General features: G+C 35.1%; 1 protein-coding gene and 1 long non-coding RNA gene across 2 annotated transcripts; both read left to right on the forward strand.

Moving 5' to 3' along the window:
- Positions 1 to 7,618: 7,618 nt before the first annotated feature.
- Positions 7,619 to 42,335, forward strand: LOC141512071 (EF-hand calcium-binding domain-containing protein 13-like). The gene is made up of 9 exons (XM_074220965.1): positions 7,619 to 7,631; positions 7,990 to 8,142; positions 18,530 to 18,601; positions 20,318 to 20,461; positions 24,033 to 24,104; positions 26,710 to 26,853; positions 32,808 to 32,879; positions 36,455 to 36,598; positions 42,256 to 42,335. Exons 1-9 carry the CDS (start codon positions 7,619 to 7,621, stop codon positions 42,333 to 42,335), a joined length of 894 nt encoding a protein of 297 aa, XP_074077066.1.
- Positions 42,336 to 46,979: 4,644 nt separating this feature from the next.
- LOC141511400 (uncharacterized) lies at positions 46,980 to 60,066 on the forward strand. The gene is made up of 3 exons (XR_012475324.1): positions 46,980 to 47,114; positions 57,471 to 57,539; positions 59,924 to 60,066. It is a non-coding gene; the product is annotated as an uncharacterized LOC141511400 (long non-coding RNA).
- The last annotated feature ends 8,811 nt before the right edge of the window (positions 60,067 to 68,877 follow it).

The raw sequence follows: 68,877 nt of genomic DNA on the forward strand, positions 1-68,877 counted from the left end.
GGAATGCTAATCCAAGCAATGACCTTGTCAGAATCTAAGTGGCTAGTGCTATTCAGGGTCATGTGGTAGTCTGAGGGAATAGAGTCTCCAGCCAGGGTGATATCATTATCTTCCCCATCAAACTTATTTTCATCCTTTCTTAAGAGGTTCAAATTGAAATAATCTTGGGACAACTCTGTTTTTTCAATTATTATTTTATATTTACTGGTCCATGGACCATTGCACAGGTAGATAAAATATTTGTTTTTGTTGTTTAATAAAAGCATTATAAGTTTAGCCTCTGTGGGTTCACTTAATATCCTCAGTACAATTTAAGGAGCAGACAGACCAATATTGTAATTGCTGTTGTTGTTATTATTATTTCCCCAAATGGCACATAAATCATGTTATTCTCTGAACAAGAGGCCTTTTCTAAAGCTGGACTGTCTGTGATCCAATCAAGTCTATATAAATTTGTTAAATTGGATCTGAGATGTAACTGTTTTAGTTGTTCCATTATTCTAAGGCCATTTTAACAGTGAGAGGAGCAAGACTGATATTCCTGAATTCTTGATTTATGTAAATATGCCAATGAGGTACAGTTCACTACATTGGCTGGGTGTTTTGATGTCAGATCTGGTCATACTTGTTACAAACAGAAATTGATATGGAGGGGCAGCTAAGTGGCTCAGTGGATAAAGCACCGGCCCTGGAGTCAGGAGTACCTGGGTTCAAATCCGGTCTCAGACACTTAATAATTACCTAGCTGTGTGGTCTTAGGCAAGTCTCTTAACCCCATTTGCCTTGCAAAACTTAAAAAAAAAAAGAAATTGATACGGAGTGAAAGACAGTTTATCTCAAGTTCTACTAGTCATCAAAGCATTTATGTATATCTGTGATACATTGATAATAATAATGATCTTTAGCTAATAACATTCCTGAAGTTCCTTCTGAATAATTTTAAAAAGCATAAAATTATGTTCAGGAAGATCTTAATGATATTCATGTAGAAAATAGTACTTTATGGGGCAGCTTAGGTGGCACAGTGGGCAGAGCACTAGCCCTGGAGTCAGGAGGACCTGAGTTCAAATATGACCTCAGACAGTTAATAATTGCCTACTTGTGTGACCTTGGGCAAGTCACTTAACCTCATTGCCTTAAATAAATAAAATAAAAACAAAAAATAGTACTTTATGAATGGATGAAGTAATAACCCTAAAGAAAAGTTTTACCAAGCAGAAATATTCTGTTTACTGAGCATGACTAATAAAAATTAAATGTAGTAGATTTTTAGATCAACACAATGTGAATGAACTTTTTTCCCCTCTAAACCTACAGCAATAGAAGAAAGAATTAAAAAAATGGAGACATTTAAGGGCAAAAAGGTTTCATTGTCTGACTTATGGGACACTCTGCACACATTATATCCTGACTTGAAAGAAGATGAATTCCATGCAGCACTGAAGGCAGTGCCAAAAGATGGTTGGTATTTTAAATATAAAGTCAAACAAAACATTTACTAGATGCTTACTATGTACTTCATTGAAGATCAAATGAGATTTTTTTTAAAAAGATAGCATTTTGCCAATCTTATAAAGTGCTATATAAACAACTATTTATTATTATTATTATTATTATTATTATTATTATATTATTATTTCCCTTATAAATATGACTCATTGTTGCTTTTAGTGTATACAATGTTCTTCTGCTTCTGCTTACTTCACACAGCATCAGTTCATGCTAGTCTTTCCAGGCTTTTCTGAAGGCTGTCTCATGATTTCTTTTTTTTAAAATTGCAAATGTAGTTTTTAACATTCATCCATTTGCAAGCTCATGACTTCCACATTTTTCTACCAAGCTTCCTTCCCTCCCAATTCCCCATAGCAGCAAACAATCTAGTAAACATTATACATGTACACATGTGTTTAACATATTTCCATAGTAGTCATGTTGTGAAAGAGGAATAAGTATTAAGGGGGAAAATCCATGAGAAAGAAAGAAAAAAATCCCATTCACCTTACAGTTATGATTGCTATCTCTATTTCTCTCCAGGCTATTTTCCCTCATTTATACTTTCCTCTTTCCCTTCCCATTATCCCTCTGCACCAATGTTTTACTTCTGAATGATTCCTCTTTCTATCAGCCCTTCTTTCTATCAGCCCCTTTCCCTTTTCTTCTCCTTTTCCCTTTTAGCTTTTCTTTTTTAACTTTTACTTTATCTTTACTTTTACCTTTACTTTTACTTTTGCCCTCCTTTTAACAATCCCTTCTTCCCTTTTCTTTCCATTTTTACCCCTCCCCCATTTCCCTGTAGAATGGGATAAATTTTTAAACCCAATTAGGAATGTATATTATTCCCCCTTTGAGCCAAATCTATTGAGGTATTTGCTCACTGTTCACACCCTCCCTTCTTTCCCTCTACTTTAATAGGTCTTTGTTGTTTATCCTCTAATATAAGTCTTTGTTATTTATCCTCTAATGCCTTGCCTTTTCCTAGTATAATCCTTCTTTTCATATATTGATTGTTTTAACTCTATTTTGTACCACAATTGCTATGAAAGTATACTCCTTTTATCTGTTCTGATGGAAGTATAATTATCAAGAATTTATTGATTTATAAGCAACATTACCTCATAGTCACTTCATACTCACAGCCTCTATCCAAATACACTCTGTCCAATTAGAAATACAATTCTCAAGAACAGTAAATATCTTTAAATTATAATAAATTTATAACACACCCTCCTTATAAATACTCTTTCTATATATGTATACACACACACACACACACAATCCTCATGAACTAAAGTATCATGTAAAGCAAAAATCACTCAAAAACTAAATGTTTGCTCACATCATAGTCAATTTATACCCACAACCTTTGTCTAAATATGTTCCTTTCAATTGTCCTAAGTTAACTAGGGGGTTAACAAGAGTTAACTAGGGGGCAGCTAGGTGGTACCGTGGATAAAGCACTAGCCCTGGAGTCAGGAGGACCCGAGTTCAAATATGACCTCAGACATTTAATAATTACCTAGTTGTATGACTTTGGGCACATTAACCTCTGCCTTATCCCCACTGCCTTAAATAAAAATTTTACAAAAATTTCAAAAGTTAACAATTCCCCATCCCATTCCATTTAACTTTTAATGCATTTCTTAACTCTTGAATTTGAAAATTGAATTTTCTGTCCAGCTTTGGCCTTTTATCAGGAAAATTTGAAAGTCTTCTACTTCATTGAAAAGAAAGAATATGCTGAATTTTGCAGTGATTTGATTTTTATTGATAACCCAAGCTCCTTTAACTTTCAGAATATCATATTCCAGACCTTCCAAGATTTTCTTTTTAGGTTTTTGCAAGGCAAATGGGGTTAAGTGACTTGCTCAAAGCCACATAGCTAGGTAATTATTAAGTGTCTGAGACCGGATTTGAATCCAGGTACTTCTGACTCCAAGGCCAGTGCTTTATCCACTACGCCACCTAGCTGCCCCCTTCCAAGATTTTAATGTTGTTGATAAGTCCTGATTAATTCTAATTGTGGATCCCTGGTACTTAGAATGTTTCTTTTTGACTTCTTGCATTATTTTCTCCTTTAGCTAAGAATTCTGAAATTTGGCTACAATATTCCTTGGAGTTTTTATTTGGAGCTCTTTTTCTGGGAGTCAGCAACAGATTCTCTCAAGGACTATTTTATCTTCTTGTTCTAGGATATTAGAGAAGTTTTCCACTATAATTTCCTACCTAACATTGTCCAGGTTCTTTTTCTGCTCCTGGCTTTCAGGTGGACCAATAATTCATAAATTAATTATCTCTCCTGTTTCTATTTTCCAAGTTGACCATTTTTTCCTAAGAGGTACTTTATATTTTCTTTGTTTTTTTTTTCTTTTTTTTAGTCTTTTGATTTTGTTTGATGAAATCTTGGTGTCTCACAGAGTCATTCATTTCCATTTGACCTCTTCTAGATTTTCAGGCTTTATTTTCTTTTGTTAGTTGTTTTTGTTTCCTTTTTCCAAGTTAATCTAACTTTTCAACTGGTCAATTTTACTTTTAAAATTATTGGTTTCTGGGGCGGCTAGGTGGCGCAGGTATCAAAATTTAGAGAATAGTATTATATTTTTTGTATTTCTTTTAAAAGATAGAAACAACCTAAGTTTAATTACTACTTCTACTACTTACTATGTAACTTCAAGAAGTCATTTTAAACCTCAGCTTCCCCATCTGTAAAATGAGGGAGTGTTGAACTACATGACTTAAGAGATCTCTTCCACCTCTACATAAGAGATCTGAGCTTAGGACCTAGTTAGTAAAAATAATTAGTCAATATCTTCTGTAACTCTTTCTCAAGTTAATCAATTTTTAGTGTTATTTGTTTCTTTGGAGTCACAAACTCAATAACTGAACACTTATTTTTATATCTTTATAGGAATACAAAATATATCTAATATTATTTCCAATATCACTGAGGGAAAAGTTTGTATTGAGGATCTGCCCAGTATTCTGGAGAGCTTAGGAACTGATTTAAGTGATGAAAATATTCAAGAAATACTGAAATCTATTGAACCTTCTGGTGAGTACAGTAAAGTTTACACAAAGAGACAATGAACACTTTTACTTTAGCCTCTTTTACTGAGATGAAGTGAAAAGATGGAACTTGAAGAAGTCAGTACTTGAAGACAATTTTGGTGCCTTTTATATAGCAAGATACATGGGCTTCAGAGGTCAAGATAAAAATCATGGAATGGGGTACATACTCTATTCCAAGGACTCTGAAATTTCAGAGTCCTTGACTGTTTTCACTAAAATCTAGGGGACATGGTTCTGGTGTGGTGATGGTTTGACTCAACTGACACAGGAATCCTTTATTTTGATTCAGTATGAATTTTCATGTTTCAGTTATATTTCTTATAAACACAATATCATTGAATTCTGTTTTTTAATTCATTTTGCTACTCTCCTACATTGTATATGTGAGTTCCTTCTCATTCATATTCATGGTTATGCTCATTAATTGTGTTTTTCTTTCTATCATCTATACCTATTCTTTATTTGCCAGCTATCTCTTTTATGAAGTAAAGCTGTGAAAGAAAAAGTATGATCTTAACATTAGTCATCTATAATTAAAGTAGCCTCACACTCCTTCACTCTTAATGCAGCCTAGACCTTAATAACTGATTCTTATACTTTCTCTCACTTTAACTCTTATTTATCATCTGTCATATAAAATTGAAATTTAGTTTGTGACTATTCTAGGAATTATCTATACCAATGAAATTACAGATCTATTCTCTCTCCTAGTTCCTTTCCCTAAATTCCAGGGTGCATTTTATGCTTTTGAAATTAACTTCTAATGAAATAAGAGTATATATTTATAAGTGAGTCTTAAAAACACCAAAAGCCAAAGGGATAGAAAAAAGCAAATCTTAAATCAATTTCTAAGAGAGTTTTTCAGCTTGGGATAGCATTTACAAAATATGAAATTGCAGGTTGGTAATTTATCATCTATCTGTCTTTTCCTTATACACTGGAGACTTAGATTTGTATAATTCATTTATTTTGTTACTTGAATATCTAAAAATGTTTATTTCCTGTCAGATGATGGAAAGGTGGAATTTAAGGATGCTATCAATAAACTGGTTGAGTTCCAAAACAGAAAAAAGAATCAACGTGAGTATTGATAAAGACTCTATACTACATCAGTACTTATATTATGACATATGTTCACACACATACATATACATATATATATATATATATTTACACACACATATGTATTTTTTATTGAGTGTCTAGACATTCCCTTTTCTGAATATTAACAAATTAAATATAGGAAATGTGACATTCCAAACTTCTTGCTATTCTTTCCATATTTTAGTGGTAAAGTTTTCTGGATTTAATTATTCAATTGGTGGATGTTTTTGCTGTATCTACTAAGCATTAAGTACCTCTATGAGTTCTGTGAGGCCCAAAAAGATTTACCTGATCTCTCTTCAGAAGTGTTTTGTTTCTCATCACTGCTCCCTTAAGCAGCCCTCCCTTTTACCAGCCCCTTCCTTCTTCTCTTATCCCCTTTCCCTCCTGCTTCCCTGTAGGGTAAGATAGATTTCTATATCCATATGAGTTTGTGTATTATTCCCTAGAGTCAATTCTAATAAGAGGAAGGTTTAAGTATTTGTCTGCCATTCTCCCATCCTCCCCTTCGCTGTAAAAACTCACTCATACCTCTTATGTGAGATATTTTACCCTATTATAACTCCTTTCTCCAAGTGCATCCCTCTTTATTCCCCTTTCATTTTAATTTTTTGATAATATCACATCATAGTCAATTCATACCTATGCCTTTTGTCTATGTATATTCCTTTCAATTTCCCTAATAATGATAAAGATTTTAGAAGTTACAAGTAACATCTTCTCAGGTAGGAATATAAAGTTTAACCTTATTGCATCTTTTATGATTTATCTTTCCTGTAGTTAAATAGGAAATGTTTAATTTTATATTTCTCTTGAATTTTGGGCTTGAAAGTCAAATTTTCTATTCTGTTCTGGTCTTTTCATCAGGAATGCTTGAAAGTCCTCTAATTCATTAAATACCCATCTTTCCCCCTGAAGTATTATACTCAAATTTGCTGGGTAGGTGATTCTAAATTGTAATCCTAATTCCTTTGCCCTTTAGAATATCGTATTCTAGACCCCACAATCCTTAGATGTAGAAGCTACCAAATCTTGTGTTTTCCTGACTATAACACCATGAAAATTGAATTGTTTATTTCTGGCTGCCTCTGAATTATTTTCTCTTTGACCTGGAAACTAGGAATATAATATTCCTAGGAGTTTTCATTTTGGAATATCTTTCAGGAGGTGATGGAGAGATTTATTTTCAATTTCTATTTTACCTCTGGTAAGGTTATTGGGGAAGTTTTCCTTGCTAATTTCTGGAAATATGTCTAGATTCTTTTTTTGATCATGTCTTTCAAGTAATCCAATAATTCTTAAATTATCTCTCCTGGAAACTTTTCTCCGGGTTAGATGATTTTTTGATGAGATATTACACGTTTTCTTCTATTTTTTGTTCTTTTGATTTTTTCAGCATATCTCATGGAGTATTTGCACAATTTCTAAAATTTAATTAATTTTTAAAATTGTTTGAAGGGGAATTTGGGAGAGCTCAGACAAATATTTGACTTTACTTTGACCATCTAGGCTCTGTTGACCAAAGTGTTTTTTAAAGGAAATGTTTACGATTTGTTGAAAATGTTCAATCAGAAAAAGAGATTACAGATAGCTATCCCCTAAGCAGGAATATAATCTATAAGAGATAACCTAGGTGTCCCAGTGGAGAGAGTGCTGGGGCTGAGATCAGGAAGACCTGAGTCCAAATACACCCTCAAGCATTTATTAGCTGTGTGACCTTTGGCAAACCTTCTAGCCTCTCTATGCTGCAGTTTCCTCATTGATAAATTGGGAATAATAGCACCCATCTCCCAGGATCAAAGAAGATAATATTTGTAAAGTGTTAAGCTCACTTCCTGGCAGACTTAGTAAGGGCGCACACACACACACACACACACACACACACACACACACACACACACTATGGACTTTATAATTGTTAGTTATAATTAGTCATTCTAAAGGCAAAATGAGGAGTGTGGGTAAAAATTGTGGATAGAAAAATTTTGTTTCATTCTAAGGAATAACTTCCTGGTTTACATGAAAGTGTCTTAAAAGCAGAATGGGTTGCCTACCTTGAGAGGTGGTCATTTTCTCCCCTGGTCAAGCCTGCAACTTTTCAGAGTTGCATCTCTGTTTAAGTATTGTAGTAGCAAGAGGCCTCTGAGTTGCCTTCCAACTAGGTCATATTTTATAAGTCTGTGACTCAGTTCTCAGTGAAGTCAAGGAGAATTCTCCTAAAACACAAATACAGGCCACAAGCAAATTTTCATATGTTTCTTTAGACTCAGTAGTTTTACTTATGGCAAAGTTTTATACGATGATTATATGTACCCACAGAAATTGCAGTTGCCTCAAATATTGTCAACAATGTGACACCTGATAAAAAAATAAAAGTGGAAGATCTAAAACCTGTCCTGATGAGTTTTGGATTCCGATTAAGTGATGAAGATGTTAAACAAGCACTGAAATCTACATTTGTGGAAGCTGATGGTGAGTACTTAAGCTGTCTTTTAGGTCAATTGTTTATAGTATATGAAGGTGTATAGTCTTTTCTCAGCACAACTAAAATTTCAGTCACTCCTGAGTTGGGGTATGTTGATTGTGAGAAGGATCATGTCTTATGGAAATTTAAGTTTCTCTTTTTTGTAAATGTAATGGTAAGAAGGTAGTGTTAGGGGAAATGAGTGTAGGAATGTGTCAGACATGGCCTGACTGTCTCTTTCTTCCTCTCTCTGTCTCTCTTCTATCTATCACCCTATTCCTCTCTGTCTTTCCCCCTTCCAATACTCTTCTCCTTCCTTTTTTTCCTCCCTTTTATTTTCCCTCCCTCCCCTGCTGGGGAAATTACATAAATTGTTGGTATGACTTATTCTAGATTCTAAACAAAAAGGGAAAATAAAAAGATTCAATTGTAGGACAGTTATTGTCTCCACAAGCCAAAGAAAATGCTTAACAAAAGAGATTTGCAAGTGCATCCATTAATATAGATAAAAACATCAAATCATGTAGCAAGAAGTTTTAGGGACTGCTAAATTGACTTTTAGCTCTGCAATTACTTTTTATAAAGTTATATTTAGCATTCTTTTCTTTTAAAATTTTGAGTTCCAGAGTCTTTCCCTCTCTCCTTCCCACCAAGAAGGTAAGCAATATGATATCAATTTATACATGTGAAATCATGTAAAGCATACTTCTACATTAAACATATCTCTCTGGAGATGTTTGGTATTTTTTTTACCATAAGTCCTTTGGAATTGTCTTTAATATTATATTGATCAAAGTAGCCAAGTCTTTCACAGCTGATCACCATAACAACATTGCTGTTACTATGCACAATGATTTCCTGGTCCTTCTTTCTCCAATTCTGTCTTTTAAGGTGTTATTTTTTTGTGCCTCTTATGCCAATATGTTAAATCTGTTTTCATAATTTTCTTACATTACTCTCATTTCTTTTTCTCATTTTTTCATCTACCTGCCTTTTCACTTTCTTTTGTAACTCTTGGAAATCTTGTTGGATTTGGGTCCAATTAATATTTTTCTTCAGGCTTTTCTTGTAGATGTTTTAATGTTGTTGTCTTCTGTATTTGTATCTTAGTCTTTCCTGCTACCATATTAGTTTTTATGGTTAAACTTTTGTTGTTTGTTCATTTTTTCATCTATTTTTATACTTTGAACTTTATATGGGTTCTGTTCTCATAAGGGACCTAGCTTCAGACTTTTTTCATGGTGTTCTTCTCAGAGCTCAATCTGGAGGTCTGTAAATTTTTGGTGATTCTATGGTAGTATGGTCAAGGGAGAGCTATGGTTGCTGTTCTTCTGGTCTGCATTCTGGTCTTTAGCCAGGAAAGGTCTTGTTCTATTGTAGCCACAAGTATTATGTCCCTCTTGGCCCTGGAACTGTAACCACATACCCTGTTCACTTGTGACCAATCTATGGCACTTCTCTCCACCCTGGAACTACAACTCAGAACTCCTTATGGACAATAGAGTTGCAAGTCACTGCCAGCTATACATGGTGCCAGCTAAAGGTCTCTTTTAATTTCTTTCTGATCAGTTGTCCAACCTCCTACAATCTCTGGGTTGGGAACTCCCAAAGCTGCTGCTTCACCACTTTTTTGGCCTCCTCCATGGTCTACCACTGGTACTACCTCTAAGTAGTCTCTATGCCAATCTCCATCATGGTGTCACAGACCTTGCTTACTGACCTCCTAAGTTTTCTTAGGCTTGAAAAATATCTCACTTTGACTTTTTTTGCTGACTCTACCAATACAAATTTTATTTTAGTAATGATTTTAAAGTTGTTTGAAGGTTAAGAGATTTCAGCTAGACTGCTGCCTCTCTATCATTTTGACTGCTCTGCTCAGCTGTGAACTTTTTAAATGATTCCCTCAAGGTCAGTCCAGAGCATGGACTCCTTTTCATGTCAGCTTTCAAATGTCAGACTCTTCCTGATTCATTAACTTTGAGGGATCCTAGGATCTTTGGAATTCTTAGGACCCCAGTGTTATTTCCAAGACTGAAACTTCCATTTTGTTAGACTTCTGGGGCAGAGCCAAGATGGCAGCATGAAGATAACATGCTCCCAGAGCTTCTCCCTACCAAAAATAAGTGAAACCTCTATTGAGACATTCAAACTACTGATTCCACCAAGAAAGAGAGAAGATGCAAAGAAGTTTTCAACTGTAGACATCATGAAGTATCTTCAGTGATGGTCTGTCTCTTTGGGGGGAAAGTGGAAGTAAAGTCCAGGAGTCTGGAGAGCAGGAAAGCCAGCAGGAGGCTTTTAGCCCCAGTGCAATCCAGGTTCCCAATAGCTTAACAACAGCAGAGGTCCTGGCAGCTAGATAGTAAGCCAGCAGGAAGGACTTCAGCCCTAAACAAAGTCTGAACCCTGAGAACACTGGGGTAAAAGACAGAACTGGCTTGGGAACAAACTACTATTAAGTCAGAATCTAGACATAAAGGAGGAAAAAAAAACCATCTCTACAAAGGCAAGGCCTGGACTACAAAGGAAACATCTTGGCCAATAGCAAGCCAGAGATCAGTCCCCAGCCCCAGCAAAAAAAAAAAAAAAAAAGAACAAAGATGAATGAAAAATCACTCGCAGAGAAAGTATCAAAACAATATATAAGCTGGACTATAATGTAAAAGTTCATCAAAGATCTCAAAAAAGAATTTAAAAACCAAAGAAGAGAGGAAGAAGAAAAATGAAAAAAAGAAATGAAAGTCATGCCAGGAAAATTATGAAAAATTTACCAATGAAATCAACTCTGTTAAAAAATAAAAATAACTAACTGGAAAAGGAAACACAGAGGCTAAATGAAGAAAATAAAATTCTAAAAATTATAATTGAACAAATAGAAACCGATCTGTAACTTAAAATCATTTGTAAAGTTTTCAGATGAGACCTCCAGAGTCTTCCCAGTACATAAAATCCTTTAAGCATCATAAACTGCTAGGTCCTGAGTCAGTGTCTCTGCAATTTATAATCATTTATAAGGTTCTCAGGTGAGACCTCCAGAGCCTCCCAGGACTTTGAGATCTTTAAGATTCTTATAATAGGGCAATTAGATGGTGCAGTGGAGAAAGCACTGGTCCTGGAGTCAGGAGGTCCTGAGTTCAAATCTGGTCTCAGACACATAATAATTATCTAGCTGTGTGACCTTGGGCAAATCACTTAACCCCACTGCCTTGTAAAAACTAAAAAAAAGATTCTTCCAATTAATTAGATTAAGGGTTAAGTACCCGGATTGGGGAAGGGCGGGGCATGGTAAAGTAGGAGAGAGAATAGACCTTCCTTCACTTTACAAGGTGTTAAGTAGCCTGGATGGGGAGGTGGCGGGGAGGTAAAGTATGCAAGAAATAGACTTGAGGGGAGGAGCACAAATAGTTCAAGAAATGATACAACTTTGGACTGTATGTACTTGAAAGATACTTGAAAAGGGGATAAGTTAAAAAATCATTATAATTAAAATTTGATGCAATTTGAGTCAATGCTACTTATCAAGAAATCAATTAAACAATTTTTGATGATATCTTGATGATACTATGAGTTTATCAAGCAGTTAAATAACCAAACTGTGATAATACCTGATTAATATATTAGAGTAATAACACCAAGGGAAGAGGCAAAAAAGATTTATAATTTTAGAGGGAAAGAAGGGATATCAATACTAAATTCTATTCAATAGATTTAGGGAATAAGATAAATTCTAACTTGTGTTTAAAAAACTAACTTTATCTACAGGGAAGGGGGACTGGGAAAGGGAAAGATAAGGGAAGAAGGGACTGATAAAAGGGAAGGGAGGGGATAAGTGAAAATAAACTGAAAGTTAAATTGTTAAAACAAAAGTCAAAGGGGAAAGGTATTAAAATTTTGGTGAGGAAGAATAAGAGAAAAGGAAAGAAAAAATATAAATGGAGAAAGATAACAAAGAAGAAAATACAGACTCAGTAATCATAACTGTAAATGTGAAGGGGATGAATTGTCCCATAAAATGGAAGTAGATAGCAAAATGGATTAAAAACCAGAATTCTATAATATGTTGTTTACAAGAAACACATTTGAAACAGAGAGATAAACACAGGGTAAATATAAAATGTTGGGACAAAATATATTATGCCTCAGCTGAAGTAAAACAATCTGGAGTAGTGATCCTAATCTCAGACAATGTAAAAGCAAAAATCAATCTCATTAAAAGGGATAAGGAAGAAACTACATCTTCTTAAAAGACACCATTGGTAATGAAGCTATATCATAACTAAATATGTATGTACATAGTGATATAGCTGCTAAATTCCTAGAGGAAAAGCTGAATGAATTACAAGGAGACACAGACAGCAGAACTTCAATAATGGGAGACTTCAATCTTCCTCTTTCAGAGCTAGATAAATCTAAAAACAAAATAAACAAGAAGGAAGTTAAGAAGGTGATGAAATCTTAGAAAACATAGATATGATAGATCTCTGGAAAAAATTTAATGGGGATAGAAAAGAATATATGTTTTCTTGGCAATACATGGCACCTTCACCAAAATTGACCTTGAACTAGGGCACAAGAACCTTATAATCAAATGTAGAAAGGCATAAATAATAAATACACATTTCTCAGACCATGATGCAGTAAAAATTACATGTAACAAAGGGTAAGGGAACTAATTGGAAATTAAATAACTTTATCTTAAATGACAGGTGGATCAAACAACAAATAATAGAAATAATCAATAACTATATATCCAAGAAACTGATAATGAGACATCATGCCAAAATTTATGGGATGCAGTGAAGGCAGTTTTGAGGGAGAAATTTTTTATCTCTAAATGCCTATATGAATAAAATAAAGAAAGAGGAAATCAGTGAGTTAGGTATGCAACTAAAAAAGCTATGAAAAAGTACAAATTAAACAACCCCAATTAAATACCAAACTAGAAAATCTGAAAATCAAGGGAGAGATGAATAAAATTGAAAGCAAGAAAGCCATTGAACTCATAAATAAATCTAAAAGTTGGTTTTATGAAAAAGCCAATAAAATAGACAAACCTTTGGTTAATCTGATTTTTTAAAAAAGAAGATAACCAAATTACCAGTATCAAAAATGAAAAGGGTGAACTAACCACCAACAAGGAGGAAATTAAAGAGATGATTCGGAGCTGCTTTGCCAAACTTTATGCCAATAAATTGAATAACTTGAGTGGAATGGATGAACATTTACAAAAATACAAACTGCCCAGATTAACAGAAGAGGAAATAATTACTTAAACAACTCTATTTCAGAAAAAGAAATTGAAAAAACCATCAATAACCTCCCTAAGAAAAAGTCTCCAGGTCCAGATATATTTACAAGTGAATTCAACCAAACATTTAAGGAACAATTAATTCCTATTCTACATGAACTATTTTCAAAAATAGGAGAGAAAGGGGTTCTGACAAACTCCTTTTATGACACCAACATGGTGCTGATATCTAAACCAGGAAGAACCAAAACAGACAAATAAAATTATAGACCAATCTCTCTAATGAGTATTGATGCAAAAATCTTAAATAAAATTTTAGTAATAAGACTACAGCAATTTATTAGCAAGATAATGCACCATCATCCAGTTGGATTTATACTAGGTAGGCAAGATTGGTGCAATATTAGGAAAACACTCAACATAATTAAACATTACAATAGCAAAACCAAATGCTCATAGGTTGAGCTAATATAATAAAAATGACAATTCTACCTAAATTAAGTCACTTATTCAGTGCCTTACCAATCAAACTACCAAATAACCACTTTACCAATCTAGAAAAAAATGTAACAAAATTCATCTGGAGCAACAAAATGTCAAGAATAGCAAGGGAACTGATAAAAAAGAATTAAAGGAAGTTGGCCTAGCTCTACCAAATCTAAAACTATGCTGTAAAGCAGCAGTCATCAAAACTGCCTGGTACTGGTTAAGAAATAGAGTAATGGATCAGTAGATTTTGATAGGTTCAAAAGAAACTACAATAAATGACTACAGCAATTTGATAAACCTGAAGACATCAGCTTCTGGGATAAGAACTCACTATTTGACAAAAATTGTTGGAAAACTAGAAAATATGTGACAGAAACTGGGCATAGATCCACATCTCACACCCTATACCAAAATAAGATCAAAATGGGTACAGGATTTAGACATAAAGAGCAATATCATAGATAAATTAATCAACCAAAAATACTCAATCTGTCTGATCTATGGAAAAGGAATAAATTTATGACTAAGCAAAAATTAGAGCACATTATAAACTACAAAATGATTAATTTTGATTCTATTAAATTAAAAGTTTTTGCACAAATAAAATCAATGCTGCCAAAATTAGAAGTTTCCCAGAAATCTGGGAAACGATCTTCACAACCAGGAGTTCTGATAAAGGTCTCACTTTTAAAATATATAGAGAAATTCATCAAATTTAGAAGATCACAAGTCATTCCCCAATTGATAAATGGTCAAAGGATATGAACAGACAGTTTTCAAATGAAGAAATTAAAGCTATACATAATCATATGAAAAAATGCTCCAAATCATTATTGATTAGATAAATGCAAATTAAAACAACAATGTGGTATCATCTCACACCTATTAGATTAGCCAAGATGAGACAAAAGGAAGATGATCATTGTTGGAGAGGTTGTGGGAAGATTGGGACATTGATGTCATTGCTGGTGGAGTTGAATGGATCCAACCTTTCTGGAGAGCAATATGGAAGTATGCCCAAAGAGCAATAAAACTGTTCATACCCTTTGACCCAGCAATTCCAATTCTAGGTCAATATCCAGAAAAAATTACAAAAAATGGGAAAAGTCCTACATGTTCCAAAATATTCATAGTGGCTCTTTTTGTAGTGGCAAAGAATTGGAAATTGAGGGGATGCCCATCAATTGGGGAATAGCTAAACAAGTTATGGTACATGAATATCATGGAATATTATTGTTCTATAAAAACCATAAAGGGTCAGACTCTAGAGAAGCATGGAATGACTTATGAGTTCTGATGCTGAGTGAAGGGAGTAGAAGCAAGAGAACAATATACACATCAACAACAACATTATGAGATGAACATACTTGATGGAAACAGCTCCTCTTGGTAGTCCAAAGAGCTAGGACAACTGTATTTGACTGGTTATGGACTATATTATCCCCATCCAGAGGAAGAAAAATAAAGCAAAACAAAACTCATAGAAAAAAAACCCACTTCTGTATCTCATGAAAACTTGATAAAAATTATCTCTAATATATCTCTTTCCCTTAATTCTAATTCCTCATGCTGAAATTGTAAACATGTTTATCAAAATGTGTATACAAAATGCTAACTTGAATGTTCCTTACTGAGGTGAGGTGAGTAGGGAGGGAAGGTGGAGGGAAATTTTGTAACTTGGAAATTTGCATGTACATATGGCTGAAAATAAATAAATTAAAAAAATAAACTTCCTTTTCAGGATCATTGTTTAATACTTAATGCTCTTAATGCTCAAGTGGGGAAACAAATGTGCATGTTCACATGCACACACACACACACACACACAAACACACACACATACAGCAGGCAATGCTTATGCTTAGAATCTTCCAACTCATCAAATTTGTTTTATCTGCCATGGATTTGCAATTTGTAATTTTTTTTTTGTATTGCACAGAAGAGGCTCTTCTTGATCGCTGAAAGAAACTGAGGGTTTTACCCTCCCAGATTATTTTTTTTGAGTGGTCATTCTTTGTGTCTTCTTATCTCTCTCTCTTATCCAGTTCTAATGACTGAATGAATGCTGCCTTAGTCAACTGTGACCTGGGAAAGACCTAATTTTTAAAGGTCAAGGATTCCCACTATATTAAAGGCCATCTCTAGTCATGCTATTCCATATCAGGTAAATGGACCCAGACTGCTCCAGAGGAGAAAGTGAGCACCCTCTCATCCTAATCTAATTCACAGGCTTGCCATAGCATCCTCTCCCTGATGTTATGGTCTTCTTCAAAAATGAAGGACAAATATCTGCTTAGGCAGGAAGAAAGAAGCTTCTTCCCTCACCCCTCATGGGAAATCCTGGAAGAGAGAGATAACATTCTACATACTGAATATGTATGAAGGAGGGGGAGGAAAGGAGGGGAATCACCTCCCTTTTTAAAATCTGAGTCATCTAGTCTTGGTGCAGTAACCAAGAAAAAGATTGCTTGGAATGACAATCTCATGATGTAAGCTTTTAGGGTTGAGCCACATATGTCTCTGCAGGTTACCAGGGGAATTGGATCCATCCAGGGGATGGATCCCACAAGCTCATCCCCACATGTGTTCTGCAACCTAGGATATATTTACGTTGGGTTACCATTGTCCTTGTTTTCCCCTGAACAGGCCATTTTTTGGTGAATAAAATTCACTTTTACAATTGAGTATTTGACTTCAAAGTCAAGTATGTTAATCTTCCAAAATAACTATATGCCTGGGGAACTTGATTCTGACACATTTGTATAAGCAGGGAAAAAGAAAATAAAGGATATTTTCTTTCCCTTTCAGTAAGCTTGGAAGTCTTGTATCCAATGAGTGAAAGATGAATTAATTTTTTGAAAGATGAATTCTAATAAGTATCTACTGATAAGTAATTTTCCTCCAGAATGATAGAAATTCCCATAAGGAGATGGAATAATGTAACATGATTTTTTACATTGTGTCATACATCATGAAATTTTGAAACATGATTTTACATTGTGCCATACATCATGAAAGGTTAAGAAATTTATTCATAAAATGGAGATAAGTAAATGTGCTTGAATAGCCTGGGAACTCACCTGATTTAACAGTTGGCATTTATATAGTACCTACTAATGTCAGTCACTGCTAAGTACTTTATAAATATTATCTCATTTGATTGTCACAAAAACCCTAGGAAATAGGTGCAATTATCCACATTTTGCAGTTGAGGGAATGAAAGTGAATTGAATTTAAGTGACTTCATACAGCTAGAAATATTTCTAAAATTAAATTTGAACTCAGGTCTTCCTTATTCAAGAGTTAACCCTCTTTCCACTTTACCATGTTACTGCAAACCTTTGGATTATAATCAAGGTATGGCTATGAAAAATGGATTGTACTTAATCCTCATTGTAATAAAACTAGGGTTTTGTGATTGTTGAGGGACCAATTTCAATTAAATTATGAGATCAGAAGCTGGATTGCAAAGGTTGAGGAGTGAGTGAGAGAACTAGAGACAAGTGCAGACAGCTAATAAATGGAAAAGAAATAAAGGAAATGATAGTATAAAGGAAAATTTTTAAGGATGAGGGAAACAGGTAAGTTTAAAGGTTGTTGGGATGGAATTCTTAGATAGGGAGAGTGTGAAGATAAATAAAAAGGGAGATGATTAAGGAGGCAATTTACTAAATTGTAGGAGCAAAGCTAAGTGTACAAGTTTGCCTTTGGCAAATAAAGAAGCCTCTCCATTTATCAGACCCTGGAGGAAAGGAGGAGAAAAATGGGCATTAAATCAAGGAGCTTAGACATGAAAAGAAAATAAAAACGAGAACTTAGAGAAAATGCCTCAATTTTTTTTTCAGTGAAGAAGGAGGCGAAATCCTCAAATGAGAGTATATAAGAAAATGTTGTGAGAATAAAATGGATTAAGAAATGGGGGTGAAGGATTTGAACATAGAGGATAGTGCAGTACTAAAACAATTTAGCTATAGGGTTGAGGTTGAGAAGGACAAAAAATAGTCAGAACAGAAGTAATGGGGGGCTTCTAGGTGGTGCAGTAGATAGAGCACTGACCCTGGAGTCAGGAGGACTTGAGGTCAAATTTGGCCTTCAAACACTTAGTAATTATCTAGCTGTGTGATCTTGGGCAAATCACTTAACCCCATTGCCTTGCAAAAACCTAAATAAATAATTAAAATTATTCAAATCTTTTTTTAAAAAAAGAACAGAAGTAATAACATGTGGAATTATTAATCGTTGGAGGTCATGATAAATAACAAAGAATAAGTATTAGGAGGGTTATGCATAAGGAGAAATAGAATGTTGGGAGATTATGATAAGATAAAGAGAAATGTCAGAGTTGTTGATCATAGAAAGGGAATAATGGTTAGATCTAGGCTCTATGTATGTTAATTTTGGGATTTGGATCAATAAAAGACCTTATTATCTGTTTACTGATCCAAAACTTTAAGGATCCTTTTCTATTGCCAAATGACTTATCGCTATAAAAATAACTCTTCTGAACAACACAAAAGAGAGAAAAAGCACTAATGAAATTGTTAGGAGGAAATGGTTGTCAAATTACTTCCTGGGAGGTACCTTTTCCACTTTCTCTTATTTGTCAGGTTTTCTTGTATCTCCAGTGGTCTATCTTAATTGTCTCCTCCCTTTTACAGATGAAGGGAAAATAGAATTTAAAGGCTTAATCGATAAATTGATGAAAACCAAAAGCTTAACAAAGAGCCAAAGTGAGTAGAACTATTTTCTTTTCTGTTTTGGGGGCATATGTTGCAATTTTATATGGATGGGTAAAATATATTTATGTAGCATTCACCATCTCCATTCCTTCTTAGTATTAGCCTTTCTACAATGGGCTTCTTACATGGCAAACTAGAAATGCTAAGTGTCTTGCTGAATATTTTTTTTATTTTAATGATGAATTTTGGGTTATTCACAGTATCTATCTAGTGCTTGGCATCCTTGTTTAAGCATTCTTGCCTATTTATTGGTTCAGTCAGCCAACCAGTATTCACTGAACAAATATTGTGTAAATAGTAGAAACTTACACTCTAATTAGAGAAGCAAGATATTAAACGCAGAAATGTTAAAGACTAATAAAGGAATCAAATAAATTTATAAAATGAAGTTATAAGAATTATTATGAGACTAATTGCCTAAAGAGTAATACAGACCAAAAGAGAAATCTCTTTGAGTGGGAACTAGTTGGAAAGATTTCGTGGAAGATGTAGGTCTTGAATCATCACCAAAATTTGCTAATTAATATATGTGATTCCCAAACAACAAAGAAGACTCAATGGTCAATTCAGAAATTCAAGACTTTGACCAGAATAAGCAAAGCTCTTTGATTTTTATGGCTTCATTTCCATCCTCAGGCCAAGACTTAACTGTGGAGAATCTTCATGGCAACAGGGTTAATTTAATACCATAGTATGGCTATTGTGCATCCCTCTACTTTTGAGTTTATTTATTCTAATTAATGAGGGAAAAGTAACTGGTCTGGTCTTAAGATTTTTTTTGTTTTGTTTTAGCTTAGTTTAGGTTTATAGTGTTCCTTAGTTTTTTCTTTCCTTTTTTCAAAAATATATTATTGAGGTCTTTTTCCCCATATTACTTACATTTCTTCCCAGTATTGCTTCCCAGATAATCATTCCATGTAGTGAAGAATCTTTTAAAGAAAAAAAAGAGGGGAAAATAGGGAGAAAATTGATTTATATATTGAAAAAATTATATATATATATATGTATGTATATATATATATATATATATATATTATATATATATATATATATATATAGTGTTCCATTTCCATGGATTTATCTCTGCAAAAGAGTAGGAAGATGTTTTTTCTCATATCTTTTCTTTGCCACCATTCTTGTTTTTTTTAATTCTATATTAACTTTCATGAACCAGCTTTTTCAATTAAGCTCTGGGAGTTTTGTCAGTTGTTGAAGAATGTAAAAAGCTTGACAATCTATATAATCTGGCTCTTACCTGAACCCCAGAGAAAGATAGCCTCAGGAGAAGTATAGGCATATTGGCAAGGGAATAAAGTGTTATCCAATGACAATGCAGTTCATTATATCATAGAACATCTGAAGTCGATCAGTTTACTACTAATTAAATATCATTGAGAATGTTATAAACAATCAATTTGTAAATGACATTGATTTCTAATAAGTCACTCTGAAGAGCTAAAGAGCTTTTAGGCATACATCATACTTTAAATATTCCTTTCCCTATTATTGTTGCTCTGAATTAACATTGTTCTTGTGATGGTGAGATAATTGATTAATTTGATATTTCATCAAAAAATGGTAATTTTTTTAATGGTACAAAGCTGGAGCAAATGAATATTTTAGTTAATTCACTTCACTGACTTTAAAGAATTTCTTTAGTCTCATCAGCTGGACTAATTTTACACTTTTATTTTTATATCCATAAAGGAATACAAAATGCACGTATCATTGTTAATAATATCGTTGATGGGAAAGTGAATACTGCTGATGTGGTATCTACCCTGAAGAGCTTGGGGGTTGAATTAAGTAAAGAAAAACTTGCAGAGATTATAAAATCCATTAAAACTGATGGTGAGTATTTCAACTGAATCTCAGATTGTTTTGGATATCTATATTTTTTCAACTAGAAAAATTAAAATTACAGTCATCCAACAATGTTAAGAGTTAGGTGAATATGGCTCTATGTCCAGATTTCTTCTTCTTGGAAGGGGAATTAGGATAATAGTATGACATTATCAAGAGGTAGAGAGAAGAGGGAGGCACCTGATGAAGTTTTTCACCCTTTACCACCCTGATATATAAAACACTATCCCACAGGCTCACACCATCAAACTTCTTTAGCTAGCTATGCAAGAACATAATGTTGGGTGAAATAATCTTTCAGAGGGAAGGGTGGACAGTGTATTCCATAGGAGCAATATTCTACATGTGTGTGAGTGTACAAATAAAATTACAGCAAGGTCTGGGACTTTAAAATAGAATGTAGTTATAATGCCATAATAACGTCATTGTGTGACAGTGGTTAGTTGTGAAATTGTGTGAATCAAATTAAAACAACTTTAAACTAAAAAAGGCAGCTAGCTGGATAAAGTGCCAGGCCTGAAGTCAGGAAGACTCATCTTCTTGAGTTCAGATATGGCTTCATATCCTTTATTAGCTGACCTTGGCCAAAGCACCTTAACCCTGTTTTCCTCAGATTCCTCATCTGTCAAACGAGCTGGAGAAGGAAATGGCAAACTACTCCAATTTCTTTACCAAGAAAACCCCAAAGAGTATTATAAAGAATTGAACATGATTGAAACAAGTGAACAGCAAAACTAAAAGGGAAAGGGAGAAAATTTCCTAAATACATTCACTAAACAGGAATAGAAGTAGAGGTACCTAGAAATTCAGAGATAAAGTTTGTAAAAGGCAACACAGCAATGAAGTCCTTGGTTTTAGATGTCAATATACAAATGTACAAATGACCACTCCATCTTAAAATCTATAATTAACAAGGGAGGAGCAGGGAGGAGCTAGGTAGTACAGTGGATAGAATACCAACCCTAGAGTCAGGAGGACCTGAGTTCAAATCTGGTCTCAGACATTTAAGAATTGCCTAGTTGTATGACTTTGGACAAGTCACTTAACTCTGTTGTCTTAAATAAATAAAATTTAAAAAATAAAAATATAAACAAGGGAGGAAGCAAATAACATCGCAGATTTAGAGAATACAAATTTCAAAAGATTTAGAGAAAATATAGGAAAATAAAATTCTTCAAGGGAAGAGTCAGCTACATCCTCAAGAATGAAATCCTAAAGAGAGGAAAAGGAAAGAATTCTGTTGAAGAACAAAATGGGCCTAGAGAGTCCAATGTGACTGCCCCGAAAACTCATCAACCAACTAAGGTTTTAAAAGATAAATATAGAAACTTAAATGAAGGAAAGGTGGATTATAAAAGTTTAGTATAACTAGAAAATAAGGGTCAGAGGCATTAGATCTTAGCATTAAGTGAAAAAAGCAATGAAAAAATTGAAAAGTATAATAAAGGAAAGGTAAAGAAAACAAAAAGTGTGGGTTTTTGCTTTTGCCTATATTGAGGAAAAGAAGCGGGATGAGTGGGATGATGATAAGGTATTAAGAATAAGCATTAGATCTGGCCACCTCTTAATTTTTTGTGTTTTCTCTTCCAAGGAATTAATCTTTGAATTTTTCAGGCACAGAATAAGAATGACTAACAGGGAAATGATGCCTAAGATAAGCAGGGAAATATTAAGCTGCCCTGATTTCGAGTGAGCAATTCTTGATGCTGTATAGAATGCTAGAATTAGGAAAACCTGAGCACAAATCCCTTCTCAGACATTTACTGACTGGGTGACCTCAGGCAAGTTAACCTCAGCTTCCTCATGTATAAAATGAGGGAGTTGAGTTCAATGACCTCTAAGGTCCCTTCTGCCTCTAACTCCATAGTGAAATATGAATAGTTGTTTTCTGGTTTAACAAATCTTGGAATGTTCTCAAGGATATCCCATGTACACACTTAAAGATGACAAACTCTCAGTTGATAAGCCAAAATGAATAAATGAAAAAAAAGCATTTGTTACATTATTGTGTAAATTATTGTCCTAAATACTGGGATATAAATAGAAAAGTAGGATAGTCCCCATCCTCAAGGAGCTCACATTCTGAATAGGAGAAAGAAATACATATAGGAGGTTTCAGCTGCAAGTCAGATGGAAAGACCCAATAGAGGGGTAGAGCCACAAAACATATGGTAATGCATGTTCTTCATGGGCATCTAGGTGCACAATGGATAGAGTACCTGACCTGAAGTCAGGAATATGAATCTTCCTGAATTCTGGCCTCAGATACTAGATGTATGACCCTGGGCAAAGCACTAAAGCCTGTATGCCTCAGTTGTTTCATTTGTAAAATGAACTGGAGAAGGAAATGGTAAGCCACTCCAAATCTTTGCCCAGAAAATACCAAATGGAGTCATGATGAGTTGGACACAAATGAACAAGGCACAATGCATCTTTTTTTGCAAGGCAATGGGGTTAAGTGGCTTGCCCAAGACCACACAGCTAGGTAATTATTAAGTATCTGAGGCCAGATTTGAACTCAGGTACTCCTGACTCCAGGACCGGTGCTCTATACACTGTGCCACCTAGCCACCCCAACAATGTATCTTTAATGTCATTAATAAAGCTGTTTTGGTCTCTAATATTGAACCATCTGATGATGCCAAGACAAGGATAGCAAGAATTTTCTTTTCTGGGTCCTCATTAACTGTGGCTTCTGAGGATATGGTGATTATAATACAACAGATGAAATTGCCATATCTCATCTCCATAGGGTTATGTCTTTGAACTATTGGCTGCAGGGGCTAGAAGAAAGTAGGACTGGAGGTCTGAGAGTATTAAATTTCCAAAGATCTTGCCTTCTGTTTTCTGGCATGTCTCCACTGGCATCCAAGGAAAAATGGTGATTTAAATAATTGATCTGCCCAGAACATGCTGCCTCCTTTTTTTTTCCCCTCAGGATGCCTTACTCCTTTTGTTAGACTAAATCAAATGACTCAAATAATCCTTATTCTAATCCAGGCCTTCTAATCCCTGTGACAGCTAGTTGTCCCTTTCCAACTCATTTTGTAAATTCACTGATATGGAAGTATAAATGTCTGAGAAGTGAATAAAAATGACAAAAACCAAGATGGTGAGAGATGATCATTCTACAGCTAGATTCTGTAATCACTTTGTATTTGGACTGCATATATAGAAAACAAAGAGCAATTTTCTGGAGAATGAAAGTTATGAACATTGAAGGATGAATAAAATTTGCTTCCCCCTAAGATCAATAATGAACTTTCAGGGACTCTAGGGCCCTAGGCAGTTTTTACTGCCTGGGTCTTAGTCAGTATACCTATATCAAAATCTGTTCTACAGGATCCCCATAAGAATGAGGGAAACTTCAGAATATAGTTAACTCATACCTTTCCCCTTCATTAGAAATGTTTCAATTTTTTAGCCACTGTGGGGAGGATCTAGTGTGATTCCAACTTAAAATATTCCTAATATACCTCAGACAGTGTGGGCTTGAGCTTATAGGGTATACCATCTCTCTCCAAAGTTTAAATTGTTTTTGTTTTTTCCTCTTTTCTAGAAAATGTAAAGATAGAGTTTCTGGACATGGTCAACAAATTGATTTCAAGCAAAAATGCATTGACGGGTCAACGTAAGTTTTGTGTTGTTATGATGCACTATAACTTTACATAGAAATTTAACTTTATATATCTTTTTTACCAACTTCCCTTTTTCCCTCTTTTAAACATAGGAGTGTTATCATTTATGGAAATCAAGAAATGCCAAAGTTCTTGCTAATTTAAAAATATATTTTGTGTACCTTCTGTGTATAGAATTATTTGGTTGATGGATAAAATTTGTGGTCCCTGTCCAGAAGGATTATTGCTTGAGAGAATAAGGGTGTAGATTCAGAAAAGTTAACTTTTTAGGAGTTAAATAACTATACAAGATAACACTGACAGAAATTTCACAAGGCAATATAAGGGATATTGTGAGAAAACTAATTTCTCAGTGGGTGGGATAAACAATCATTATTCATAGAGGATCTTGAAAAGAAGATAAGGAAGGATATGGTGGAAGGGAAGGGAAGGGAAAGGAAAGCACTAAAGATTTTTGGAGTCGAAATTTCAAAGAATTCAGAGAAAAAAATAGAAACCTGTGGCCTAAAGCACTTGGGGGGAGTTAGTTCAGAGAGAGATGGTAAATTCTCAAGTATGAAATTTTGAATAGAGAGAAAAAGAAATAACATGTGAATACTCATCATTAGCAATCATAAAGGTGGCTGAACAATGATCCAAGCATTACCCTGTGGTAGTGACAGCCAGACTTGATGGTCACAGGCAATGAGTACTTCATTGCGTATCAAGTCATATACTCATATATTGGAGGACATGTGCTATTCTTCCAGAGAAGATGGGGAGAGAGAAATTTGCATAGGATGGAGTAATTTAGGAAGGACTTAACAGAGGAAGGAGTTTTAATTAGACATCAAAGAATGGACAAAATTGTCTAGCTCATAGACTAGAGACTTTATAGAGCAGGTAGAATATGAGCCAGACTTTAAAGGATGAGTAAAATTTGTTACCCATTAATGCCATTTATGAACATTCAGAAACTATAGAGCCAATTTAGGGCTCAGATTAATACTAGGGAAAGTAATGTCTGGGTTTTCTTATGCTTCCATAGTCTAGGTTCATGGATTTCCTCTGGAGAATCCATGGGAATAAACTCTATTTCATAATTTGCTTTATTTGTACTTTTTAGCATTTCTTACAGGTGTTTAGCCACATGAGCTAGTGGAGAAAGAATTTGGTGTGGTTCATATTTAAAATAATTATAAAGTATCTCAGAATCCTTGGGAGGTCTTGATAAACAATAGATTTCAACTAGACTTTCTAAAATCTTATTAGCTGGCCAAGCAAGAATGTGTTGTGAACCTAAACATGTTTTACTATTCAATTTCTAATTTGGAAATGGAAATCTATGTCTCCCCTTTCTTAAAATTTACACTCTAATGGGGGGGGAGGTGAGAAAGTATCCCAACCACCCCTAAACACACCCAACCACAATGTGCCACAAGGTTTTTGACATCTGTTGGTTTGGGCCAGTTAGGTGGTACAGTGGATAGAGTACTGGTGCTGGAATCTGGAGGACCTTAAGCTTTGTTACTAGCAAGCTTACCCTGAGCAAGTCACTTAACCCAGATTCCATCTTTAAGGGAAAAAAAAGAATAATCTTAGATTAATCACAAACCTCTTTGCAGCATTTGCATTGTTTGTTTTGCTAATTGGTATTTTTTCTAATTATATGTTATAAAAGTTTTTCAACATTCATACATATGCACATTTATAAGTTAAATAATTTCCTTCCATCCTCTTCTTAATGAACATTGTATATGTACATTTGCATTAGCATGTTTATATATTAGTCATTTTCTGTATGACATATTAAGACTAACGAAAAAGAAAGAAAAGCACAAGATAGGAAGGAAAAATAAGAAATTTAAAAAAGTGAACATAGTGTTCATTTAGATTATGTAGGGTTTTTTTGCTTTTGTTTTGTTTTTCTTTTTCTGGATGTAGATAGCATTGTTCTTAACAGGTCTCCCAGGACTATCCTAGCTCTCAGAATTGCTGAGAGGAGCTGTATCCATCAAAGTTTTTCCATTCACAATATTTTTTGTTAATGTGTACAATGTTCTCTTGGATCTGCTCCCTTTGCTCAGCATCAATTCCTGTAATTCTTTCCATGCTTCTCTAGAGTTCAACCATTCATGGTTTTGTATAGAATAATAGTGCTCCATAACATTCATATACCATAACTTGTTCATCCATTACCCAATTGATGGGTATCCCCCCATTTTCCAATTCTTTGACTGGCATTATTTGTTAACCAACCAATCTTAAGAGGAAAAGAGATTAATGGAATCATAATTCCATGATTAAAAATCATAGGTTTATTCCTTTATTTAAGGCTTTGAATTGTGACAATGATGTCATATATTACTCTAATGGTATCTTCTCAGAAGCAATGAGTATTTTATTTGATAGTTCTTCAGGTGCTAACATTTTATTCTTCTGTAATTCTAAGAAGCTTGGGAAACCTTTTAATTCTTAAACCATTGCAGTATAGCCTCAAACCCAAGAATCCTGGATCTAGAAAGAATGTATTTTCCTTCTTGGCATTTTTTTCTTAGACTTCCTTATCTGGAAACTCAATAACTTAATATGTTTTCACTTGATTTTATTTACCTTTAGAACTAGAAAATGTGCATACAGTTCTTTCCAATGTCACTGAAGGGAAAGTTGCTCTTAAAGATTTGTTACCTACCTTGGAATCCTTGGGGATTGACTCAAGTGATGAAGCTGTCAAAAAAACACTAAAATTGATTGAACCTGATGGTAAGTACATCATTTGTCTATCAAATTAATGTATACAAAATATGTACAAATTAATGTGTACAAATATGTACAAAAATACATTATTTCCATTTTCTCAGTCTTGATTTACTCATCTGTGAAATGGAGATAATAATACTATCTACCTCCTGAGCATATTGTGAGGATCAAATGAATTGACCTGGAAAATGTTTTACAAATCTTTAAGTTAGCTATATAACTGCTAACTGTTATTATGCTATTATTGGGCAAAGCTATGATTTCCCTCATCTCTACCATACAGTGTAAGAGAATAATGATGAGGGATAGAGTTCTAGAAGGAAATCATATGGGAGAAGGGAGGAGAAGGAATGTTAAAATAGTGTATGAAGTGGCACTTCCATCAATTTCACAGAAGTAACTCTATCCTGATAGTACTATATCAGGTAATCTGATATTTTAATCTTATTTCAGTATGCTATTTCTAGGTTACATTAGCATAAGGAGTTTCTAACTTAATTCTTGAGTCCCTCTCTCTGGTGTTTTCATCACCACGATGGCACTCTTCACCATACTTAGGTGTTTTATGTCCATGTTTCATTTGTGTTGATGTGATCAGTAGGTAATTCATGATGACTTTTTGTTGCAAAGTGATTACCACAGAAAGCCTCTTGCTGTCCTGAAGTTACTGTCAACCAGATTATTTGAAATCATTTGTCAATTTTAGATTTTTGGGATGTCTTAGAAATTCATTCAGCATCCCAGGGAAGGTTTTGATGATCTAGTATTCTATCAGTAAATTTGCAATCAGGAAGATTCATCTTCTTAAGTTTGAATCTAGCCTCAGACAGTTGTGCGACCCTGGGTAAGTCACTTGACCCTGTTTGCTTCAGTTTCCTTATCTGTAAAATTAGCAAGAGAAGGAAATAGTAAACCAATTCAGTATCTCTGCCAACAACAATAAAGAGACACTTCCCATAATATAAGCTCCTTAATAATTGAATTGGTCCAGAAATTCCAGAAAAACCTATGTATGGTTATGCAGATTTTAGTTTCCTGCTTCATCACATTCTTCCTCTTTTCCTCCTTACACATATGTATCCAAAGGTTCACATCAGGGAGAAGCTGGCATTTCTCCAAATGAAGGATACTAGGGGGTTGCCTCCAGGAGAATTGTGAATGAATGAATGATGTGTATTGTAAATGACTTGTAAAGACTCATGGCAGACATTCTGTAACCTGTCACCATGTGTTGAAGAAGAGGCTCTTTGATTGCCTGTAGATGTATTCAAAGCATTTTATCAGTCTCAGTTATGGTGTTTGAGTCTTATTCTTCAGGAAGGCTGGCAGTTGGTGAAGATAATGGTGCCAATGACTTTGTGAATTCAAAAGATCTAGAGGGTTTCCTTATCAGCCAACCCATCATTCCAGAGTTTGGGTTTCACAACGAGCACAAAATTGATAACTTGAGGAATAAGGAAAAATCTTGAGAAGTCATTGATCTTTGGGAACTTAGCCCAGGAATAACTGAGATACAAGCCTAGCAGAAAATCATGTGTATCTGGTCATGATGGAAAAAATGCTCTGTGGGAAGTGGATTAAGTTTTTAAGTTTAATCTACCTCTATCTCTTTTTTTAAGGTGATATAGGAGGATTATGTCAATGTATTGGGAAAAATATTTATATTTTTCTGGCTATATTTTGAAGTAAATTAATTTGTAAAAGATATTTCAGGGGGGTGGAGCCAAGATGGCAACAAGAAGGGATGAAGTCTTAGGTGCTCTCTGATAAAACTTGAAACTAAGGACTCTAACTAAACTTTCAAGAGACAGAACCCACAAAGGGACCCAGTGAGGCAGTTCTCCTACCCAAGGTAACCTGGAAAAGAGCAGAAAGGCTCTGCTCCCCAGGGTCAGAGGGGTGGCCCGGCAGAGTGGTGGCCCGCCAGAGCGAAAGAACTTTAGCCTCACGGAGAAAGCCCCAGGGCACTGGGAGCCATGGCTCACAGCAGAGGGGGAGTCTCCTGAGCTGCACCCCGGGGAGCACCGGGCACAAAGTGGGGGAACAGCAGGGGATCCCTGCCAGAGTGAGCACGTGGAGCCCAGCCCTCAGGGCACACAGCAAGCAGCTTGGTCATTCTGCAGCCCAGATCCAGAAACAGAAGCAGGCGGAGTTGGTAAGCAGGAGCCTCCAGGGCATGAGCTCATTGAGCTGAGGGAGGGGCGTGAAGAGAGACTGCAGAGCTCTGTCCACTGCCTCTGGAACAGGACTCTGGGGCTCTGACCACATTCAGATCCTGATCTCAGTCTAGGCCCCCCCCCCATAGAACAGCAGGCCCCCCCCAACCTCAGCCCCGTGGCAGAGGGGGGCACTTATGGTCATTCACAGACCAGGAGGAAGGACAGAGCCTCACACACTGAGACCCTTGTGGGAGTGTCCCAAAAGCTCAGGAAGCACCCCCAAAACAGGCCCAGGCTGGGAAAATGAGCAAGCAGAGAAACAAGAGGAAGACCATTGAGAAATATTTTGCATATGAGCCCAAGAAGGATCAAAACAGTCAGTCTGAAGATGAGGAAGCACAAGCTCTTGCATCTAAGGACTCCAAGCAAACCAGAAACTGGGCTCAGGCTATGACAGAGCTCAAAAAAGACTTTGAAAAATCAAATGAGGGAGTTGGACGAAAAACTGGGAAAAGAAAGGAGAGAGATGCAGGAAAAACATGAAAATGAAGTCAGCAGCTTAGTCAAGGAAATCCAAAAAAATGCTGAAGAAAATAGCATGCTAAAAACCAGCTTAGGTCAAATGGATAAAACAGTTCAAAAAGTTATTAAGTAGAAGAATGCCTTAAAAAGCAAAATTGGCCAGATGGGTAAAAGAGATAAGAAAACTCTCTGAGGAGAACAAATCCTTCAGACAAAGAATAGAATTCAGGAAGATTGATGAATTTACCAGAAATCAGGAATCAATACTTTAGAACCAAAAAAAATGAAAAATTAGAAGAAAATGTGAAATATCTCATTGAAAAGACAACTGATATGGAAAACAGACTTAGGAAAGATAATTTAAAAATTATTGGAATACCTAAAAGTCATGATCAGGAAAAGAGCCTTGACATCATTTTCAAAGAATTACTACAGGAAAATTGCCCTGATATCCTAGAAGCAGAGGGCAAAATAGAAATGGAGAGAATCCACAGATCCCCTCCGCGAAAGAGATCCCAAAAATCCAACCCCTAGGAACATTATAGCCAAGTTCCAGAACTCCCAAGTCAAAGAGAAAATATTACAAGCAGCCAGAAGGACACAGTTCAAATATCATTGAGTTGCAGTCAGCATCACATAGGAATTAGCAGCAACTACATTGGAAGCTCATAGGGCTTGGAATATAATATACTGGAAGGAAAAAGAGCTTAGAATGCAGCCAAGAATGAACTACCCAGCAAGGCTGAATGTCCTCTTCCAGGGAAAAAGATGGACTTTCAATGAACCAGGGGAATTTCAAATGTTCCTTTTGGAATGGCCAGAGCTGAACAGAAGGTTTGATCTTCAGATACAGGACTCAGGTGAAGCATGGAGATTGGAGGAGAGGGGAAAAATAGGAGGGACTGAATGAGGATGAACTGCATGCATAGAAAAATGATACTAATAATATTCATATGAATCTTCTTAGTTAATAGAGCAGGTAGAGGGAGCTTTTATAGTTGAAGCACAGGAGAAAGCTGAATTCGAAGATAAAATATGGTGTAAAAATGGAGTCAATAGAAAAAAAGGGAAATGGAATGGGAGAAAGAAAAAAGGAGAGGGGGAATAGTCCAAGATATTTCACATAATAAGATTTTTTTATTACAATGAACTATTGCAATGATATGGAAGGGGGGAGGCAAGGGGGAATGAGGGAACCTTTGCTCTCATCAGAGATGCCTAGGAGAGGAAACAGCAAATATACTCAATGGGGTATAGAAATCTGGAGTAAGAAGGAGGTGGGAGCCCGGGGGGAGTGGTGGGGATGTGAATAAAGGAGGAGAGGATGGACCATGGGGGGACAGTGGTCAGGTATAACACATTTTCTTTTTTACTTCTTGCAAGGGGCTGGGATTGGAAGGCCTGCCCAGGACCATAGGGCCAGGTGGATTCTGGGCCTAAGGGGTGGTATGGGGGCTCAGGGCTTCTTGGCCCCAAGACCAGAGATCTTTCTGCTCTGCCACTCAGTGACCCTACGGCAGAGTCAGAGTGAAAGGAGAGAGAAAATATAGTACATTGTAGTGGAGAAATAAGAAAGGAGGGATTTGCGATCAGCAATGGCAACATTGGAAAAATACGGAAGTAACTTTTGTGATGGACTTATCATAAAAAATGTGATCCACACGTGACAGAGTTGTTGGTGTTGGAACAAAGACTGAAGCACATTTTATTATTATTATTATTTGGGGGTGGGTGCAGGGCAAGTGGGGCTGGGTGGCCCGCCTAGGGCCACATAGCAGGGTGATCTTTGGGTGTCTGGAGCTGGATTTGGTCCCTGGTGCTCCTGGCTCAAGGGCCAATGCTCTGTCTGCCACCTAGCTACACCTACTATTATTACTATTTTATTTTATTTTGGGTCTTTTTTTTTTTTCCTCTTCTTTTTGGTTTTTGCAGGGCAGTGGGGATCAGGTGGCTTGCATGTCACATGGCTGGGTGATTGTTGGGTTTACGAGGCTGCATATGGACTCAGGTGCTCGTGGCTCCAGGGCTGGTGCTTCGTCCATTGCGCCACCTGGCCATACCTACAATTATAACTATTATTTTTTTAATTTTAATTTTTTTCTCTCCCCTTTACTTTTTTCGCCTAAGCAAGTCTATCTATATTCATGGGGGTAGAGGGGTATTTTGTTTACTTGTAAACAAGAATATTTTATTAATGTAAAAAAACATTTGTACAAAATGAGAATAAAAAAATAAATTTGAAAAAACAGAGCTCAGGTAGGCTGCAAGTCCTAAGAGGAACATAGGGCAGGAGGGAATTGGGGCAGTAACAAAGATAGCTTCTCACCTTTCTCTTTTTGGACATCTCTGGTCCCATCTCTGCTGTAAGTGTTGTTTTACCCATTTCTTTTGCTTCTCAGAGGCTTTAAGGTATTGATTGCTTCTTGACCTCTTCTTTAGGGAGCTCGAGGTATATCTTTAAACATTGTGTTTGCTTGAAAGGGCAAAAGAAAGAAGAATTTGATTCACCCATGGGGGAGAGAGAGAGAGAGAGAGAAGAAGAAGAAGAGGAAGAAGAAGAAGAAGAAGAAGAAGAAGAAGAAGAAGAAGAAGAAGGAAAAGGAAGAAGAAGAAGAGAGAAGATGAAGAGGAAGAAGAAGGAAGAGAGAAGAGGAAGAGGAAGAGGAAGAAGAAGAAGAAGAAGAAGAAGAAGAGAAGAAGAAGGAGAGAAGAGAGAAGAGGAAGAAGAAGAGAGAAGAGGAAGAAGAAGAAGAAGAAGAAGAAGAAGAAGAAGAAGAAGAAGAAGAGAGGAGAAAGGAGAGAGGAGAGGGAAAGAAAAAGACTGTTCTCATAGTCTTGGTGTTCTACGCTGGAAAACTTCCTCTGCATCCGGGGTCCCACTTCTGCATGAGTAGGCATTGGTTAATAAGTGACCTCATGAAAGAAAAAAGAACAAAAGTAATTAAAATTGTTCATGTTCTGACTTTATTACTTGACTATTAAATTCCCTGGACTATTTGCTACACACTCTTACTATGCTATAGATATAGCAAAAAAGATTAGTTTTCATTAGGGGGCCTTTGGCTTCAAACTTTATATATATTGAGGTAGCCTATATCTATGACATGAACTTGTTGGCAACTATCTGGAGCTAGAATAGGTTCCAACCCTCTATCTACACAAAAGTAAAAGAAGTTCCCCTGAAAAGTTCATTTTTCATTGACTTTATAGATTTAGCTTTGAAGTCTGCATGTCCGTCCTCTCAAAAAATGTAAATTATGTTTTTCTCTTTTACAGATGATGGAAAAGTAGATCTCAAGGATATGGTCAAACAATTCATTAAGGGGAAAAAGTCACTAATAACCGAAAGTGAGTAATATCTGTGAGCTTGTTTAATTCTGCTTTACTGCATAGATTGGAATTTTTTCCCCTGCCTTTCCAACAATATACTTTTATCTCATTTTTAGTTTTTTAAAAGTGGAAATACAGTCTCAAATGAGGTCCCAGGAATGTCAAACTTTTTCCTGTATTGAAATATTTTGATAGTAAACTTTTTTAATAGATTAAAAATCTGGAAGCTTGTTTTTCAAATCCTGCCTCTAACCCTTAAGTCTATGACCATAAGCAAGTCAAAAAATCTCTAAGGCTTATCAGCCTAATTTCATAAGATGGGCTGTAATATGATTGATATTCCACTTATCTCTGTTATATTCACATGCTGTGTGGATGCTACTCTGAGAGATACTATGGTGTATCAGAGAAGCTAGTAAGAGAGTTTCAGTATAAATACAGAAATTTTGTCAATTTGCAACAGTAAAATAAATGGATAAGATAATAATATAAAAGAGGTAGTATAAAGACCACCAAATCCTGTTCTGGACAATCCTATTAAGAGCTATATGAATTTCAGTGCATCTCTTTAATGCTCCTATTTCCATTTGTGTTCTTAGCCACCCTGGGACCTGGGGAAAAGATCTGAATGATCATAGTTTGCTTCAGACATACTTTGATCTAAGGCATCTTAAGGAAGCCCTGGATAATAACCAATGTATTTAACCAAAATCCTTAACATTTTTATAGTTGAATCTGAATTATCTAGTGAAAGTAGCTGCGAGTCAAAGCTTCCTCTGCATTCAATTATGAGCCAAATATGGTTTCCTCAAGAAGACAAAACCTAAATCTGTCTTAAAGTTCAAGTAGTAGACTGGGGATAAAAGGCCAAAAAGGAAATGTCTAGTAGCCAAAAAGGTCAAGTGAACATATACTACTTCTACTCACATCAACCAATGACCAACCCAGCAATCTGGCATTGATTACTAATCAACCACTTTCAAGAAAAAGACAGTTTTATTACATCTACATATTAAATGTGGGATATTTATCCTTTTATTTTGATATTAATTCACCCTCCAATGTAAAGCCTTTTCATCAAACATGAACTACTTTATATACTTCATCCCAAAGAAGTAAGCTGTAAGTAGTTTGTTTTACTCATTAACTCCACAATCCATCATCTCCCACATCATGCTAAACTGATATTCCTGAAGCACTGGACAAACCATATGACTCCATTGCTTAAGAAGTATCAATGTTTTCTCATTTCTTTTATGAAAGATAAAAACTCCTCTGTTTTATGTTTAAATCCCTTTACAATTTGGTTCTAACCTATCTTTCCAAGCACCTCACTATGCTGATAAGGTACTGGCAATTTATTAAGTGCCTGTTATATACCATCCCCAGTTCCAAATGCTAGAGATTCAAATAAAAGGCAAAACACAGTCCCTGACATCAAAGAGTGATTCAACAGATGAAATAATGAATAAAGGGAAGGAAATGGATTTAAGAAGGGTTATGAAAGGCTATAGAAGGTAGGATTTTAGTTGAGTCTTAAAGGAAGCAGAGAAGTCAATAATTGGAATTGACAAGGAAGAGGTTCCAGGCCTGGAGCTATATCCAGAGAAAATGTCTGTTGTTGAGAGATGGAATGTTTTGTTCTAAGAATAGTGAAGAGGCCAATGTTTTATTGAATGAAAAAATACAGTTAAGGAGGGAATAAGGTGCAAGAAACCTGTAAAGGTAGGAGGTGACTGGGTTATGAAGGACTTTGAAATGCCAAGCAGCAGATTTTATATTTGCTTCTGGAATAAATAAGGAACCACTGGAGTTTATTGAGTAGGGGATGGGGAATGGCATGATCAAACTTGCACTTTAAGAAAATTTAGGACTTTAGTGACTGAATGGAGGAGGTTTGAAAGAGGAGAGATAGGCAGGTTGTTATTGAGACAATAATCCAGATGTGAGGTGATGAGGACCTGCAATAGGGTGGTGGCAGTATCAGAAGAGAGAAAGGATCAGATTCTAGAGATGTTGCAAATGTAAAATAAATAGCTTTCACAGCAGATTAGATATTGGAAGGAATGAGAGAGAGTAAGGAATCCAGTGATCATAAGAGACTGGGAGGATGATATTGCCCTTTATGGTAGGTAGAAGGAAGGTAGAAGGATAAGAGGATTCAGGCAAAAATATAATGAGTTCTGTTTTAGACAGAATTCATTAAAATGAGTTAAAATGTCTACTGGACGTTGTTTGAGATATATGAAAGGCAGTGGAGATGAGAGACTGGATATCAGCAGAGAGTTTGGGACAGAATAGGTAGATCTGAGAATCATCACCATAGTGATTCCAAAATCATAGAAAGGTGATAAGATCACCTAGGGAAGTAATATACAGAGAGAAGAGAAGAGGGCTTGGGACAATCCTGGGGGATACCTCAAGGTAGAAGGTATGATCTGGAGGAGAATCCAGCATAGGAAACAGAGTGGTGACTAGATAGAAAGGAGGAAAACCATGAAAGAGTGTTGACTTGAAAACCTAGAGAGAAGACAGTAGCAAGGAAGAGTGATCAATAGTGTAAAAGGTCACAGAGAGGTCAAGGAGAATGAGAACTGAGAAAAAGAGCATTGGATTTAGCATCTAAGAGATCATTAGCAATTTTGGAGAGAGAGAGAGTTTTGGTGGAATGATGATTTTGGTAGCTAAGACTTGAGTTACAAATATGTCCTTAGACACTTATTAGATATGCTAACCTGGGAAAGTCACTTTACGTCTTCCATCCTCAGTTTTTTCATCTCTGAAATGGGGATTATAGCACAGCTAGGGCTGTTGTAAGGATCAAATGAATTTGATATTTGCAAAACCATTGGTATAGTATATACTCTATAGCAGGTTTGCTTACTTTCCTTACCTCCTGAAGTTCTTCAAGGAAGGTTTTCTGGAATTTTTCCAGATGTTAAACCCCACCCTCAACCACAATGTGGTTATATTATAGACTTATCTGTGAACTTGTTTGATCCAAGATTAGACTATAAGATCTTTGAGGCTTAAGTCACTAACTTGTATACCCAACCCATAGCACTTAGTAAATGATAGTTAATCATTGGTCATCTTGCAGAAGTTAATTCAAGACCTAGAAGTAGAAGACATGTTTCCCATTCTATTCTGCTTTTAACTTGCCTAAAGAGTTTCACCATTCTAATCTCCCTTATTTCCAAAAGAGTAATTTGGTTAGATGATATCTGAGGTCCCTTCCATCTCCAAACCCCAATGGTCAAATTGTTAGGCATGATCAGAAGATTCTTGGTTATTAGGCTACTTGAGTGACATAAGATATCCAAGAACTTCCATATTAGAAAATGAATAGGAGCAGTTAAGTGAATAGAATACCAGCCCTGGAGTCAGGAAGACCTGAGTTCAAATGTCCTCAGATACTTAATAATTGCCTAGCTGTGTGACCTTGGGCAAGTCACTTAATAACCCTATCACATTAAATAATTAATTAAAAACTTATAAAAAAAGAAAATGAATACTGTCTTCAAATAAAGTTTTACTTATTTCCTCAGAAAGACATATAATGATTTTAATCTTCGGTTTTTCTAAACAAATAGAAATACAAAAAATACAGGATATTGTTTCCTCTGTATCCAATGGGATGATTCATGTTGAAGATTTATTACCTGTTCTGGAAAGCTTTGGAATCAAATTAGAAGATGGCAAGCTTAAGGATACCCTGGAATCTATTGGAACTGATGGTAAGCACAACTTTCTCTCAGGTTATTTACATAGTATATATGAGACTATGTTTGCTTTCTAATGGTAAAACTAAAATTTCAGTCACTTGCTAAAAAAAAGATAAAATTGAGGGATGGAGTAAAGTGATCCGGCCAATCACCTTTCCTTTTAGAAGTGTCTTCCCCCTTTTTAGAAGAGAAAGTTGTTTGAATGGTGATGGGAGTAGAGGTACAGGAAATAAAAAAATTCAACGAACTTTTACAAACAACTCCCTAAATCTGGATATATCATGCAAGAAATACTGATCAATACAAGAAAATCCTGATACGTCAGCTTTACCTTTTATGATTTATGTTTACTGTCTAATTGAAGGTTATCATTATCATGCAAGGTTCTCTATAATGTAAACCTGTTTGATACAAGATAGCATCTGTATTCCCTGATGGCCAATAAACTATATCATTATAAATACATTATAGGTATTTTACCTTACTTAAAAATATTTATTAAATTTCAATGACTACCTGTTTCTCTAGTATTAAATATCTTCTTGACTTTAAAGTACTTCACAACTTGGTCCTTTCCTAGCTTTCCAGGCTTTTTATACTTTACTCTCCTTTTTTTTTAAAAAGTTTTTATGAGGCAGTGGGATTAAGTGACTTGTCCAAGGTCACACAACTAGGTAATTATTATGTGTCTGAGTCTGGATTTGAATTCAGGTCCTCCTGACTCCTGGACTGGTGCTCTATCCACTGTGCCACCTAGCTTCCCCCCAAGGATATCTTTACTTAGCAATTGAGATCTTTGAATTCTACTGGATTTCATTCTAGGAACAACCAGGGACTGGATCTTTGCCTTGATAGGGCTCCAACAAGTTGGAACCAAGATATGTCAAATCAGACCCCATTTATTATAAATCACACTGGTTTAAGACCTCAGTGAAAGGTCTAGGCTTTTATAACTGTCATTTACAGACTTGGACTGGTAGAATGTACTTATATTTTTCTTTGACTTTAAATGTTTGCTTCATGTGATATCTTTTTTGTAGTGTGTATATCTCAGGTGATCTGGGTCTAAATAGCACCTTTCATATTTCTTTCTTTTCCCAGTCCTTTACACATTTTTGTTAAGGGTTTCTTCAATGTTCACTTTGCCAGTAACCTGTCTTCTTATAATCTGGACATATCAGTCATCATGTCAGAGCATTCAAATATTGCTTGCAATAGGTTACATGTAACAGGGATAGAACATATTCCTTGAAGTTTACTTGGAACTGAATTGAATTCCCTTTGACCACTTCTAGAGATAATACTTAGTGCTGAAAATCTTTGGAATGACAAAAAAATTCCTTGTTCCTTATGAGAAAAACAAACTATATCAAAGACTGGTCTTTAAGCCACAAAGTTCTGCTATCCATTTTACTAGCAGAGATGTCTCTTCTTCCTCTGTTACTCTCTTTTCTGAGAATGTTTTGTTTGAACAGAGTTCTCTTGGACTCCTTGTAGCAAGAGAGGAGATTTTGCACCCCTTCCATGTCCCTAGGTTCTGAGGGGACTGCCTAAACATGGAAATGAGCACAAATGCTACCCGGCTTGGACCTGGATCTCAGGGTCCCCAGCTGCCTCTTCTGCTTAGGTTTCTTCTCCTGATTATGAGTTAATGAATAGCTAAGCTTGGATGGAATATTTCCAACTTTGGAAGTAACTTCATGAGTTTGCAAGTCTAACTTTGGATTCCACATTAGGCAGCAGCTGCCACTACAACTTTATTAGAGAAGATGACCACCGACTTACTAAAAGATAATATCCCTTGAAAAAAATGACTTGATAAGTTGTTAGTTCAGCTGAAAGGAAGTGACTATACAGCAGTCCCAAAAAATGCTTTCATATTTTGAAGTTTTAAGTATCAGTCTCTTAGGAGAATATAATAGGAGTTGTTGGTTACTGTTTCATATCTTTCTCAGTATATTTTTGATCATTTTGTTTTATCCTTTTATCAAAATCCTATCTTTTGGACAGGAGGAATAAATAGCTGCACTTAACCTGATCTACCTTGAACACTGACTACTTTTGTGATCACCAGTGGGGGAGATTTTGGCATGAGTCATATGTAAACTTCATATGTGATTTCACCCAGGGGTATGGGCAGGGAAAGAACCAGAAATAAAGGAAAATAAAAGAATCTGGATCTCCTTTTTAGAAATCATGATACATTAGAAATTAACCTAATCTAAACAGATCCTACAGCTGGGGTCACTTAGTGAAAGAAGCCATTCTTAGCCCTTTGATCCATGTGCCAATCTTCTAGCTACATGACAATAATTTGAACATAATGGATTTGATTCCAACTGACACATTCTAGTGATTTTATTAGGTCTGATAAATTAATAGAAGCAATAATTTAAGTAAAGCAGCAAGATATAAGATAAAGCCATAAAATTCATCAGTCTTTCAGTGTATTACCAACAAAACCCAGCTGGAAGATCTGAAAAAAGAAATTGAATTCAAAATTAGTAGAAAATTAGTAAAATACTTGGAAATTTTCCTGTCAAGACACACACATTGAATATAATTACAAAACATTCTTTATAAAAATAAAGACATAGTTAATTAGGGAAAATTAATGAATAAAGCCAATGTCATACAAATGAAACTATTAAGGGTTATTATAAAGAACTTAAAATTATAAGAAAATCATCTGGAAGAGCAAAATTTCAATAATCTTAAAAGAAATTATAGAAAAAAGTGGGAAGGAAGTGAAACTAAAATTTCAGACAATACTACAGTTACTACAAAAACACACCAAATTTCAGACAATAGTACAAATCAAAAATATTGAGTTCTGGTTAAAAAGTAGAAAAGTTGATCAAAGAAAATGATTCAGTACATAGAGGACTGAAATAAAGCAGCTTTGTGTGAAGAAAAACAAGTCCAAAGTAATCAATTACTGGGTCACAATTTGATTTTAAAAATACTGTGTAAATTAGAATTTGAGTTGATAGAAAACAGGCTTACATCCACATTGTATACCATATAAGCCCCAAGTGGCTACAAAGACCACATTTAAACTTTTTAAAAGACCATAATATTAACAAATTAGGGGAGAATGGAAAAAAAAGATATGTTTCATGATTATGGATAAGGGAAGAGTGATAAAGATGATTGCAGGACATAAAATTGATAATTTTGATTAAAAAATTGAAATTTTATACAAACCTAATGAAACAATACAGTTAGAATTAAAAGGAAAATATTTAACTGGAAAAAATTGTACAGAAAATTTCACTGAGAGGCATATAATATGCAAGAAATATATGAAATTGAAACAAATATATAATTAAAAAGAGAATTTCCTTAATAGCAAAATAGTCAAAAGATAGGAAGAGGCCAGTTTCAAAAAAAATAAATTCAAATTATTAGCGATCAAGTGAAAGATGCTTCAGATCATTAATAATAAGAAAAATGCAAAATAAAACAATTCTGATGTGTCTTACTTATACTCAACAGATCAACAAAGATGACAAAGAAAATAATAATTTATAGAGGCTATATGAATGATAGTCATATTAAGTCACTCTTGTTGAGCTAGGATTTGGAATTCTGGAAATATGATCCCCAAATCTCTGAGTTGTGTATGCTCTTGCTTCTAGTGATTCTATTAGATACATGCCCTAAAGAGATCAAAAAACAGAGAGAAAAGTTCTATATGTATGAAACTATTTATATAATAAATAACAAAATATCCATGTGACATTTTGTTATAAAGAGTTGCAAATTAGGTGCCTATCATTTGGAAATGGATGAATGAACAAAACATGTTCTATGAATGTAAAAGAATATTATTTCTCCAAGAGAAAAAATATGAAAAAAGGACAAATTCAGAGTAAGATAGGAAATTTTGTATGAATTTCAGAATGAAATGAGCAGAATTAGATGAAATATTTGTATATTGACCACAACAATATAATGAAAAATAATTTTCAAATACTTAAGAATGCTGATTAATGCCAAGGCGAATGATGATTTTGGAAGAATGATAACAGATAACAAAACATGCATAGAGTCAAAAGAGAACTTTCTGAGCTTCATTTCCTTGTGTATAAAATACTGCTATTAATATTTTTCCAGATTGCTATGAGGAAAACTATATAAAATGCAAAGAGTGTTTGAAAGTGAGTGGTTACTATTTTTGTTCTTGTTCAGTTGTTTTTCAGTGACATCTGATTCTTTGTGACATTATTTGATGTTTTCTTGTCAAAGATATTGGAGTGGTTTGTATTTCCTTCTCTAGCTCATTTGACAAATGAGTACTGATGGTGAAGTGACTTGCCTAGTGTCACACAACAACTAAGTGTCTGAGACCAGATTTGATCTCAGGAAGATCAGTCTTCCTGACTTCAGACCAGGCAATCTATACCCTGTACCATTTGACTGCCCTTGATTATTATTATTATTAATAATAATAATAATATTAACAATAATTAATATTAATAATATTAATAATAACCGCAGACCATGTTATAGAGTTTTCAGCATCATTCCATGATTCTTTGAAAGGTGAATATAATTGCTTTGATTTTCTTCAACTAATGGCCAATTAAATTCAATTATATTTAGCTTTATCTCTTAGTATTTTAAATTATTTAAGCAAATGGCTGCTACTGAAGTGCTTGACAATAGTTTTTATTTTTATATTCTAAAAATATTGAACAGAACAGAGCTAATGATAGACCAGCAATCAGTCAATAAATAAATGCCTACGATATGCAAGTCCCTTCACTGAACACTAGGAAAATGAAGAAGGGTGAAATATAGACCCAGTCCCTATAGTCTAATGGGGGAAACTGAAAAGTTAAACCGAAGTTTAACCAATCAACTTTATTGAGCTTTGTATTAGGTATTTACTAGATACTCTATGATATATAAAGATGCCCTTGATGTAGGGCTTACCATCAAACCAGAAATAAACATAACATAATAATGATGAAATAATAGAAGGGAGAGGGAAGAGAGAGGTTGGGAGGGATAGGAATTATGAAGTCCAAAAGAATATAGCTACTGGGAAATGATGAGATGACTAAACTGGGCAAATTCTTTAAAAAGAGAATTTGGGAGAAGGTCACCATGATCCATTCCCTATGCTTTTCAATCAGAGGGAGGGGAGGGGTCTCAGGGATAGGGGGAACTAAGGAAATGTGAGAAAATACATTTGGTTATTATTCATTGAAACCATGCTCTTATGTTTGGTTATGTTTGTGGGAAAGCATTTACTTTAGGAAAAAAGCAAAACAAAAACAGCACAACACTCTTTTGAAGCAACTCTCTTTCATTGAAGACTAGTAAGATATGTATCAAATGAATTTTCATGAAAATAACTGGTTATATATGAGTGTTTTTTTTAATATTTTACACATTTAAATGTAGAATTTAATAATAGTTATCCTCCCCTTTGAACCATTTTTGTGACTTTTCTAAGCTAATATTTTTGCTTCATCAACAAAGAATGACATAGAAGAGTAGAATTAGAAGAAAATTTTCATTTTATGAGAGAGAAACTAAGGTTCAGATAAAAATTACCCATTCGTGGTAAATTCAGCTAGTTAACCCTAATGATGGTATTTCTAAGTTTAATTTTCTCCAATGAACTATCTCAATTGACTTTTCCCTCCCTTTTGCAGATGATGGAGCAGTGAATTTAAAGAACTTTGTGAAAAAATTAATTAAGGATGAAAAATCTCCAAAAGATAAAAGTGAGTAAGAATTTTAAAATTTAAATTATTAACAATCATTCTATTGCTGTTTCTGGAATATAAATTTTGATATTTTTGTGAATTGTGACTTTTTAGATTTAAGAATTTTACTTTTTACTAGATTTTCTCCTTTCCCTTCTTTGCTCACTTTCAGTCCTTTATTAATTTGCACTACTTTTAATAACAGTTCACCCCTTGCTGCAATATTTGATGAGTGAAGTTTAACCAATCAACTTTATATCAACTACTATACTTTGTATTAGATATTTTACTAGGTACTATGTAATATAAAAAGATGCTCCTGACATGGGGCTTACCATCTAGTCAGAGAGATACATCACATATTAGTGAATAAAATAGGCTTTATAATATAGAAGAAACAGGACAGGGTAGCATTTTTAGATTTTCTCAATGCTATAGATAGGAAATATTTTAACAATATTTTATTTTCCCCTAAATTATATGTAAAGACAATTTTTAACAATCATTGTTTTTTAAATTTTAAGTTCCAACTTTTTCTGCTTCTCATCTTCCTTTCCTCATCCCTTCCTGAGATGGCAAGCAATTTTATATAGATTATATATGTAAAATTATGTAAAATATTTCCATATTAGTCATGTTATGAAAGACATATCAAATGGAAAAAAACAATAAAAAATATAAAGTGAAAAATAGTCTGCTTGGATCTGCATTCAGACTCCATTGATTCTTTCTCTGGAGATGGATAACATTTTTTAATCATGAATCCTTTGGAATAGTCCTGGATCATTGTATTGTTAAGAATAGTGAAGTCATTCATAGTTGATCATTGTACAATACTGTTACTGTGTACAGTGTTATAGATAGGAATTATTATGAGTTCAGAGAATGGAGAGAACTCTGTAGACTACAGTGGACTGGGAAGGCTTCATGGACTTGAATTAGGCTTTGAAGAATGAATGAGAATTGCTACTCAAGGGTGCAATTCGGAAACTTCTAATTTCCAGGCATTCCAAAGCTAATCTATGACTCAGATCTGGATTTAGTTAAACAAATAAAGATCTTCTGCTGCCTTTGTTGAAACTCCAATGACCCAATGAAAATGTATACATAGATTTAGTCATGTCATCCTCTTCTCCAAAGGTTCTTTGACCACCATTCAGAACCTTCCACAATTTGGTGTCACATCTCATACTGCTCTACTCTGTCTATATTATTCTACTGCCAAACTGGACTATTCAGTATGCCCTCTATAATGTCCACACACTTCTGTTACCTATGCATAGAATATCTTTCTCCTTCCCAACTTTTCATTTGTTGAAGGTGAGCATGGGATGTGGTGCAGTATCAGAGACAAGATATCAAGTCCAAAGAACTCATAATAAATCACTTTATCTAGAGCACAGAATGTGTAAAGGAGGCTAATACGAAATGTTTGAAAAGATAGGACAGTATCAGATAATGAAGGACTTTAGATGTCAGGTTGAGGAGTGTATATTTTATCCTGAAGAAGAAAGACAACAGGATAGAGACATGATTAAACCTATTTCTCTTTTTTTAATTTTATTTAAGGCAATGGGGTTAAGTGACTTGCCCAGGCAATTAATAAGTGTCTTATTTGTACTCAGGTCCTCCTGACTCCAGGTCCTCCTGACTCCAGGTCCAGTGCTTTATCCACCTAGCTGCCCCAGTTAGATCTACTTCTTAGAAAAATAATTTTGGAAGATTTGTGAAACTTGAATTGAACATGAGAATTGGAAGGAAGGAGATTAATTATAATGATAATACAATATTTCAGACAAAAGATGATGAGGACCTAAACTAGAGTGGTAATTGTTTGAATGAGAAGAAAGTGTCAATTGTGAAAGATGTACATGTGTAATCAATAAAAGATGATGTGGCTACTTTGATATGGGAGGTGAAAGAAAGGGAAAGAGCCAAGGATGACTCCAAGGTTATAAACCTATATGACATGAAAGAATAAAGTTTGGAGAAAGGGGGAGATATAATTTAGCAGGAAAGGTAATGAATTCCTTGTGGAGCTGATGATTCCACTGCAATATCTGAGCAGAAATATCTAGTCAGCATTTGGTAAACTGAGATTAGTATTCAGGAGAGAGATGATTTTATATGAACCTACACATCTACATATTCACGGAGATTTTCTAGTCATGTAGTAGAGATAATAAACAAATATGTGGAGATGATAGACAAGAGAAAGAATGGAAAGACAGAAAAGGAAAATGCTCAAAGCAGAGACTAGGGAGACCACAATGAATAATGGATGGGAGAAGGATAATTCAGCAAAGAAGACTGAGAAGCAACAATTGGACTCTTAGAAGGACAGAACCATGCCACAAAAACCAAGAGAGAAAACAGTATCAAATGTATAAGTGAATGTTTCTTTAGTTGTCATTTATCTCGATCTCTCCTTCAAGATGAATGAGAACTGAGGAAAACCCATTAGACATAACAGCTAAGAGATAGTTGGTAACATTGGACAGAATAGTTTTCAGAGTGGAAGGGATCATAACCAACTCATAAAGGATTGAAAAGAGACTGGGAGATGAGGATATTAAGAGAGTATGCTTAGGTCACTCTTTAAAAGTCAGTTGACTGTGAAAGAGAGAAAAGTTAAGGGGCAAAAACATATGAGGGTCAAGTGAATGATTTTTTAAGAATAGGGAGACAATAATGTAGAAGAATTTTGAAGTTTTGATTGAAATAGGAAGAAGAGAGAGCTTATCAGATGGACTCTCTTTTTCAGCTAATGAGAGGAATGTAGGAGTCTTGGGAAAAAAGGAAAAACTTGAGATAGTCATTTTGGGAACTAAAATAGAATCACTCAGAAAAAAAAAACATTCAATTTTAGTAGACTCAGCAGGCAGAGTTGCCTGACTATATTTTTAGCACAAAGAAGCAGAGAAAGCAAACAGTCAGGTTTAACCAAGGCTAGTTATAGCAAGGCATGAACAGAGATTTAAAGGTTGAAAATAATATGTAGTTGAACCATGGACCATTAGGCTGACAGTGAAAAGTGTGAAAAAAGTGACAGTGTGAAAAGGAAAGGAAGTTGAAACAGAGCAGGGGTGTAGGATTAATCAGGAGGGAAAAGAAAAGTGATCAGACTTTGAGATGAGAATGAAGAATAAGTGTAAGAGAACTGAAGCAAAAGGAGAGATGAAGAGATAGGAGTATAGACTTTTAGAATCATAAATAAATACATAAATGAAAAAAAAGACTTGTCATGCACTTACTATGTCCTGAAACTATGCTATATGCTGGGTATAATGGATAATGATATCATCCTTGCTATCACAAAACTCATACTTTAATTGGGGGAGACAGCATATTAAAAAAGAGTTCATCTGCAGGATAGGTGGAAAAAACCATAAAATTCAAAAGTTTCAGATCTGATTCAGAAAATAAAGTTCAGGGGTTATTGTGATTGACCAGTAGGCAAGACAATGGTGCCAAGCATCTGGAAATCATATTTTAAAGGCAAATAGGAGAACTAGATATTAGACATTGTCAGGGTAAGTCTTGGTCTTCTTCCATCTCACTGGAAATTTTAGATTTGATGTCTGTCAGCTCAACAACCAAGTCACTCTTCTTACTCAGTCAACCATGCAAAGAGGGAAGGGAACCCCCTATTACTGACTCTTCCTTCTCTCCAAAGAGATGAAGTTTAGACTGCTGAATAGTTAATGATAACCTTGGAGTTATAAGGGAAGAAAAAGTAAAATAAACACAGTCATGGATGATAGTGAGATCTAAAATTTGGCCACTCCTGTGGGATGGCTGAAGCAATCATGGTAATTAAATAGATTGATGTGCTTGGAAGATTCAAATATTCAAGGGACATCACTGTATATATTGAAGTCCCTTAAGTATGAGGGCAGAGGAAGTCTGTGACCCAGGTACTGAGCTACTTAAGAAAGGAAAAAAGGATAATCTGAATCAGAGGTGTACAGGTAATAACCTGCAGTCTATAGCTGTATTACACTCCAAAACACTTCAGAGTGAAGTCTGACCAAGATTAAAATATAATTGAGAAATGTTTAACAAAAATAAAGATACAATAAAATATAAATAATGATAATATATGGTTTTTCAAGTCAAAATATAACCTACAAGAATCCTTATGAACAATACAGTGCTCCCTAGTTTCTATCTGAATTTGTCACCACTGACCTGGCTATTAGATGACTGTGACAACGATCTGGACCAAGTGATATAAACTAATAGAGTGAGCGTCCAAAGAGATGTGGCTGAGTGAGCATTCAATGATGACGAAGGAAGGATCTAGAAGTAGTAAAAATAAAAAAAAGAACCTGGTTTAGTAAGGTTAAGAATTCAAGTCAGTGGAGTCAACTTCAGAATCAGGGAGATCTGAATTCAAATCCTGCCTCTGATAAATATTAGTGATTGCATTGTCCTTAGAAAGCCACCTAACCTCCTGGGTGGCCCCTGACAGTTCTAAATATTTGTAAAGCAATTAGTGATAACATTAGTAAAGGCAGTTTTCTATTCATAGTTCTTTGCACTAATGAAAACAGAATGAAAAACAAACTACTCAAGAACCATTGCTCCTGGAAATTAATATTTTAACTAAAGCAAGCTTTTTAAACTCAATAACAATTTTGCTCTCTGGTTTTCATATATAGAAACAGAAAAGGCATTAAGAGCTATCAGCAAGTTTGCTGATGGAAAAGTCAAGATCACTGATTTACCTCCTATTCTGGAGAACTTGGGCATCAAGTTAACTAAAGACCTTCAAGAAACATTGAACACCGTTGAGACTGAAGGTAAGAATTTCAGTTTATTTGTTGTTGTTTAGTCATTTTCTTATCATGTCCAACTCTTTGTGATCCTATGTGTGTTTTCTGGTAAAAGACCTGAAGTGGTTTATTTCCTCCTTCAGTTCATTTTACAAATGAGGAAACAGAGGGGTTTTTTTGTCCTTTGCTATTGAAGAGGACCAAAATGACATCACTATGTTTTGAGACAAATTAGTGTGTCTGACTGTGACTGATCAGCCCAATAAGAGCTCAGAATGCTCTACCACAGGTTGGGCACAAATCATCCATGTGAAGACCTGGAGTGGGTACTCTAAACTTATGTATGTCATGTTTCCTTTGAGCTGCTTCAATTGTGCCCTTCTCATAGAGTGTAGCACCTTAACTAATGAGGGTATACTATGCTGGGCAGTCCTGTGTTAGTGTCTCCCATGCTGCACAAGCATTTTTAAGAGATTTTCAGGGTGTCCCAGTATTCCTTCAGGTCATTTTGCAAATAACGAAACTGAGGTAAAAAAGCTTAAGTGCTTTGGCCAGGGTTACAGAGCTAATAAATGTCTAAGAACAAATTTGAACTCATGTCCTCCTGAGTCCAGAGTCATCACTCTATCCACTGTGCTACCTTGTTGCCCTTTTTCATCCATTTACCTAATGGTAATTACCAAGTGGCAATTTCCAAAGTGTCTAATTACATTATGTAAGATTTATTTTCCTTTTATAATAGAAAAGCTAAAATTTCAGTCATTTCTGATGGGGAAGGTGAGTTGTTAGGAGTAGGAGGTTGTTGTTTAGAAACTAATTTTACCTTTTAGAGTAGGAGTGGGGAGGCATGTTTCTTTGCCAAGATAGGATTAGGAAGTAATTCTTCTTGGAAAAAAATGGAGACAATAAGCAGAATCTATTGGTACTGAGGAGGAAAAATGATAAGGAACTGTCTGAAGTGATTCCCAGTATACTTGTTTTCTGTTTTTTTATTGGTCCCCACTTTCATTTTTAAACTGTATTGATAGACTTAATTTTTACATTGCAATAATTTCTGGACATGCTCCTCACTACTTCCTAATCTGAATTTTGCCTTTCCCAAAACTAGGAACTAAGTGGGTTCACTTAGTAACTTAGACAGCAAATGCAAACATGCCACACTCCTAGTCTTCCCCACTTATACAATGTCTTTCCAGTTCTCCCTAATATTGACTTTGCATCACAATCTTTTTTGCAGGGTCTCTTTTTAAATTACTGTGGTCCTTCTGGTTTGGTGAACCAGTTGAGAATATTTGCTAGCCTAATGCTAGTCTCAACTATGCAAGGTCCTTAGAGATCTGGTCCAATCTTTAGCTGGTCAAGAAGACTCTTCACAATCTCATGAAGCGCTTCTCTAGCTTCTGCTTTAAGACTGACCATGAAGGGAAACTCATCACCTTCCAGAATAGCTGTCTACTTTGAGACAATTCTAATAATTCAAAACTTTTCATTATATAGAATCTAATTCTGTAGTCCTCATTTCCACTTCTTATTTCTAGTTCTGCTTTCTGAGGGCAAATTGAATAAGTTTAATCCCTCTTCAATATAGCATCCCTTCAGATACCATACAGTATGATGACATGAATTCAAGTTCTGACTCAGAGAATTATTGGTTCTGATGTTTTGTTCTTTGGTTCTCTCATTTTTAAAAATCAGCTCTAAATCTATGATCCTATAATTCTTCAGACATGTCTCCAAGACAAACATTCTCCTCCCCTTTTATGTGAAACTGCTGTGAAAAAAAATGTTTTTGTATGGCTGCCTTTAGGTTAGGTGTGCACATGATGAATTATTTGCAGGGCATTGAGAAGGGAAGAATAGGAATTAAACTCAACCTATAGAAAGGACTTACCATAGCAATCCAAACTGACATCTTTCCTAGGTTTTTAGGTGCTCCCCAAATTTCCCTGGGTGTTGAGATGTTGAGTTATCGAGTAATTTAAAAATGACTTTTAGGTGGCATACATTTTAAATTAATATATGACAAAGAAATTTGAAGTTTAGATAGGCTAAGGACTTCGTCTGGAAACTTCATTTACCCAGGAATAACTAACTCTGTCTGTTATGTACCTGTTGGCTAATCTATTACTTGCAACTATTGTAACTTATTGCTTGACTCAATTCAGCTGAAATCAAGTTCTCAGGCTAGAATTGAAGAGGTGGGAGACAAAAGTAGCAAGTTCTCCATTTATTTAGCAGCAAGCAAGAGTTTAAATATACTTTTTAGTTCCTGGTTTCCTCCCATACACATGACAATCTTCAAACAGCTAATCAAACAATGCTTCCATGCTCATGGACAGTAGATGATGAGTGAACTCAGAAAGTATACTTTCTCAGGCTTAGTGCTCTTACTCAGTGTTCCAGGAGTTGCCAAACAGGAGGACCAGATAAGGAGATCCAGATAGTTGATTCAGAAAATTAGACCAAGGATGTCCCTGGGCAAGAGGACCACTAGACCATTCCCAGTCTCGCAGTGAGCTCTCTATGAACTCTCAACAGTCCCTTACATCTTTCAGCTTATAGCTACTGGGAAAGGGAGAATGTCTGTACTCCCAGGGTAACTGCACATATCTTAGGATTTCTTATAAGCTGAAGATAATCCCCCCCAAAAAAATTTTTAGAACTACCCTTGATATGAGATGGGCAAACTTTCTATCCACTTCTATGAAAATGCAAATATGAATCAAAGTTGCCAAATCTCTCTTTGGAAAGGAAAAAAATAAACCAGCTTTACAGGTTTTTGAACCCATTGAATATGTGTTGATTAACTTTGTACCAGTTGATAGGCAGTGAAATTTCACTAATGGAGATTGGAAGGAAAACCTATCTGAAGTAGTAAAAAGTTTGAACTATAAAAATATGATATATTTTGCCCTATGAATTTGGTATTATCTTTTTATAGTATTTGTAATTTATAAGTCTTTCAATTCTACACATTTATATGTATTTAAATGAATTCCTATGATATAATAGCATGTTAAGCACTCCACGAATAGCCATTTCCAATGAGCAATATATTAACTGGATAAAATAGTTGAATATCATTAAAATAATAAAATATAACTTTTCACACTCCACTGAAGGCTTATATGATACCTCATTTTGGTACACAATTATAAAAGACCATACCAATAAATTGGAAGCTTAGCAGGTCCCAGTGATCTGGAAAGACTTAGAATATGCTTTTGGTGATTGATTGTTTTGAGACCTAGCATAAAGAAGTCTGGAGAGAATGCTTACTATATTTGTGTGCAGGACAATGAATTTTTCAACCCAGTAATTCTTGACTATAATCTGTTTAGCCATAGGATTGCTGCAATATGCATCAGTGGAGAAGGTATCCATACTCATGGAATCATGGCATCATGGATCAGATATCTCTTTCTCTCCCTCTCACTCTCTCTACCTCTCTCCCTCCTCCCCCACTCCTTTGTATTCAAAATATTTACATTATTCCCCTATAGAATCAAGAGTTAGAACAAGGCAGGAGAACTTCTTCTGGCTACTTCCCTAATTTGCTTTCACACCTAAAGGTTGTGAATCCACAGAGGTAAAATAGGGCTAAACTTGTGCCTCTTCATTTATTTCTAAGACTCTGCTCATTAGCCCCTATTGGTGTGTTTTCCATTAAAAGCCAATAGGTATAATTAGCTTTGGGGAAAAAAATATTCACTAAAATGACTTGGTGAAAACAATAGGTCGTTATGAACAAAATAAAATAAAATAAAATAAAGAATGTTCTGTACTCCATATCAAAATTTAGTTTTTGTGAGAATGGGCACAAACTTAGCATACATGTAGGACATACATACATATAGAAAAACATGTGCTCAAAGAATTCATATCTCCCAGAACTGTCAGACTATAAATCCTTTTTCTTTGGTATATTATTTACAAAGCTCCCCCCTGGGGGGAACATCAGTTTTGGATGGATTTCTTATCACCTCAGCTCCCAGGATCTGTTCCACTCTGTAGGAAATTCTTGCTTTGACAGATGAGTCCTCTCTGCCTCCAGAGGTACCAATCCTAGAAGGTGTTTCCTCTCTAGACAAAATATTTTTTCCATATGTCTTTGTTCCACCAGTGGACTATGTGTTTTAAGTAACTTCCTTTTCAAAGCTATATAGCCAGTGGGAGTAGGGAGAGAAAAATAGAAATATCTCCTCTCTCTCTGCAGGGGGAAATGAGGAACCTCCTTTATAGACAGCTGTTGGTAAATACTCTACAGAACTGCTGTTTTTTTTCAGGCCTTAGCCATTTAAAAACCTTCAAAGGTGTGTCCAATTTTTCTTGGTCAAATGAAGTTGAATTCTGTCAGATAAAGTTATTCATACCTTACAAAGGGATCACCCCCATATTAATACCTCTTTCCATTATTATTTATATTTCCTTTCTATGAAATAATCAACTTTATGTGATATGGAATCCCTATGAAGTAAATAGTTTTTGTTCATAAAAACCTATTGCTTTTACTATGTTGTTTTACTGAATACTTTTTTCAAAATCTGATTATTCCTTGAGAATGTTTTTGAGTCACTTCTTCTAAATGCTTCATATAATAGGAGGGTAGAGTGTGTTCAAGGAAGACTAGGACCTCTAGTGTGAGGGCAGTAAAGTGCTTTTCAGGATCGCTTTCTACCTTTGATGTACACCTGAACTACCTAGCTCTCACCTGTGGCTCCAAAAAATTGTAGCATTCACAGTGGCCACACCCTGTTAAACCATTTCAGCAGAGGGGCTTAAACCATGTTGAGGCTAACTGAGGGGGTGTCTACCCCAAGCATGTTAAGTCTTCCACTGATGGAATGAAAGAATGAAAACAATTCATTCCAGCAATCATGAAAGCAGTTGAAGCAGGTCCTGTGGAGTACTTTGAGATTGGTTAGATAGAAATCAAAGACACCAAGGCCATCTACTGCTTCTCAAACCATCACCAGTTGTCATGATTCTGTCTTGCTACCAGATTTGAAGATTTTGGAAGAGAGTGAGGTCAACGACTTTGTGTAACTGTGTAACTCTGCCTCATTTAAATCCACTTTATGCAGGTTGCAAAAAACACCATCTGTACCATTTTATCATTCCTTTCTCAAAGTCCTGTGGCAACAGGCAAGTGATGAAGCAGCAGGTGTGGATACACTAGGAGCTAAAGTCACAACGCTGCACTCAGATGACCCTAGTCATTCCCCCACTGGAAGCAGCAGTGGTATTCGGCAGCTCCCTGGGTGTCCAAGCAACTTTTTAAGTATTTGACTGTTCACCTCCTTATGTGAGGAAAGAACTATAAAACGTGCTCTAAAAATAGTCTGCTTACCCAACCCTGGTCTGATTACTGTGGCAGGAGGGGATCCCACCCTGTGGTTGAAAAAAAAGTATACAAAAACTTTTTCAAAGAATATTCCATTCACCACTGATGTATGAAATGTGTGAATACTAATAGAGCACACAGGTTCCAATAGACTTGAAAGATAAACAGCTTTTGTTGCAAGAGAACTCATCAGGTATCATATCCAAATATCAGTCTTGAGTAAAACAAGGCTGGCAAATAAAGACCAGCTTGCTGATACTGGAGGGGCCACAGTTAAGGGGAGCACAATGAAACATTTTGCAATCAAAACTAATCTAGTGACAATTACATTACAATGAGATTATTATTTGAAGGAAAACACCATGCCACAATCATCAGTTCCTGTGTTCCCACCATGATGGACTCTGATGAAGTCAGAAAATTTTTTTATGACTACCTGGAGATCTTTATCATTAATATACTAAAAGAGTACAAGCTTTACTTCTGGGTAACTTTAATGCTAGAGTTGGCTCAGTTTACCAGACATGGCAGGGAGTTCTTGGGAGGAATAGAGATGGAAATAACAGCAGCAATGATCTACTTCTGAAGACTTGTGCATCTCATGAACTTCTCATCACAAGTACTGTATTACTTTTATCTGAACACAATAAAACTTCCTGTATATACCCTTGAAGCAAATATTGGCATCAAACGGACTTTGTGATTGTAAGAAGAGTCAGACAGGATGTGAGAGTGGCAAAGTTGTGCTGCACAGAGTGCTGGACTGATCATAGACTCATACTCTTCAAACTAAATATTCACCTTCAATGGAAGCAATGGCCTCAAAGCAAGATTACCAGAAGAATTAAGGTCAAGAGTTTGCCATGCTTCACTGAGTGGGAACAATTTGAAGGGAAAGTTAACTCAACACACAGTTGGCAACAGTGGAGAAGAAAAGTAACAAGCAGTTTTCAGACAAACGTATGCAGCACTGAATTTACTCATCTGGGTCAGGAAATTCACAAATATCAAGACTGGTTTGGTGAAAATGATGGGGAAATATAGAAGCTACTAAATGAAAAAGTGAGAACTTCACAGGCAGCTTATCCATTTCTAAAAAGGTAGAATTTAATCCATCAAAAGTAAAGAACAAGTGCAGGAGGTACAGGACTCTTGGATTAGTAAGAAGGCAAATGAAATTAGGTTTTATGAAGGTAGTAACAATCCAAAGTGCATTAGATGATGCTCTGGAGGCTGTTTAGGACTGAAGTCATATGGTGCTTCTCAGTTACTCAGAGTTGATGAAGTGATAGAGACATGATCCTAGACAGATGGGCTGAACACTTCCATAGTGTTCTTAAGAGTCTGTAATCAGGGTGGCTAGGTGGCTCAGTGGATAGAGCACTGGCCTTGGAGTCAGGAGTACCTGGGTTCAAATCCCACCTCAGACACTTAATAATTACCTAGCCGTGTGGCCTTGGGCAAGCCACTTAACCCCATTGCCTTGCAAAAATCTAAAAAAAAGTCTGTAATCAATCAAGTTCAAAATCAAGTTGAATTCAATCCATCCCTCAGCTGAAGTTCCAACTGAAGAAGAGTTTTTGAATACCATTAGCCTCTTTTCATGTCAAAGAATCTGGTGTTAATTCTATTATATCTTATATTTACAAGGTTGGGGGGGGTCAAATATTCATTGAAAATCTGACTGAAATTTTTCAGGTTATATTGTATGAAGTGATTATCTCCAAGGAATTTAAGGATTTCTACATTGTCCATCTCCATAAAAAGTAAAGGGAATAGATTGTCCTGTGACAATCTCTTTTGGTCATTGCTGGTAAGATTCTAATAGGCTGGTCCTTCATCTGGAAGATGATCATCTCCCTGAAAGCCAAAGCCAGTGTGGCCTCAGAAAAGGTTGAGGAACAGTTAATATAGTGTTTTCTGCCTGGAAAAATGCCAAGAGCAGATCAGAGGACTTCACGCAATGTTTGTAGATCTGACCTAGGGCTTTTTTTTAATTAAAGATTTTATTTATTTTGAGTTTTACAATTTTTCCCCCAATATTACTTCCCCCCCCCCACAGAAAACAACTTGTCAGTCTTTACATTGTTTCCATGTTGTACATTGATCCAAATTGAGTGTGATGAGAGAGAAATCATATCCTTAAGGAAGAAACATAAAGTATAAGAGATAACAAGATCAGACAATAATATATCAGTTTTTCCCCTAAATTAAAGGGAATAGTCCTTGAACTTTGTTCAAACTCCATGGTTCTTTATGTTCTTTATCTGGATACAGATGGTATTCTCCATTGCAGACAGCCCCAAATTGTCCCTGATTGTTGCACTGATGAAATGAGCATGTCCATCAAGGTTGATCATCACTCCCAAGTTACTGTTAGGGTATACAGTGTTTTTCTGGTTCTGCTCATCTCACTCAGCATCAGCTCATGCAAATCCCCCCAGGCTTCTCTGAATTCCCATCCCTCCTGGTTTCTAATAGAACAATAGTGTTCCATGACATACATATACCACAGTTTGCTAAGCCATTCCCCAATTGAAGGACATTTACTTGATTTCCAATTCTTTGCCACCACAAACAGGGCTGCTATGAATATTTTTTTACAAGTGATGTTTTTACCCTTTTTCATCATCTCTTCAGAGTATAGATCCAGTAGTGATATTACTGGATCAAAGGGTATGCACATTTTTGTGGCCCTTTGGGCGTAGTTCCAAATTTCTCTCCAGAAAGGTTGGATGAGTTCACAGCTCTACCAACAGTATAAATAGTGTCCCAGATTTCCCACAACCCTTCCAACAATGATCATTATCCTTTCTGGTCATATTGACCAGTCTGAGAGGTGTGAGGTGGTACCTCAGAGAAGCTTTAATCTGCATTTCTCTAATAAGTAATGATTTAGAGCAATTTTTCATATGACCATGGATTGCTTTGATCTCCTCATCTGTAAATTACCTTTGCATATCCTTTGACCATTTGTCAGTTGGGGAATTTTTTTTTTAATATGACTCAGGTCTCTACATATTTTATAAATGAGTCTGTTGTCAGAATTATTAGTTGTAAAGATTGTTTCCCAGTTTACTACATTTCTTTTGATCTTGGCTACAGTTTTATCTGTGCAAAAGCTTTTTAATTTAATGCAATAAAAATCATCTAGTTTGTTTTTAGTAATATTCTCCATCTCTTCCTTAGTCATAAACTGCTTCCCTTTCCATAGATCTGACAGGTAAACTAGTCCTTCATCTTTTTTATTAGGTTTTTGCAAGGCAAATGGGGTTAAGTGGGTTGCCCAAGGCATAGTTAGGTAATTATTAAGTGTCTGAGACTGGATTTGAACCCAGGTACTCCTGACTCCAAGGCCGGTGCTTTATCCACTACGCCACCTAGCCGCCCCATCCTTGATCTTCTAATTTGCTTATAGTATTGTTTTTTATGTCTAAATCCTGTATCCATTTGAATCTTATCTTGGTATAGGGTATGAGGTGCTTGACCAAGGGCTTTGATACCATTTAGATGAAGTTCCTATTATGGAAATGTATGTCAATTTTGGAAAATTATGTCAAAATTTGGTTGCCTGGAGAAGTTCATCAGTATAATATATCAGTTTCATGATGACATGCTGGATAGTGGACAATGCTCTCATGATTTTCTGATCATCAATGAAGTGATAAGGCTGTGTCCTTGCTCCCATACTTTTTGCCATGATGTTTTCAGATGTGGTATCAAATGCCTTCACCGAGGATGAACATGGTATCAAGATCAACTCCCCCCATTCTCCCTTATCCCATCTCTTTCTTCTCATTTTTCTCTAGGGTAAGATAGATTTCTATACACCATTAAGTGTGTATATTATTTCCTCTCTGAGCCATTTCTGATGAGAATGAAGTCTCACTCATTCCCCCTTGCCTTCTCCCATACCACGTCATTGTAAAAGCTTTTTCTGACTCTTATGTGAAATATCTTAGCCCCTTCTTCCTTTCCTTTCTCTTCTTCCCAGTACTTTCCTTTATCACCCATTGACTCCATCTTTTTACTATATTATACCATTATATTCAGCTCCTTCCTATTCCTTATCTATATATTCTCCTTTTAACTGCTCTTATAAATGAGAAAGTTCATATGAGTTATCAGTATTTTATTCCCATGCAGGAATACAAATAGTTCAACATCATTAACTTCCTCACAGTTGGTCCTTCTTGTCCATCCCCTCTATGGTTCACCTGAGTCCTGTACTTGGAGATCAAACTTTCTGTTCAGCTATGGTTATTTCAATAGGAAAGTTTGAAAGTTCCCTGTTTAATTGAAAGTCCATCTTTTCCCCTGAAAGAGGATGTTCAGTTTTTCTGGGTAGTTGATTCTTGGTTATAAACCAAGATCTTTTGCCTTCCTGAATATCATATTCCAAACCCTAAAAGCCCTCAGTGTAGCAGCTGCCAGATCCTAAGTAATCCTGACCATAGAGCCACTGTAGTTAAATTGTTTGATTCTGGCAGCTTTTACTATTTTCCCTTTGACTTGGGAGCTTTGTAATTTGGTTATATTATTCCAGGAAGTTTTTCTTTTGGGAATCTCTGGATCTTTCTGTGTGTTCTGCCCCTCTAAATTTTGACTAGAGTCACAATTTGACAGCTTTTGGACTTTTTTTGGGGGGAATGGGTTTCTGGGAATTCCTGCCTACATGCTGCCATCTTGGCTCTGCCTATAAATGACAGACTTAAAGGGCTAGGATGAAATAAGTCTCTTAATTTATACAATGGTTTTTATTTTGGACCTGGTCCAGTCACTTCAAAGTGAGACTTGGAAGTTTAATTCAGTTCAACATGTATTTTAACAGCCTCACAGCCTTGAAGTAAGGATTGGGACCACAAACATCACAAATAACAAAAAGAAAAAATTTCTTGATGTAAAGGAGCTCATAGTCTTTTATATTTGTCATATAATTACCACTTTCTGACTTTACTTTTTAATTTGTAGATCTGTCTCTCTAGTTTCACTTATCTCTTCCAAAATATATGATTTTTTCTTATTCTCTTTTTCATTAGATGAGCTGATGAATTTGAAGACCTTTGCTGATAAATTAGCTTCTGTTGAACAATTTCCAGAATGGCAACGTAAGTACAATTTTCAAAATGTGTATGATTGAAACATCTTTTCCTGGGCATATGTAATTTTTATAGGAATTTACCAACCCCCACATTTTTACTTCTTTATTAAATTGTACTCTGTATTTGCTTGGTAAAGTAGTAATGCCAAATCTCTTGCTTCATATTTTTCTAATTGGGAGTGAAATTTTATCCATTTAATTGCTCATCCAGTATTTGCTGGATGCTATCTGGGTGCTATCATTCCAATGGAAATCAGACATGCTCACTAACCTGGAAGGACCTTATAATATAAATCGGGAGGCAAGATATGAAGGTTTATAGAGAAAAGCTAAGTAAAATTACAAGACTATCATTGTAAAATAGTTGTACAAGGAAAATTACAAGGGAATGAATGGTTAATAGTTCACTTTCTCACCAGCAGCCTTCCCACCCTGAAGAAGTCTCAGTCCTAAGTTTCTGTTCTCTTGATTTGTGACTCCCTAACCTGGGCTACCATTAAATAAAGGACCCAGCCTTGTTTACATTGCTTCAACCTTCCTCAACTACTTTCATTGAGTGAGCTCTCCTCATTTTCAACATTCCTTCCATTTCTTTATATCATTATATTCTGATGATGGATCTTATCATCTACCAACTCTTAGTTTATTCTTCTTTCTTTCCCATGTGAATCATAGTTTTCCTCTCTATCTCAACCTCTAACCTCACATTGAAAACTTTAATAATCCTGATGATATTACCTGAAATCCCAACTTCTCCTTATTTCACTATCTTTTATTTTTTATTTATTTATTTTTATTTTTTTATGCAGTATTTATTCTCATTTTGTACAAATAATGTCTTTTTTAAGAGATAAAGTTATTGGTAAGGTAAAGTCAAGAGTGTATTCACTGCTCTCATTTTAGAAATGAAAGAGATCCTAAAATATGTCTTCATATATTTTCAAAATATATCTACTCACCCCTTTGTTTTCATTTAATTGTACATAATAATCTATATAACTAATACTCAACTACTAGAGTCTGCCTCTTATATAGCACAACTGTGGTCCATTCACTGACCTCAACCTTTTCATCCATTTTGTTTGCTAGTCTCTATTGCTTTTTTTCCTCTCCCACAATTGATCCTCAAACAGTTTTTCTGCACTAAAATTTTTCCCTTCTGATTTATGTGTTTGCTAAGTAGGTATTTTTCATATACAGTATTGCTGTATCTTATATTGAATCTCTTTCACAAGGGGTATCTTTTCTTTTTAGATACTAGCTTTTAATCATGGTCCACAAAATGTCAATAATATCAGTGAGATTAAATTTGCCTTCCTACATTTGTGTAGAAACCTTGGAAACAGGAATTTTATTTTATTGTCTCTAGAAGATTCCTAGTCATCACTGATATTCTTCCTCTCATGCCTGTTACTCTCTGTTATTATGATTTGTGATATATATATATATATATATATATATACATACATATATATACATACATATATGTGTATATACATATACATACATATATGAATATTTTTCTCCTTTTCCTTAGTTTAAAGGCCTCTTAGTCACATTGACTGGCTGATTTGATGCACTTCTTCATTTGTCTAGAGGCCACTGATGCTATATCTGAAGCAATGGTCCAAAAATCAGATATCATCTTCTCAACCAGTTCTATGAAGTCCTTTCACCTGAACTCTTTCCCTCTCCCTAAAAATTCTTAACCATTTTATGAATGAAGACAGCATGTAGAGAAATGAGATAGGAAGAAATTTGGCCTAGTCCAGAGTGTAATTGCTCCTAAAGTATTTCAGAAATTTCTGGAGACCCCCAGAATTAACCTCTTCTGCTGCCCTTAAAATGTGAACATCTGTATATATCAGACTTAGAGCTAATGCTGCTCTTTTTGCGCTTTGTGTAACTATTTTGGGCCCCCTCAACAAGGCAGCCTCTGGATAAACCAAAGAAGTTTTGAATCTCTAATGTAGATGGGTAAGTTGGCAGTCAGAGAATGAACCAGCCCTGAATCATAAGCTATGTGCAATCAGATAGCTTATGGCAAATTTTCAAAAAATTTCCTTTATAATCAGGTATTTACTGCTGATCTATTGTTATCCAGGAAAACTATCAAACATGACATGTTTCATCTCTTTTATTCATAACTCATTTTTTAGCTTCTGATAATTCAGGCAAATAACACCTCGTTGATATCAAATTCAGTGAATTTTTTTCTTTTTATAGTGCCAAGGAGAATTGGTCCCTAGGTCAGTTGACTAGCTGCAACCTTAAGAACCTCTGCTCTAGAAATGAAAACATCCTATCCCCCTCCCCCAAATCAGCCTAGTACATTTCTTAATTTCAACAACTTAATGGTTTTGTACTTTTTGTTGGCATATGCACATACAGGAATAGAAGATGTAAGTGATGTTGTAACAAACATCATTGATAAGAAGGTAAAAGTTGATGAACTGATGCCTACTCTGCAGCACTTGGGAGTTAATATAACTGATGACCAGATTAAAGCAATACTGAAAATGATGACACCTGATGGTAAAATCCTTTACCTTCAAATAGCTTATTTGTACAGATTATGTTCCCCTCCCCCTTCCCATTGCAAGCTATAACTCCGATAGGAAAGGAAGAGGGAAAAGGAATGCATCTACTATATAACAGTCACTATGCTAAACAATTTACAAATGATATTTCATTTGATCCTCACAATAGCACCAGGGCAATAAATGTTTTTGTTATTCCTGTTTTTACAGTTGAAGAAACTGAGGCAGACAATGGTTAAATTATTTGCTCAGGGTCATGAAGCTAATTAGTGTCTGTGGCTAGATTAAAGCCCAGTGCTCTATTGGCTGAGCCACCTTTGACAGTAGAAAAAGAGGCTTAACTTCTCCTGCAAGGTAATAACAGTGACCAATTATATAATTTTTAAAAAAGTTGTCAGAGCACTGTCTGTGTTATCACTTTTGAACCCCACAAAAACTCCATGAAAGTTAGGTACTGTTACCACCCCATTTTATAATTGGGGAACTTGAGGTGAAGAGAGATTAAGTGTCTTGTCTAAAATCACATGGTTAAATAAGTTTCCAATGCAAGATATGAACTTAAGGTTTTCTGACTCCAATTATAGCACTTTTACCTAAGATTATATTGGAAGCGGAGGGTGGACTTCAGAAAGTCATCATCAGCTTTTCTGTATAAATTCATCAAAACCCAGCTAGAAAAAAACTAGGAAAATAACTATGGAATGCACAAAATATTTGGAAATCTACCTACCTTGTCACTTACACACTCGGGAACTTTATGAATAAAAGTACAAAGTAAAATAGAACTAAATAATTGGAGATGTATTAACTAGATTAGCCAATATAATGGCAATAATAACACTGCATAAATTTATCTACTTATACAAGTGACATTGTTTTGTAAACTACCAAATTACCAAGAATTGTAGAGCTAGAAAAAAAATTCATCCAGAAATACAATAGATATAGACTCTTAGGGGAAATTATGAGATGGAAAGAAAGTTAGAAGCAAAGGAGCCTAGAAAATTATATTTTAAAACATACTACAAAAAAATCAAAATGATGTGGTACTGATTTAAAAAAAATGTAGATCAGTGACACAAATTAAGCAGACAACAATTAAAAAAGCAAATCAGTCTAGGGTTTGTTAAAACCAAAGACTCTAGCTCCTGGAATTAGGGACTTAACTATTCAACAAAAACTGCTGAGGATATTCAAAAGAAGACTGGCAGGAATTATATCCAAAAAGTGACTAAATATTATAGGTCCTTTGACCCAGCAATACTACTATTAGACCTATACCAAAAAGAGATAAATGCCTCATATCTTATACCATGATTAACTCCAAATGAAGATATGATTTAGATTTTTTTAAAAAACCACATCATAAACAAATTAGAGAAACAAGGAAGAAATTTGTATTTCAGTCCGTAGATCTGAAGCTTTTTTTTTTTGCAAGGGCAAATGGGGTTAAGTGGCTTGCCCAAGGCTACACGGCTAGGTAATTACTAAGTGTCTGAGGCCAGATTTGAATCCAGGTACTCCTGACTCCAGGGCCGGTGCTTTATCCACTGAGCCACCTAGCCATCCTGAAGCTGTTCTTGAACAAACAAGGGATAAAGAAAGGATCAAAGAAGAAAAAACAATTTTTAATTATATAAAATAAAAATATTTACAGAAAAATAGCAAAAATCATAAGGGAAATAGTTAACTAGAAATAAACTTTATGACAAACTTTACTGATAAAAGTTTCTAAGACATAAAGAATTGATTTGGGTTGGCTAAATGGCACAGTGGATAGAGCACCGGTCCTGGAGTCAGGAGTACCTGAGTTCAAATCTGGCCTCAGACACTTAATAATTACCTAGCCGTGTGGCCTTGGGCAAGCCACTTAATTCCAATGCCTTGCAAAAAAAAAAAAACTAACTAAAAATAAAAGAATTGATTCAAATATTTAAGAATAAGAATCTTTCCCCAACTGATAAATGGCCAATGGATTTTAATGTTGTTTTTGAAAGAAGAAATAAATTCAAGTTTTGTTAAAATAGATTTTTAATAATATGGGAATAAACTGTAGAAAAAAATTTTACAATAAAACCAAAAATTCACACAAAACTAACTAGTTAGAACTAATTTTAAAAATAGTGAAGTGAAAGGCACAAATTCAAAGAAACCTGGCAAAGTTGCATGTAAAATTGTATGAATTTTAAAGTGAAGTGAGTAGAACCAGGAGAATACTTCATACAACATTAAAATTGTAAAGACAAACAAATTTGAAAAACTTAATAATAATGATCATTTCTATGAGTCCAGAGGACTAATGATGATTTTTTCTGCCCATATTCTGACAAGGAAGCAGTGGACTTGAAATGCTAAAGGAGATATAAATTTTTGGATATGACCAATGGGGGAATTTGTTTTGTTTATCTATTTATATTTAAAAGAGTTTTTTTATAAGAGTTTCCTTTTTATTTTTTCCAATGGAAGAAATGGGAGCAAGAAAATAAAGCTTGATTGAGAATAAAACATTTTTTGAATTAAGAAGAACAATGAGAGTTTAAGAATGATTCTTGGAAGAGAGTAGAATGAGAGGAGAGGCACAATGGGAAATTCTGTAGTTCTCTCAGAAGTAGCTTCTTATACTTTGATATATAACATCATTTTCTTTATGTGTCATCATCTTAATCTGTGTCCATCAACCTTCATTCATCTTCCCTATTGTTATCTTGCTTCCATGCCCCTTAAATAAAGATCCTGTTATGCCCAGAATTCTGTATTGATGTGTAAATAGATTAAGTATTCAGTTGAGGTGTCAGTCTCAATAAAGACATTTCACTGAGGCAGCTAGGTGTGGTGCACTGACCTTGGAGTCAGGAAGACCTGAGTTCAAATTTGACCTCAGATACTTAATACTTGCTTAGCTGTGTGACTTTAGGCAAGTCACTTAACCCCATTGCCTTGCAAAATTTTTTTTAAAAGACACTTCATATAACTAGGTTATCAATTTCCTTTACAGTCAGAGTGAGATCAGCATAACACTGTATGAAATATTCTTTCTGTTTATTGATCAGAATAATGCACTTGTTTTTATTGCAAAGGGAAGTCTAGAATTGTATAAGACAGTATTTTATTCTTAATTTTGAGCATCTAGGTGACAAGGTGGGTAGAGTGTTAGTCTTGGGTCAGGAGGACTTGAGTGTGATTCCTGCTTCAGACACTTATTAGCTTTGTGACCCAAGGGTAGCTGGGTGGTGCAATGGATAGAGCACTTGGAGTCAGGAGGATGGGAGTGCAAATCCAGCCTCAGATGCTTGCCACTTCTTAGCTGTGACCTTGGACAAATTACTTTACCCTGGTTGCTTCATATCCAGGACTATCTCAAATTGTTCTGATTCATATCTGGCCACTAGACCCAAAATGGCTCTGGAGAAGTAAGTGAAGCTGGTGACTTAGCACAGCACCCCCTCACTCAAATCCAATTCATGTGCTTGTCATGGTATCACCTCCCTGATGTTGTGGTCTTCTTTGAAAATAAAGGCCAAACATTATTATTAGCTTTGTGACTCTAGGCATGTCACTTAAGTGCCATTTGCCTCAGTTCCCTCTTTGTTTTGAAAAAACCTAATAACAAGGTTGTTATGAGGATCAAATGAGATAACATCAAAGTGTTTAACTGTTGTTATATAAATGCTGGTAATTATCATCATCATTATTGTATCTCTGATGTTTCTAAGTGCAAACATTTAATTCAATAGAATCATTTGACTCACTAATTTGAAGTTTCTGCTCATGGAATTCACATTAGTAAAGACAAATGACTATAGATTGATTTCAGATGAAACAAACTAAGGAAGTGAGAGAGAAGTTACAACAAAATTTGTTTCTGGAAACATTTAAATTTAAATTAGAATCACATAAAGATAAATGAAAGTGAAAGATTTGGAAGATGACCAGAAACTTTCTAATATCTCATTTGTAATTTTGGGGGGTTCATTTTTCTGTATATGTATGAATATGCATATGTATACATGCTTATTTTCCTATTATAGGTGAAGGAGCAGTGAATTTACAAGAATTTGTTGACAATTTGGCTAAATCTGAGCCATTTCTTGATATCCAGAGTGAGTACAAAGTTCAAAATTATTATAGTTGAAACTTTATTCCTTTATTTCTTGGTACTTTTTGACATTTAAATCTATTAAGTTAATATTTCATTATCAGTGAGTATGATTATTAACCAAGCACTTTGAAGAAAGTATTTCTGGGAGTTTCCCCCACTTTTAATTCCCCTTTTAATATCATACTATCACAGATCTATGGAGGAAATGGAAGAGACTTCAGAATCATGTGCTCTAACCCTCTTGTTTTACCATTGAGGAAACTGAGACCTAGAGAAATTAAATCACTAATCTATATAACCCATGGTTATAGGCAGAGAAAGGAATTATATTCAGGTCTTCTGACCCCAGCACAACAAGCTCTCCACTGTACCATGGAACCTCCCTTTGGGGAGAAAGTAATATTTTATTTGTGACAATATTATAAAACTTCATTGCATTATTTACTCAAATTTTTATGATGGCCACTGGGAATATATAGAATCTTTAAGTTCTTGGGTCACTTTATATTTTTTGCTTTTCTTTTTATTATATGTACTTATTTAATAATGCATTTTTTATTTTAATCTTAAATACAAAATAAGAAAAGGAAAAAATTGTCATGTGCCCAATAGAACAAAATTGTCCATCTTTTCTTTAGAAGTTTTCTTTTGTTTTCTGCTGTGCACTTTTTACTGTATTTTTTCTCCCTCTCCACCCTCCCCCAAGGCTACAATTAAGTTTGTACAGACACACAACACACACACACACACACACACACACACACACACTTTTACACTTATACATATTATATACTTATACACACATATATACATAAACATATACAAATTCATATTCATAGATATCTAAAATCATATACATTTATACCTATAGACATTTGTAAGACCTTACTTTCTATGCTTATTTCCACTATCATCTGTTTTTTTTTGAAAGTGGATAGCATTTTTTCATACATCCAAGTCTTTCCGTATTTTTCTAAATTCACCAGTTCATCATTTTCTCTACCATAGGAAGATTATACTCTGGTCATTTTAAGCAGCCTAAAACAATATTGATTAATATTGCTGACATTATAGTGTAGTTCCCCTATTTTCCTCTTTTGATTAAATCTATTTTAGCTTTAGCTTTTATCTGAAATCTGCTGTTTTTTACATAATAATTTCCACTCTTGGTTTTTATTTGATATTTGTGTGATTCCTTGGCTCACTTTAGTAAGGCTTCAAACCCAAAAACTCATTTCAAAAATAAATGCTTCTTCCTCCCACAACAAATTGTGGGTATATTTTTGTGTATTTGTACACACAGAGTGTGTGTGTGTGTGTGTATGTATGTATGTATATATATATACATATATATCAATACACATATACATATATGCATTTGTTATTAAATATACAATATTATATAAATATGCACTACAGATTGCCAAGCACTCTGTTTAGAACTTTATAAATATCCCATTTGATCTGCACACAACCCTGAGATCAAGATGCTATAATTATCCTCATGAGAATACTGAGGCAGACAGAAGTTAGGTCACTACTCAGGATTACACAGCTAGTAAATATATGAGATCAAATTTGAACACAGGTTTTCTTAACTCCATGTCCAGTGTACGATCCACTACACCCCCTAGCTGCCCAATCACACATACACATACACAGATACAGACACAGGCACACACTCACAAACCTACCTATATCTGTATCTAATGTGGTACAGTGTTATACTTTGATTTCTATTTTATAGGATTAGAAGATGCACGTGAATTTGTCAGCATTATCAAAGATGAGAAAGTGAAGGCAGATGATTTACCATCTATTTTGGAGACATTGAGAATGGATTTAACACCTGACAAGATTAAGGACACTCTGAAATTAATCTATCCCGATGGTGAGTACTGAAAGCTTAATGGTGTATTAGATGATAGATGTTGTCACTGGTCAAGTTCCAGTCAGGACTGGAATATTCACAAGGTTTAGATTTGAGGATGGGGAAGGTAAGACACTGTTGTGTTGTTGTATTGACATTCTAGGAATCTCACAAAACTTTGTCCTAATATAGGTTATCCAAATGTATCAAATGATTTCTCATGTGTCCCATTTATATAACTTAATTCACCAATTATTTATTAAGCATCTAATATATGCTAAACACACAGTACCTTTTATATAAAGATTAAAAGAAAAAAATCTTTGTTCTCAAGGGCCTTATAATCTAGTGGTAGGACTGTGGAGGGGGGATATATATTGTTGAAGAAAACAATTTATACTTTGTGTTTTACCAATAGAGATACATGAATCATTTTATAAGCATTTTACTCAGAGAGAGTTGCTGTTCCCACTGTTGTGCCTTCCTCCCATAAATGGGAACCTTCCTGACTCAAGCAATCACATTTTTATAGTAATCATGAATACAAAGATGAAAGCAAAAAGACAAGTGCTATATAGTTTTTAGTCACAATTTAAAAAGTTATACCAAGAGTAGGATGTCCAATGATAAATGGGTACATCCTTAGAGAAAATCTGACTTGTAGAAATATTTTCTATATGCAGATATAGAAAAATTTTATTTCATGCAGGTAGAGAGAAAATTTTTCTATATGCATATATTTAAATTCTTTATTTTCTGCACATCTTTATTTTCTTTGTCTATGTTTCTATGGAGAGAGAGAGAGAGAGAGAGAGAGAGAGAGAGAGAGAGAGAGAGAATGAGAATGAGAATGAATTCTATACTTAATCTGAGTTAATCCAGGTTCTTAACCTGAGAATTTGAATGGGGGAATATATTTTATCTTTATTTTCTCTAACCTCTAAATGAAAGTCCCTTAAATTGTTTTTAAAAAATTATTCTGAGAAGAGGTCCAGATCTAAATAGACTGCCAAAGACAGGTTAAGTAAAGCAATCCATTTACCAAATGAAGGAAACATTGGCAATAACTAGTGGGAAGAGTCTTGTCTTTTTGGAGTTGAAAGACTGAATTGAATCCTGATTAAGCCAATTTAGCCCCTATGAAACCTTAGGAACTCACTCAATCCCTCTGGACCTCATCTGAAAAACTAGGAGATTAGATTATATGATTCCTTTCCAGGTCCAAATCTATAATCATTTTCTATTATTCTATGACTACTCCAAAGTTGAGGTCAGATGAACGTTTTTGCTGTGTGAAATTTTTATTTATTTATTTGATCATCCTCCCTTGAAGTCTTGCTTTGATACCTCATTTTCAGATTAGTTTATGAGACAGCTCTTATTCTGAATCTGGTTTATCATAATTTCTCTAACTTTACTCTGTATATTATTATAGGATGGCTTTATAGGGCAAACTGTCTCTTCTCTGGAAATAACTAAATGACCTTTTGTCCCCCTTTTTAGAGGATGGAGCTGTGAATTTAAAGGATTTTTTCAATAAACTGGCTGACATGGAAAAATTTCAGAAGGGTAAACGTGAGTATGAATTTCAAAAGAAAAATATATACTCCTTTTTCTTCTGCCAATAGCATTTCAACTAAAATGTTCATGTCACTTCCAGAACCTCCTCTGTCCCTGGTTCCTATTTCATTCCTTTATTGAATAGGAAGATAATTTTAATTGGCAAATTAGGAATGCCCAAATCTTTTGATGTACAAAGGCACACATATGTATATATGCATATGCATATGTATATATGTATGCATGTATATATGCACATACAAATATATTGAGATTTTAGCAGTAAAATTTAACAATTTGACCAGTAATCACCTATTATTTATTAATTTCTATTTTCTAATATTTATTTAGTACTTTAAAATTTGTAAAGCATTTTCATACCTTTTCTCTTTTGAGCTTCATAATAATCCTTTGAGGCAAAGGGATTACAGGTATTTTAAATGTCCGTTTTGTAGATGAAGAAACTGAGGTAGAAAGAGTTTAAATAACTTGCAAGTCACAGGATTTAAACCCAGGTTTTCCTGACTCTAGATCCAGTATTGGACCCAGTCTTGCCCATGTCCTTATAAAGTATCTACTGTGTCCAATAGGGCGGCTAGATGATACAATAGCTTGAATACTGGGCTTGGAGTTAGGAAAACCTGAGTTTAAATCCAGCCTCAGATCCTAACTAGCACTTGACTCTAGTCAAGTCACCTAATCAAATTTGCCTCAGTTTCCATATCTGTAAAATGAGCTGGAAAAAGAAAGGGTAAACCAGTCCAATATCTTTGTCAAGAAAACCCCTAATTGGGTCACAAAGAGTTGGACAAAACTGAAAAATGATTGAATAACAAACTATGTCCAAAACATTTAACAAAGCTCTACTGGACCTCTGGTGGTATATCATAAATAAGTCTGGATTTTGGGGAACTCAGGTTGGAAAGCAAGATTTAATAAGATTTAATAATTAAACCAAGATTTAATGAAAAAAATTTAAATGCCAGTTTGTGTTAAATAACTACAAAATAACTAGGAATAACTTGTCACCAAACAAAAAATATGATAAACACTATGAGTTCAGAAATATGTGGACTAAAATGATTAATCTAGATAGGTTTTACTTGAAGGATGCATAACTATATGGAATTTAAGTAGCACCAGCAAAGGAAGAAGTCTTTTGCTGCTTATGTTTTCATTCCCACATTCAAGTCAATTCCTATCTAGAAAAGTCCAAGGAGAACAATTGTAGTGCCATGATCTTTCCTTCTGTATCATCTTCTATTCTGGGTTATTG

Source organism: Macrotis lagotis, chromosome 2 (assembly GCF_037893015.1).
Source record: "Macrotis lagotis isolate mMagLag1 chromosome 2, bilby.v1.9.chrom.fasta, whole genome shotgun sequence".
NCBI lineage: Eukaryota > Metazoa > Chordata > Mammalia > Peramelemorphia > Peramelidae > Macrotis > Macrotis lagotis.

Bases quoted from the DNA above. Each gene is read 5' to 3' on its own strand.
- LOC141512071 (XM_074220965.1), top strand. The intron at 8,143-18,529 runs GTGAGTACTTAA...TCCCTTTTACAG, and splicing joins TACATTTGTGGAAGCTGATG to ATGAAGGGAAAATAGAATTT. The intron at 18,602-20,317 runs GTGAGTAGAACT...ATATCCATAAAG, and splicing joins AAGCTTAACAAAGAGCCAAA to GAATACAAAATGCACGTATC.